This window comes from Halictus rubicundus, unplaced genomic scaffold (assembly GCF_050948215.1).
Source record: "Halictus rubicundus isolate RS-2024b unplaced genomic scaffold, iyHalRubi1_principal scaffold0031, whole genome shotgun sequence".
Taxonomy (NCBI): Eukaryota; Metazoa; Arthropoda; class Insecta; order Hymenoptera; family Halictidae; genus Halictus; species Halictus rubicundus.
The window spans coordinates 1,044,554-1,116,642 of record NW_027488572.1 but is presented as its reverse complement, the minus strand read 5'-3'; the positions used below and the strand labels follow the sequence as shown (position 1 = coordinate 1,116,642).

The 72,089-nt window shown below is 41.2% G+C and overlaps 1 protein-coding gene across 1 annotated transcript; it reads right to left on the bottom strand.

Moving 5' to 3' along the window:
* Nucleotides 1-36,583: 36,583 nt before the first annotated feature.
* On the bottom strand, nucleotides 36,584-41,895 carry LOC143363310 (uncharacterized). Its single transcript, XM_076803918.1, has 3 exons — nucleotides 41,427-41,895; nucleotides 41,046-41,384; nucleotides 36,584-40,977 (listed from the first exon to the last, which is right to left on the bottom strand). Exons 1-3 carry the CDS (start codon nucleotides 41,893-41,895, stop codon nucleotides 36,584-36,586), a joined length of 5,202 nt encoding a protein of 1,733 aa, XP_076660033.1.
* Nucleotides 41,896-72,089: the final 30,194 nt, after the last annotated feature.

Below are 72,089 nucleotides of genomic sequence, written 5' to 3'. Positions count from 1 at the left end.
CGTCGGTTGACCTTCGGCATCCTCCACCGTCTATTGAGGCCTCCTTTTCCCGCGATGTCCTCCGCTCCTCGGTCCCCCCCCCCCCCCCGGGAAGCGCTGCAACACAGAGAGATTACATTTATTTTAGCGAGTATCATACTTTCTAATATTTATTTTTACTAGTCGCAAATTAGGATCTGATTAATACTTATCTAGAGGTCTCCCATGATTTCGGCATCGGCAGATTCCAGATCTTCGTCTGTACCTCTTATTATCGGATTGTCTATCAGCTCTTTCTCTCTTCTTCTTTCCTCTTCTTCCTTCGTGCTTAGGATGTTTCTGCAGAGGACCATAAATATTTTCCAAGTAGGTTCGCTCTCTAGGATACCGTCCATTATTTTCTCCGTAGACAGAGATTCCGCATCGGTTCGTAGGGCTTCCAAGAGCGGCTTCCTCTCCTCCGTCCATCTCTGGCATGAGACAATAGTGTGTTCCGGTGTGTCAGTGGTTCCCGGATGGAACCAGCACTCATCTGATTCGGTTTTGCCAATGCGTTTTCTAAACAAATTAAAAACTCCGTGCCCGGTAAGGGCTTGTGTTAGGTAAAAGTTCAACTCGCCGTGTTTCCTATTTACCCATTTATCTATATCAGGAATAAGTTTGTGTGTCCATCGGCCTACAACGTTGTGGTTCCATTCATCTTGCCACTTTTGGAGAGTGATTTCTTTATTTTGTTTCCTGATTTGTTTTTTGAACCTGGAAATTGCTAATTCAACTATTTCTTCCGTAGTTTCTTCCTCTATGCCAGTAGTTGGTGGTGGATTTTGTCCTCTATTCTCCGCGGCGTTAGGCCCATGTTCTCTCAAAAATGACGTCATATCATTTTCTTCCTCGAAGATTCTTCTTCTTTCCAAAACTTTGAGATCCCAGGGGGGGATCCCCGCTAAGACTGCTAAAGTTTCTAACGGTACCGATCTATAGGCTGCTACTACTCTTGTAAGCCCCATTTTTTGCGTTTTTCTGAGTAATCTTCTAAAGAAAATTTTTTCCGCAGCTTCGGCCCATATTGGTGCTCCGTATAACACGATCGATTCCATAGTCATAAAGTACAGCTTTCTTCCTGTTTGTCTAGTCTTAATTTTATTTGTCATAATCCTGCTGAGGGCAGACATCGTTCTTATGGCCTTATTAGTTGCCTTCTCGATTTGTTTTTTAAAACTTTTATTGGATTCGAAGATTATTCCGAGGTATTTCAATTCATTCTTCGGTATTATCTCAGCGTCTCCTATTCTGAAACAAAGGTTCGGGTCAACATATTTACAATTCAGCCACATGATTTCTGTTTTGTCTTCCGCTAGGGACAGTCCGGCCGTGGTCATCCACTGTTTGGTGTCCTCAGCGATTTCTTCTGCTCTCAGCTTGAGTCTATTGGTGGTAGAAGCCTGAATAATAATGGCCAAGTCGTCTGCAAAGGCAATTTTTTGTGTCATCGGCGGTGTCGATCTATTTAGAAGTCCATCGTACACCAAATTCCACAAAAAAGGGCCGAGGACTGAGCCTTGAGGGACTCCCATTTTCATATTCAGTTCTATTGATTTTTCCGATGCTTCGTATTCTACCATTCTGCCCCTGAAATAGTCACTTATTATCCGGACGAGATACTCGGATACTTTCCTGTTTTTTAATTCGTTGTCGATTGCCTTCCAGCTCAAAGAGTTAAAGGCGTTTTTTACGTCAAGGGCGATCATGACCGCAAATCTGTTTTTTGCCGAGGCCTCAATTGCCGCTTTCCTGACGATTTCCATTGCATGTATGGTTGATGTTCCCTTAGTGAATCCAAATTGATTTGAGCTGAAAGGTCTTTCTCCTAGCTCTCCATGTAATCTCGCCCGGATGACATATTCCAGGAGCTTGGCCACAGCATCTAGAATACAAATTGGTCTGTAGGCAGAGTGGGAGGAAGGGTCCTTACCTTCTTTTCTAAGAAGAATTGTTCTTGCTACTTTCCATTGCTGTGGTATACTCCCTCTAATTAGAATGCCCTTGAAGAGGGCAGCAAATCTGTCCGGCCTTGTTTCTGCTAATAATTTTATAATTTCAGGTTGCATACCGTCTTTTCCCGGGGCTTTTCCGGATTTCAGCAATTTGGAAGTAGCTATGATTTCTTCCGAGGTAACCTCGGGTATTTTTCTTCCGATTGTCTCCTCTTGGTTTCTCAGGCTATTTTCCCTTTCTGTCTCATTGTTCTCGCTTCCGTTGTTTCCACTTGGTTGCTCGTCAGGTTGTCTAAAATCTTGTGGGAATAATCCCTCCATCACGTTTGCTGCACACTCTGCTGAGAGAGAGGCTGGAGGATTGTCTTTTTTAACCTGTCTTATGATTATTTTATAGGGCTTGCCCCATATGTCCTTATTAATAGTTTCGCATAGTTCGTTCCATGATATCTCTTTCTGTTTGGAAATTAGTCTTTGTAGGTTCTTCTTAGCTCGTTTGTATAGGAAGGTTAAGGCCTCCCTTTCGTCGTCCTTACCCTTCCTCCTCGCTTTTTGGACTGACCTTCTAAGTTTCTGGGTTTTATCTCTTTCTTTCTTTAACTCAGGAGTCCACCAGATATTACTTTTAACCTTTCTATGCGTTGATTCGGGTTTATCTAGCTCTTCGTCGCAGATTTTATAAATATTGTTTAGAAACTTAGTTTCCTCGTCTTTATTAAAATAGTTTGCTTCGTTGAGTCCTTCCTCTATGATAGATCTTTGCAGCGCCGTCCCCAGCCTGAGGAGTCCTGTTCTCGTTAATTTCCATTTATTGCTTTGACTTCCCTTGTTCCTTTGCATCTCGTCCTTAGTTTGAATCTCTGTGAACAAATATTTGTGATCGGATGCTGTTTCTTTGTTAAGTACTTTATTAATGATTTTGTTGTCTTTTTCTTGTAGGTCCCGGGTAGTTGCTATGAAATCCAGATTTGAGGTGGATTTCCCTCTCTCAAAGGTGTGTCCTCCCTCAGGGATACAGGGGAAGATGTTTATCCTTAGCATTTCTTCCAATAATATTGTTCCTTTAAGATTCTGTTCTACAGATCCCCAGGCTGGGGATTTAGCATTAAAGTCTCCTACTAACAAAATTCTTTTTCCTTTCAGGCGTTCCTGGTCGACAAACTGCATTAGTTTCTTTATTTTGTGTGTGTAGAGATCCGTAGAGATATTTGGAGAAATGTAGGTACTTACTATCGTGAGGTTATCAATTCTTACCGCAACGTAGTCTTCCTGTACCCTGTCTCCGTCCTCTTGTCTTTTAAAGCCGTTTGTATTAGTGACCCAGATTGCTGCTGAATTTCCAGTTGAGTAAATCCAGTTTCCTGGATTGTAAAGTGGCTCTGAAATCAGAACGATGTCCACCCCCGTTTCTGCGACTGTTTGTGTTAGCAAGCAGTGAGCGAGCCTACAATGGTTCAGATTAATTTGCAATAATTTTAAATTGAATTTTATGCGTTACTCCTAGCTGATTGCTCCAAAAATTTTTTATATTGCGGGCAGTTTACCGCCCCCGCAACATGTTCGGCCTTCGATGCGTGTATCCCTTCTCGGATGCAGAGGACACAGCATCTTATTGCCTCACAGCCATTAATTTGGTGTCCTATTGCCCCGCATCTCCTGCAGAGTTCTTGACCCTTCAGATCTAACGTGCAGTTGTACGATAAGTGCCCGAAAGCGTGGCACTTGTAGCATCTTAGAATGTTCTGAGTCCTTTTGACTCTGCAGTTTGTAAAGCCGATTTTTAATTTATTTTCCTGTCCCAATTGTTCCAATATTTTAGCCGGAAGGGCAACTATGGCCATCCGAGTTCCTCCGTATCCGAATCGGATATTTTTGACCTCTATTTCATCTTTCTGAATTCCTAGAATTTTTTCGAGTTCCTCCTGGAGTTCCCCTCTGTCGATTGTTGGATCGAGATCTTTTATTTCGTACACTACCTTGGGGGCCATTCTCCTGATTTTGCAATCTCCCCCTAGGGTGTCCTTCGCGAATTTTTCCAGATCTCCGCCAGTGGTACCCTTTTCCATCTCTATAACGAGATCTCCTCCCCTGGACTTTCTTACGGTATGAATTCCATTCAATCTATCTCCAGCATTGGTCTTTAGTTGTTTAAATAAATCCGCGAAGGTCCTTGTTTCTGATGTTTTAATGATTATAGCTTCCGATTTTGGAGGCGGAGGAAGCTTGTTTCTTTTTTCTCGTTCCTTTTCTTGTTCCCGTTTCCTTTTCTCTGCTTCTGCTGCTTCTTCCTCTTCTTTCTTCTTTTTCCTTAAAGCTTTCTTCTCCTCGTTTTTATTTCTATTCTCGACTGTCTTCCATTCGTTTTCTTTCTCTTTATCATGGTCGATTTCCTTGTTCAATTTGCCGCTTGCTTCTTCCGCTTCACTTTCATACATTAATCTTTTCTTCAGTCCTTCTGCTGTCTTTTTATGCTTTTCGGGTTTCGGTGGAACATTATTTTCATTTTTAGCTAAGGAGCATTGCGTTCCCATATCTCTATGCAGTATACTATTTTTGAGTTGTTTATTTTCTATTATTAGTTCAATGTTTTTTAGCTTGGTGATCGCCACTTCGAGCAGTCTATCCGCTTGGCTGGCGTGACATTTCGTCACGTTTTTTACCTCCGTTAGTGGGTCCGCACAATAATTTTTAACCTCGCGTGTAGAATTTTTAGTTTTTTTGAGGATTTTTATTAGTTGCCCTATTAGTTTTAATACGTCGTCCTCCTCATCCTTCTCTTCGTCGTCGGTCTGGTTGATTGCGTACAAAGTTATGTCTTCTAGTCGTTTCTTTTTTAATGCCGTACTTCCGACCAAGATTACGTCCGAGATTACCGAATCTGTGTCGGTTTCCTCTTCATTTTCTCTTGGTCTTTTAATCAATGATCTATCCTTTTCTTTTTCCGCGCTATGCTTTATTTTTGAGCTTTTCTTGAAGACATTGCCTTTCGCTGCTGGTTGCATTGGTGTGAGGAATTTTTCTTCCTCGTCCATCTTCTTTCTTATTTTGTTCTCTCTTTCTTTCGTCTTCTTTTCGATATGCTATTGTTCTTTTACTATCGTATTGATTTGGAACCGTATTGTCTGTTTGTGCTAACGTATGTGTCAAGTGAATGCTGTATGTGTCTTTGTTTGTGGGTGTCCGTGGTGGCGGTCGTTTCGTCCTCGGTGCGTGTTATTGTATTAGGTTGTCTCTTACTTTGTCCTCTCGCTTTCGCTCGGGGTCGGCCGTTACGATTCCGTCTGTTCGGTATCTTTAACCCCCCCTGGCTCTCCCCTTCTGTACCTATCGTTTTCCCAGCGTTTTTTAACCTACCCTTTCCCTTTCCTCTCTTTCCTTAATGCCTTTTTCCCTGTTTCTCTCTGTCCTGATTAGGCTTTAAAAATTTTTTTTTTTATATTTTAGCTTTTAACTACGAAAGTTTTCTGCTATTAGTATATTTTTCTGCTATTAGTATATTAATCTTACTACATTTTATTTATTTTATATAACTACTACTATCTTGTCTTTTATCTACTATCTTGTCTTTTGAAGGGTGATTTTTCTGACAAATTGTCGCTTTTTTATTACTAATAGAGGGCTAAGCAATTTGATTTTACTACTATTTCTTTCTAATACTGGTTTCTTGTTTTTTAATTCTATTAAGCTATTGTATTTTATTCTTTATTTTATTACATTTAATTGTATTATTTGTAGGTTGGGGAAGGCAGTAAGTCGGAAAACACGGAGAATTAAAGGTATTTGCCTCTATTTAACTTTTCAATTTCTACAAAATCGTTAAAAATCTATTATCGCTGGTCGCGCATGTACTTAATTTAATTTAATCTAATCGATTCGCTTAAACTTAATCTATTTTATATATACTAACACTTAAAGTAACTAAACTCGAGATTAACCCTAAGATTACAAATCTAAAACCTAAACTCTAAAAATTTACTAGCTAAACCTTATTAACCAAAAACCAAAAAAAACCAACACAAACAGTTGTAATTCTAATTTTTTCTATTAACCTAACCTATCTTATCTAAAATTCGCACAGAATCGCCGAGGTCCGCAGAAATCTACTTAGCGGCTACGATATTCTCTCTACCTACTAGCTACGAAAATTTGACGAAATTCGCAAAATTGTAAGAATTTTTTAAGAAATCTCGTGCGATCGACGGGAAAAATTCTAAAATCGCTTCGAATTATCTAAAATCGTCTGAAAGTGACGAAAAAACGCTAAGAAATGCTAAAATTCTGCTAATTTCTGGATTTCGCAAGAGGGAAGTGGGGGTTTTTGGATAGTTGACCCCCACTTATTCTTATATGTTTGTAAAGCCCTCGTTGAATGCGTAACTTGCCTCGTTGAAAGTTTTTTCGAGAATCAGCTCCTTCCCCTTGTCCGTGTTGTTATCTCGAAAAGGGGGGGGGGGGGTTTCGACAAATTTTTTGCCTTGGGGAACCACGTTCCCCAGATCACAGACACCCCTTAGATTGCCCTAACGAGTCGACCCACGTACTCAGATTTTTTAGGATCCGAAATTATTTGGTCACCCGGTATGCACGCTAATTTTCAACTTTCACCGATTCCGGCGTTCAGCGGCTCGTTGTAACGGTACGGGCGAGCACTTTACTTTCGTCTGGTCCGTTTCCCTAATTTCCGTAAAATAAGCCTGCTAATCGCTATATCTCCGAAATGGGTGGGTGCAGAGCAAAAAAGTTTTCGGGGGGGAGAATGACTTCTCCTTTCTGACCCCCTTCGACTCGCCACCCTTCGAAATGGGCGGCCCTAAAATTTTATTGAGATCGGCCTATTTTTGTATTTTACCCGAGTTCTATCTCTTTCTCCTAAGACTTTATATCCGGTGTATAATTACTACTGGTTATCCCTCTGCGGTTTTAACTCTTCTAGTTCCTACCTTACTTTAGGTAACACCGTCCGACCGACCCCTCACGTTGTGTGAACTTCTCGGCTTGGCCTTTCGGGTGTTCTCTATCCTCTCTTGTTCTATGTATTTTCTCTCTATCTCTCTCGTCACTTGACACTTGGAAATTCTAAACTGCTTTATAGTCCACTTGGTATTAATCTATCGAGTGTAATTGTTCGTTTTCTAACACTGTTATTTCACCGGTTTTAATTATTTATTTATTTTTAAAATTTAATTGACATCTCTACTATTTTTAAAAACTTCTAGTCTTTTTCTATTTCTTTCTTTTCAGGTATATGCAGTTTTTCGGCACTCCCGTTTCCCGGATTTTGCTGGAAGTATCTTATTTTCACGTAAGTGTACCCGATTTAATTTTAAGAGTTTAATCTTTTCTTTTTCTTTTTCAGATGTTCGCGTTTGGTTTTTCGAGATTCTATAGTTGATGATCTGCTATTTTCTTTCAAGTTATTTTCCTCTTAGGAGTTTATCCGCCCCTGAGGGGTTTTTAACCCGAACTCCGCGTGAATCGCGTCTTTATTCGCGTTTTGGCTTTATAGTCCTTTTGGTTTTGAATTTTCCACTCACTTTTTACTTTTATATATACTCATACTTATTATTTCGAGTAAGAATAAATTAAAGTAAAACTCGCGAGTGCGGTTGAAATTTTCGCGTTTCTATGCTCTCTTACGATGTTAGCTCGGTGAGATTTCGATTCGCTCTCATCCTCTATCCTATCCTATTCTCTATCCTATCCTCTACCCTATCCTATCCTCTATCCTATCCTATCCTCTACCCTATCCTATCCTCTATCCCATCCTATCCTACCCTCTACCCTATCCTATCCTCTATCCGATCCTATCCTCTATCCTATCCTATCCTCTATAATATCGTATCCTCTATCCTATCCTATCCTCTATCCTATACTATTCTCTATCATATCCTATCCTCTATTCTATACTATCCTCTATCGTATCCTATCCTCTATCCGATCCTATCCTCTATCCTGCCCTATCCTCAATCCTATCCTATCCTCTACCCTATCCTATCCTCTATCCTATCCTATCCTATCCTCTACCCTATCCTATCCTCTATCCTATCCTATCCTCTATCCTATCCGATCCCCTATCCTATACTCTATCCTATCCAATCACATATCCTATCCTCTATCCTATCCAATCCCCTATTATATCCTCTATCCGATCCTATCCTCTATCCTATCCTATCCTCTATAATATCGTATCCTCTATCCTATCTAATCCTCTATCGTATAATATCCTCTATCCTATCCTATCCTCTACCCTATCCAATCGCCTATCCTATCCTCTATCCGATCCTATCCTCTATCCTATCCAATCCTCTATCCTAGCCTATTCTCTATCCTATCATCTACCCTATCCTATCCTCTATCCTATCCAATCACCTATCCCATCCTCTATCCTATCCTATCCTCTATAATATCGTATCCTCTATCCTATCCTCTATCCTATACTATCATCGAACCTATCCTGTTCTCTATCCAATCCTCTATCGTCAGTTCTATCCTATTCCATCCACTATCCTATCCTATCCTCAATCCTCTCCTATCCTCTATCCTATCCTATCCTGTATCCTATCCTATCCTATATCCTATAATATCCTCTATCCTATCCAATCCTCTATCCTATCCTATCCCCTATCCTATCCTCTATCCGATCCTATCCTTTATCCTATCCTATCCTCTATCCTATAGTATCATCTATCCTATACTATTCTCTATCCTATCCAATCTTCTATCCTATCCTCTATCGTATCCTCTATCCTATCCTCTATCCTATCCTCTATCCTATCCTCTATCCTATCCTATCCTGTGTCCTATCCTCTATCCTCTATCCGCTATCCTGTACTCTGTCCAATCCTATCCTATATCCTATCCTATCCACTATAATATCGTATCCTCTATCCTATAATATCCTCTATTCTATCCAATCCTCTATCCTATCCTCTATCCGATCCTATCCTTTATCCTATCCTATCCTCTATCCTATAGTATCATCTATCCTATACTATTCTCTATCCTATCCAATCTTCTATCCTATCCTCTATCGTATCCTCTATCCTATACTCTATCCTATCCTATTCTCTATCCTATCCTCTACCCTATCCTATCCTCTATCCTATAATATCCTCTATCCTATCCAATCCTCTATCGTATCCTATTCTCTATCCTATCCTCTACCCTAATCCTATCCTCTATCCTATAATAACATCTATCCTATACTATTCTCTATCCTATCCTATCCTCGATCCTATACTATCCTCTATCGTATCCTATCCTCTATCCTATCCAATCCCCTATCCAATCCTCTATCCGATCCAATCATCTATCCTATCCTATCCTCTATACTATCCTATTCTCTATCCTATCCTCTATCCGATCCTATCCTCTATCCTATCCTATGCTCAATCCTATCCTATCCTCTATCCTATCCAATCACCTGTCCAATCCTCTATACGATCCTATCCTCTATCCTATCCTATCCTCTAACCGATCCTATCCTCTATCCGATCCTATCCTCTATCCTATCCTATCCTCAATCCTATCCTATTCTCTATCCTATCCTCTACCCTATCCTATCCTCTATCCTATAATATCATCTATTATGTACTATTCTCTATCCTATCCTATCCTCTATCCTATACTATCCTCTATCGTATCCTATCCTCTATCCGATCCTGTCCTCTATCCTATCCTATCCTCTATTCTATCCTATCCTGTATCCTATCCTCTATTCTATCCTATCCTGTGTCCTTTCCTCTTCCCTATCCTATTATATATCCTATCCTATCCTCTATCCTATCCAATCCCCTATCCTATCCTCTATACTATACTATCCTCTATCGTCTCCTATCCTCACTCCTATCCAATCCCCTATCCTATCCTATCCTCTTTCCTATCCTATTCTCTATCCTATCCTCTACCCTATCCTATCCTCTATCCTATCCTATCCTATCCTCTACCCTATCCTATCTTCTATCCTATCATGTCCTCTATCCTATCCAATCCCGTATCCTATCCTCTATCCTATCCTATCCTCTATCCTATAGTATCATCTATCCTATACTATTCTGTATCCTATCCAATCTTCTATCCTATCCTCTATCCTATCCTCTATCCTATCCTCTATCCTATCCTCTATCCTATCCTCTATCCTATCCTCTATCCTATCCTCTATCCTATCCTATCCTGTGTCCTATCCTATCCTCTATCCTATCCAATCCCCTATTATATCCTCTATCCGATCCTATCCTCTATCCTATCCTATCCTCTATAATATCGTATCCTCTATCCTATCCAATCCTCTATCCTATAATATCCTCTATCCTATCCTATCCTCTACCCTATCCAATCGCCTATCCTATCCTCTATCCGATCCTATCCTCTATCCTATCCTATCCTCTATCCTATCCTATTCTCTATCCTATCATCTACCCTATCCTATCCTCTATCCGATCCTATCCACTATCCTATCCTATCCTCAATCCTATCCTATCCTCTACCCTATCCTATCCTCTATCCTATCCTATCCTATCCTCTACCCTATCCTATCTTCTATCCTATCATACTCTCTATCCTATCCAATCCCGTATCCTAACCTCTATCCTATCCTATCCTCTATCCTATCCTATCCTCTATCGTATCCGATCCTCTATCCTATCCTATCCTCTATCCTATCCTATCCTCTATACTATCCAATCCCCTATCCTATCCTCTATCCTATCCTATCCTCTACCCTATCCTATCTTCTATCCTATCATATCCTCTATCCTATCCAATCCTGTACCCTATCCTCTATCCTATCCTATCCTCAATCCTATCCTATCCTCTACCCTATCCAATCCTCTATCCTATCCTATCCTACCATCTACTCTATCCTATCCTCTATCCTACCCTATCCTCTATCCTATCCTATCCTTTATCCTATCCAATTCCCTATCCTATCCTCTATCCGATCCTATCCTCTATCCTATCCTGTCCTCTATAATATCGTATCCTCTATCCTATCCTATCCACAATCCTATCCTATCCCCTACCCTATCCTATCCTCTATCCTATCCTATCCTCTATCCTATCCTATCCTCTATCTTATCCAATCCCCTATCCTATCCTCTATCCGATCCTATCCTCTATAATATCGTATCCTCTATCCTATCCTATCCTCTATCCTAAACTATTCTCTATCATATCCTGTCCTCTATCCTATACTATCCTCTATCGTATCCTATCCTCTATCCGATCCTATCCTCTCTCCTATCCTATCCTCTATCCTATCCTATTCTGTATCCTATACTCTACACTATCCTATTCTCTATCCTATCCTATCCTCTATCCTATCTTATCATCTATCCTCTCCTATTCTCTATCCTATCCTCTACCCTATCCTATCCTCTATCCTATCGTATCCTCTATCCTAACCAATCCACTATCCTGACAACTATCCGATCCTATCCTCTATCCTATCCTATCCGCTATCCTATCCTATACTCTATCCTATACAATCTTCTATCCTATCCTCTATCCTATCCTCTATCCTATCCTATCCTGTGTCCTATCCTATCCTCTGTCCTATTATATCCGCTATCCTATCCTATACTCTATCCTATCCAATCATCTATCCTATCCTCTATCCTATCCTCTATCCTATCCTCTATCCTATCCTCTATCCTATCCTATCCTGTGTCCTATCCTATCCTCCATCCTATCCAATCCCCTATCCTATCCTCTATCCGATCCTATCCTCAATCCTATCCTATCCTCTACCCTATCCTATCCTCTATCCCATCCTATCCTACCCTCTACCCTATCCTATCCTCTATCCTATCCTATCCTCTATCCTATCCTATCCTCTATCCTATCCAATCCCCTATCCTACCCTCTATCCGATCCTATCCTCTATCCTATCCTAGTCTCTATCCTAACCTCTACCCTATCCTATCCTTTATCCTATCCTATCCTCTATCCTATCCAATCCCCTATTATATCCTCTATCCGATCCTATCCTCTATCCTATCCTATCCTCTATAATATCGTATCCTCTATCCTATCTAATCCTCTATCGTGTAATATCCTCTATCCTATCCTATCCTCTACCCTAGCCAATCGCCTATCCTATCCTCTATCCGATCCTATCCTCTATCCTCTATCCTATCCTAATCTCTATCCTATCCTATGCTCTATAATATCCAATCCCACATCCTATCCTCTATCCGATCCTATCCTCTATCCTATAATATCATCTATCCTATACTATTCTCTACCCTATCCTATCCTCTATCCTATACTATCCTCTATCCTATCCTATCTTCTATCCTATCATATCCTCTATCCTATCCAATCCCCTATCCTATCCTGTATCCTATCCTATCATCTATCCTATCCTATCCTCTATCCTATAATATCCTCTATCCTATCCAATCCTCTATCCTATCCTCTACCCTATCCTATCCTCTATAATATCGTATCCTCTATCCTATCCTCTATCCTATACTATCATCGAACCTCTCCTATTCTCTATCCAATCCTCTATCGTCAGTTCTATCCTATTCCATCCACTATCCTATCCTATCCTCAATCCTCTCCTATCCTCTATCCTATCCTATCCTATCCTGTATCCTATCCTATCCTCTATCCTATAATATCCTCTATCCTATCCAATCCTCTATCGTATCCTATTCTCTATCCTATCCTCTACCCTAATCCTATCCTCTATCCTATAATAACATCTATCCTATACTATTCTCTATCCTATCCTATCCTCTATCCTATACTATCCTCTATCGTATCCTATCCTCTATCCTATCCTATCCTCTATCCTATCCAATCCTCTATCCTATCCTCTACCCTATCCTATCCTCTATAATATCGTATCCTCTATCCTATCCTCTATCCTATACTATCATCGAACCTCTCCTATTCTCTATCCAATCCTCTATCGTCAGTTCTATCCTATTCCATCCTCTATCCTATCCTATCCTCAATCCTATCCTATCCTGTATCCTATCCTATCCTCTATCCTATAATATCCTCTATCCTATCCAATCCTCTATCGTATCCTATTCTCTATCCTATCCTCTACCCTATCCTATCCTCTATCTTATAATAACATCTATCCTATACTATTCTCTATCCTATCCTATCCTCTATCCTATACTATCCTCTATCGTATCCTATCCTCTATCCGATCCTATCCTCTATCCTATCCTATCCTCTATCCTATCCAATCCCCTATCCTATCCTCTATCCGATCCTATCCTTTATCCTATCCTATCCTCTATCCTATCCTATCCTACCATCTACTCTATCCTATCCTCTATCCTATCCTATCCTCTATCCTATCCTATCCTTTATCCTATCCAATTCCCTATCCTATCCTCTATCCGATCCTATCCTCTATCCTATCCTGTCCTCTATAATATCGTATCCTCTATCCTATCCTATCCTCAATCCTATCCTATCCCCTACCCTATCCTATCCTCTATCCTATCCTATCCTCTATCCTATCCTATCCTCTATCCTATCCAATCCCCTATCCTATCCTCTATCCGATCCTATCCTCTATAATATCGTATCCTCTATCCTATCCTATCCTCTATCCTATACTATTCTCTATCATATCCTGTCCTCTATCCTATACTATCCTCTATCGTATCCTATCCTCTATCCGATCCTATCCTCTCTCCTATCCTATCCTCTATCCTATCCTATTCTGTATCCTATACTCTACACTATCCTATTCTCTATCCTATCCTATCCTCTATCCTATCTTATCATCTATCCTATCCTATTCTCTATCCTATCCTCTACCCTATCCTATCCTCTATCCTATCGTATCCTCTATCCTAACCAATCCACTATCCTGACAACTATCCGATCCTATCCTCTATCCTATCCTATCCGCTATCCTATCCTATACTCTATCCTATCCAATCTTCTATCCTATCCTCTATCCTATCCTCTATCCTATCCTCTATCCTATCCTATCCTGTGTCCTATCCTATCCTCTATCCTATTATATCCGCTATCCTATCCTATACTCTATCCTATCCAATCATCTATCCTATCCTCTATCCTATCCTCTATCCTATCCTCTATCCTATCCTATCCTGTGTCCTATCCTATCCTCTATCCTATCCAATCCCCTATCCTATCCTCTATCCGATCCTATCCTCAATCCTATCCTATCCTCTACCCTATCCTATCCTCTATCCCATCCTATCCTACCCTCTACCCTATCCTATCCTCTATCCTATCCTATCCTCTATCCTATCCTATCCTCTATCCTATCCAATCCCCTATCCTACCCTCTATCCGATCCTATCCTCTATCCTATCCTAGTCTCTATCCTAACCTCTACCCTATCCTATCCTTTATCCTATCCTATCCTCTATCCTATCCAATCCCCTATTATATCCTCTATCCGATCCTATCCTCTATCCTATCCTATCCTCTATAATATCGTATCCTCTATCCTATCTAATCCTCTATCGTATAATATCCTCTATCCTATCCTATCCTCTACCATAGCCAATCGCCTATCCTATCCTCTATCCGATCCTATCCTCTATCCTCTATCCTATCCTAATCTCTATCCTATCCTATGCTCTATAATATCCAATCCCACATCCTATCCTCTATCCGATCCTATCCTCTATCCTATAATATCATCTATCCTATACTATTCTCTACCCTATCCTATCCTCTATCCTATACTATCCTCTATCCTATCCTATCTTCTACCCTATCATATCCTCTATCCTATCCAATCCCCTATCCTATCCTGTATCCTATCCTATCATCTATCCTATCCTATCCTCTATCCTATAATATCCTCTATCCTATCCAATCCTCTATCCTATCCTCTACCCTATCCTATCCTCTATAATATCGTATCCTCTATCCTATCCTCTATCCTATACTATCATCGAACCTCTCCTATTCTCTATCCAATCCTCTATCGTCAGTTCTATCCTATTCCATCCACTATCCTATCCTATCCTCAATCCTCTCCTATCCTCTATCCTATCCTATCCTGTATCCTATCCTATCCTCTATCCTATGATATCCTCTATCCTATCCAATCCTCTATCGTATCCTATTCTCTATCCTATCCTCTACCCTAATCCTATCCTCTATCCTATAATAACATCTATCCTATACTATTCTCTATCCTATCCTATCCTCTATCCTATGATATCCTCTATCCTATCCAATCCTCTATCGTATCCTATTCTCTATCCTATCCTCTACCCTAATCCTATCCTTTATCCTATAATAACATCTATCCTATACTATTCTCTATCCTATCCTATCCTCTATCCTATACTATCCTCTATCGTATCCTATCCTCTATCCTATCCTATCCTCTATCCTATCCAATCCTCTATCCTATCCTCTACCCTATCCTATCCTCTATAATATCGTATCCTCTATCCTATCCTCTATCCTATACTATCATCGAACCTCTCCTATTCTCTATCCAATCCTCTATCGTCAGTTCTATCCTATTCCATCCTCTATCCTATCCTATCCTCAATCCTATCCTATCCTGTATCCTATCCTATCCTCTATCCTATAATATCCTGTATCCTATCCAATCCTCTATCGTATCCTATTCTCTATCCTATCCTCTACCCTATCCTATCCTCTATCTTAAAATAACATCTATCCTATACTATTCTCTATCCTATCCTATCCTCTATCCTATACTATCCTCTATCGTATCCTATCCTCTATCCGATCCTATCCTCTATCCTATCCTATCCCCTATCCTATCCAATCCCCTATCCTATCCTCTATCCGATCCTATCCTTTATCCTATCCTATCCTCTATCCTATAATATCATCTATCCTATACTATTCTCTATCCTATCTTATCCTCTATCCTATACTATCCTCTATCCTATCCAATCCTGTACCCTATCCTCTATCCTATCCTATCCTCAATCCTATCCTATCCTCTACCCTATCCTATCCTCTATCGTATTCTATCCTACCCTCTACCCTATCCTATCCTCTATCCTATCCTATCCTCTATCCTATCCAATCCCCTATCCTATCCTCTATCAGATCCTAACCTCTATCCTATCCTATACTCTATCCTATCCTATTCTCTATCCTATCCTCTACCCTATCCTATCCTCCATCCTATACTATCATCTATCGTATCCTATTCTCTATCCTATCCTGTATCGTCTGCTCTATCCTATCCTATCCACTATCCTATTCTATCCTCAATCCTATCCTATCCTCTATCCTATACTATCATCTATCCTATCCTATCCTCTCCTCTATCCTATCCAATCCCCTATCCAATCCTCTATCCTATCCTATCCTCTATACTACCCAATCCCCTATCCTATCCTCTATCCGATCCTATCCTCTATCCTATAATATCCTCTATCCTATCCAATCCCCTATCCTATCCTCTATCCGATCCTATCCTCTATCCTATCCTATCCTCTATAATATCGTATCCTCTATCCTATCCTATCCTCTATCCTATACTATTCTCTATCATATCCTATCCTCTATTCTATACTATCCTCTATCGTATCCTATCCTCTATCCGATCCTATCCTCTATCCTACCCTATCCTCAATCCTATCCTATCCTCTACCCTATCCTATCCTCTATCCTATCCTATCCTATCCTCTACCCTATCCTATCTTCTATCCTATCATATCCTCTATCCTATCCAATCCCGTATCCTATCCTCTATCCTATCCTATCCACTATCCTATCCTATCCTCTATCCTATCCGATCCTATCCTTTATCCTATCCTCTATCCTATAATATCATCTATCCTATACTATTCTCTATCCTAACTTATCCTGTATCCTATACTATCCTCTATCCTATCCAATCCCCTATCCTATCCTCTATCCGATCCTATACTCTATCCGATCCTATCCTGTATCATATCCTATCCTCTATCCTATATTATCATCTATCCTATACTATTCTCTATCCTTTCTTATCCTCTATCCTATACTATCCTCAACCCTATCCTATCCTCTACCCTATCCTATCCTCTATCCCATCCTATCCTACCCTCTACCCTATCCTATCCTCTATCCTATCCTATCCTCTATCCTATCCTATCCTCTATCCTATCCAATCCCCTATCCTACCCTCTATCCGATCCTATCCTCTATCCTATCCTAGTCTCTATCTTAACCTCTACCCTATCCTATCCTTTATCCTATCCTATCCTCTATACTACCCAATCCCCTATCCTATCCTCTATCCGATCCTATCCTCTATCCTATAATATCCTCTATCCTATCCAATCCCCTATCCTATCCTCTATCCGATCCTATCCTCTATCCTATCCTATCCTCTATAATATCGTATCCTATATCCTATCCTATCCTCTATCCTATACTATTCTCTATCATATCCTATCCTCTATTCTATACTATCCTCTATCGTATCCTATCCTCAATCCTATCCTATCCTCTACCCTATCCAATCCTCTATCCTATCCTATCCTACCATCTACTCTATCCTATCCTCTATCCTATCCTATCCTCTATCCTATCCTATCCTTTATCCTATCCAATTCCCTATCCTATCCTCTATCCGATCCTATCCTCTATCCTATCCTGTCCTCTATAATATCGTATCCTCTATCCTATCATATCCTCTATCCTATCCAATCCCCTATCCTATCCTGTATCCTATCCTATCATCTATCCTATCCTATCCTCTATCCTATAATATCCTCTATCCTATCCAATCCTCTATCCTATCCTCTACCCTATCCTATCCTCTATAATATCGTATCCTCTATCCTATCCTCTATCCTATACTATCATCGAACCTCTCCTATTCTCTATCCAATCCTCTATCGTCAGTTCTATCCTATTCCATCCACTATCCTATCCTATCCTCAATCCTCTCCTATCCTCTATCCTATCCTATCCTGTATCCTATCCTATCCTCTATCCTATAATATCCTCTATCCTATCCAATCCTCTATCGTATCCTATTCTCTATCCTATCCTCTACCCTAATCCTATCCTCTATCCTATAATAACATCTATCCTATACTATTCTCTATCCGATCCTATCCTCTATCCTATACTATCCTCTATCGTATCCTATCCTCTATCCTATCCTATCCTCTATCCTATCCAATCCTCTATCCTATCCTCTACCCTATCCTATCCTCTATAATATCGTATCCTCTATCCTATCCTCTATCCTATACTATCATCGAACCTCTCCTATTCTCTATCCAATCCTCTATCGTCAGTTCTATCCTATTCCATCCTCTATCCTATCCTATCCTCAATCCTCTCCTATCCTCTATCCTATCCTATCCTGTAACCTATCCTATCCTCTATCCTATAATATCCTCTATCCTATCCAATCCTCTATCGTATCCTATTCTCTATCCTATCCTCTACCCTATCCTATCCTCTATCCTATAATAACATCTATCCTATACTATTCTCTATCCTATCCTATCCTCTATCCTATACTATCCTCTATCGTATCCTATCCTCTATCCGATCCTATCCTTTATCCTATCCTATCCTCTATCCTATAATATCATCTATCCTATACTATTCTCTATCCTATCTTATCCTCTATCCTATACTATCCTCTATCCTATCCAATCCTGTACCCTATCCTCTATCCTATCCTATCCTCAATCCTATCCTATCCTCTACCCTATCCTATCCTCTATCCTATCCTATCCTATCCTCTATCCTATCCTATCCTCAATCCTATCCTATCCTCTACCCTATCCTATCCTCTATCCTATCCTATCCTACCCTCTACCCTATCCTATTCTCTATCCTATCCTCTACCCTATCCTATCCTCCATCCTATACTATCATCTATCGTATCCTATTCTCTATCCTATCCTGTATCGTCTGCTCTATCCTATCCTATCCACTATCCTATTCTATCCTCAATCCTATCCTATCCTCTATCCTATACTATCATCTATCCTATCCTATCCTCTCCTCTATCCTATCCAATCCCCTATCCAATCCTCTATCCTATCCTATCCTCTATAATATCGTGTCCTCTATCCTATCCTCTATCCTACACTATCATCTAACCTATCCTATTCTCTATCCTATCCTCTATTGTCTGTTCTATCCTATCCTATCCACTATCCTATCCTATCCTCAATCCTCTCCTAGCCTCTATTCTATCCTATCCTGTATCCTATCCTATCCTCTATCCTGTAATATCCTCTATCGTATCCAATACTCTTTCCTATCCCCTATCCTATCCTCTATCGTATCCTATCCTCTATCCGATCCTATCCTCTATACTATCCTATCCTCAATCCTATCCTATTCTCTATCCTATCCTCTACCCTATCCTATCCTCTATCCTATATCATCTATCATGTACTATTCTCTATCCTATCCTATCCTCTATCCTATACTATCCTCTATCGTATCCTATCCTCTATCCGATCCTGTCCTCTATCCTATCCTATCCTATCCTCTATCCTATCCTATCCTCTATTCTATCCTATCCTGTATCCTATCCTCTATTCTATCCTATCCTGTGTCCTTTCCTCTTCCCTATCCTATTATCTATCCTATCCTATCCTCTATCCTATCCAATCCCCTATCCTATCCGCTATCCGATCCTATCCTCTATCCTATAATATCATCTATCCTATACTATTCTATACCCTATCCTATCCTCTATACTATACTATCCTCTATCGTCTCCTATCCTCACACCTATCCAATCCCCTATCCTATCCTATCCTCTTTCCTATCCTATTCTCTATCCTATCCTCTACCCTATCCTATCCTCTATCCTATCCTATCCTCTATCGTCTCCTCTATCCTATCCTATCCTCTATCGTCTCCTCTATCCTATCCTATCCTCTATCCTATAATATCATCTACCCTATACTATTCTCTATCCTATCCTATTCTCTATCCTATCCTCTACCCTATCCTATCCTCTATCCTATCTTATCCTCTATCCTATCCTATTCTGTATCCTATCCTATCCTCTATCCTATCCTATCCACTATCCTATCCACTATCCTATCCTATCCTCAATCCTATCCTATCATCTATCCAATCCAATCACCTATCCTATCCTCTATCCTATCCAATCCCCTATCCAATCCTCTATCCGATCCAATCCTCTATCCTATCCTATCCTCTATACTATCCTATTCTCTATCCTATCCTCTATCCGATCCTATCCTCTATCCTATCCTATCCTCAATCCTATCCTATCCTCTATCCTATCCAATCCCCTATCCTATCCACTATCCGATCCTATCCTCTATCCTATCCTATCCTCTATCCTATCCTATTCTCTATCCTATCCTCTACCCTATCCTATCCTCTATCCTATCCTATCCTCTACCCTATCCTATCCTCTATCCCATCCTATCCTACCCTCTACCCTATCCTATCCTCTATCCGATCCTATCCTCTATCCTATCCTATCCTCTATAATATCGTATCCTCTATCCTATCCTATCCTCTATCCTATACTATTCTCTATCATATCCTATCCTCTAATCTATACTATCCTCTATCGTATCCTATCCTATATCCGATCCTATCCTCTATCCTACCCTATCCTCATCCTATCCTATCCTCTACCCTATCCTATCCTCTATCCTATCCTATCCTATCCTCTACCCTATCCTATCCTCTATCCTATCCTATCCTCTATCCTATCCGATCCCCTATCCTATACTCTATCCTATCCAATCACATATCCTATCCTCTATCCTATCCAATCCCCTATTATATCCTCTATCCGATCCTATCCTCTATCCTATCCTATCCTCTATAATATCGTATCCTCTATCCTATCTAATCCTCTATCGTATAATATCCTCTATCCTATCCTATCCTCTACCCTATCCAATCGCCTATCCTATCCTCTATCCGATCCTATCCTCTATCCTATCCAATCCTCTATCCTAGCCTATTCTCTATCCTATCATCTACCCTATCCTATCCTCTATCCTATCCAATCACCTATCCCATCCTCTATCCTATCCTATCCTCTATAATATCGTATCCTCTATCCTTTCCTCTATCCTATACTATCATCGAACCTATCCTGTTCTCTATCCAATCCTCTATCGTCAGTTCTATCCTATTCCATCCACTATCCTATCCTATCCTCAATCCTCTCCTATCCTCTATCCTATCCTATCCTGTATCCTATCCTATCCTATATCCTATAATATCCTCTATCCTATCCAATCCTCTATCCTATCCTATCCCCTATCCTATCCTCTATCCGATCCTATCCTTTATCCTATCCTATCCTCTATCCTATAGTATCATCTATCCTATACTATTCTCTATCCTATCCAATCTTCTATCCTATCCTCTATCGTATCCTCTATCCTATCCTCTATCCTATCCTCTATCCTATCCTCTATCCTATCCTATCCTGTGTCCTATCCTCTATCCTCTATCCGCTATCCTGTACTCTGTCCAATCCTATCCTATATCCTATCCTATCCACTATAATATCGTATCCTCTATCCTATAATATCCTCTATTCTATCCAATCCTCTATCCTATCCTCTATCCGATCCTATCCTTTATCCTATCCTATCCTCTATCCTATAGTATCATCTATCCTATACTATTCTCTATCCTATCCAATCTTCTATCCTATCCTCTATCGTATCCTCTATCCTATCCTCTATCCTATCCTATTCTCTATCCTATCCTCTACCCTATCCTATCCTCTATCCTATAATATCCTCTATCCTATCCAATCCTCTATCGTATCCTATCCTCTATCGTATCATATCCTCTATCCTATCCAATCCCCTATCCAATCCTCTATCCGATCCTATCCTCTATCCTATCCTATCCTCTATCCTATTCTATCCTATATCCTATCCTATCCTCTATCCTATCCGATCATTTATCCTATCCTATCCTCTATCCTATCCAATCACCTATCCTATCCTCTATACGATCCTATCCTCTATCCTATAATATCATCTATCATATACTATTCTCTATCCTATCCTATCCTATTCTGTATCCTATACTCTACTCTATCCTATCCTCTATCCTATCGTATCCTCTATCCTATCCTATCCTCTACCCTATCCTATCCTCTATCCTATCCAATCCCCTATCCTATCCACTATCCGATCCTATCCTCTATCCTATCCTATCCTCTATTCTAACCTATTCTCTATCCTATCCTCTACCCTATCCTATCCTCTATCCTATCCTATCCTCTATCCTATCCTATCGTCTACCCTATCCTATCCTCTATCCTATCCTATCCTCTAACCTATCCAATCCAATATCCTATCCTCTATCCGTCCCTATCCTCTATCCTATCCTATCCTCTATCCTATCCTATCCTCTATCCTATCCGATCCTCTATCCTATCCTATCCTCTATCCTATCCAATCCTCTATCCTATAATATCTTCTATCCTATCCTATCCTCTACCCTATCCAATCGCCTATCCTATCCTGTATCCGATCCTATCCTCTATCCTATCCTATCCTCTATAATATTGTATCCTCTATCCTATCCTATCCTCTATCCTATACTATTCTCTATCATATCCTATCCTCTATTCTATACTATCCTCTAACGTATCCTATCCTCTATCCGATCCTATCCTCTATCCTACCCTATCCTCAATCCTATCCTATCCTCTACCCTATCCTATCCTCTATCCTATCCTATCCTATCCTCTACACTATCCTATCCTCTATCCTATCCTATCCTCTATCCTATCCGATCCCCTATCCTATACTCTATCCTATCCAATGACATATCCTATCCTCTATAATATCCTATCCTCTATCCTATCCAATCCCCTATTATATCCTCTATCCGATCCTATCCTCTATCCTATCCTATCCTCTATAATATCGTATCCTCTATCCTATCTAATCCTCTATCGTATAATATCCTCTATCCTATCCTATCCTCTACCCTTGCCAATCGCCTATCCTATCCTCTATCCGATCCTATCCTCTATCCTCTATCCTATCCTAATCTCTATCCTATCCTATGCTCTATAATATCCAATCCCACATCCTATCCTCTATCCGATCCTATCCTCTATCCTATAATATCATCTATCCTATACTATTCTCTACCCTATCCTATCCTCTATCCTATCATATCCTCTATCCTATCCAATCCCCTATCCTATCCTGTATCCTATCCTATCATCTATCCTATCCTATCCTCTATCCTATAATATCCTCTATCCTATCCAATCCTCTATCCTATCCTCTACCCTATCCTATCCTCTATAATATCGTATCCTCTATCCTATCCTCTATCCTATACTACCATCGAACCTCTCCTATTCTCTATCCAATCCTCTATCGTCAGTTCTATCCTATTCCATCCACTATCCTATCCTATCCTCAATCCTCTCCTATCCTCTATCCTATCCTATCCTGTATCCTATCCTATCCTCTATCCTATAATATCCTCTATCCTATCCAATCCTCTATCCTATCCTATTCTCTATCCTATCCTCTACCCTAATCCTATCCTCTATCCTATAATAACATCTATCCTATACTATTCTCTATCCTATCCTATCCTCTATCCTATACTATCCTCTATCGTATCCTATCCTCTATCCTATCCTATCCTCTATCCTATCCAATCCTCTATCCTATCCTCTACCCTATCCTATCCTCTATAATATCGAATCCTCTATCCTATCCTCTATCCTATACTATCATCGAACCTCTCCTATTCTCTATCCAATCCTCTATCGTCAGTTCTATCCTATTCCATCCTCTATCCTATCCTATCCTCAATCCTCTCCTATCCTCTATCCTATCCTATCCTGTATCCTATCCTATCCTCTATCCTATAATATCCTCTATCCTATCCAATCCTCTATCGTATCCTATTCTCTATCCTATCCTCTACCCTATCCTATCCTCTATCCTATAATAACATCAATCCTATACTATTCTCTATCCTATCCTATCCTCTATCCTCTCCTATCCTCTATCCTATCCTATCCTGTATCCTATCCTATCCTCTATCCTATAATATCCTCTATCCTATCCAATCCTCTATCGTATCCTATTCTCTATCCTATCCTCTACCCTATCCTATCCTCTATCCTATAATAACATCTATCCTATACTATTCTCTATCCTATCTTATCCTCTATCCTATACTATCCTCTATCCTATCCAATCCTGTACCCTATCCTCTATCCTATCCTATCCTCAATCCTATCCTATCCTCTATCCTATCCTATCCTCTATCCTATCCAATCCCCTATCCTATCCTCTTTCCGATCCTATCCTCTATCCTATCCTATACCCCATCCTATCCTATTCTCTATCCTATCCTCTACCCTATCCTATCCTCCATCCTATACTATCATCTATCGTATCCTATTCTCTATCCTATCCTGTATCGTCTGCTCTATCCTATCCTATCCACTATCCTATTCTATCCTCAATCCTATCCTATCCTCTATCCTATACTATCGTCTATCCTATCCTATCCTCTCCTCTATCCTATCCAATCCCCTATCCAATCCTCTATCCTATCCTATCCTCTATAATATCGTGTCCTCTATCCTATCCTCTATCCTACACTGTCATCTAACCTATCCTATTCTCTATCCTATCCTCTATTGTCTGTTCTATCCTATCCTATCCACTATCCTATCCTATCCTCAATCCTCTCCTATCCTCTATTCTATCCTATCCTGTATCCTATCCTATCCTCTATCCTGTAATATCCTCTATCGTATCCAATACTCTTTCCTATCCCCTATCCTATCCTCTATCGTATCCTATCCTCTATCCGATCCTATCCTCTATACTATCCTATCCTCAATCCTATCCTATTCTCTATCCTATCCTCTACCCTACCCTATCCTCTATCCTATAATATCATCTATCATGTACTATTCTCTATCCTATCCTATCCTCTATCCTATACTATCCTCTATCGTATCCTATCCTCTATCCTATACTATCCTCTATCGTATCCTATCCTCTATCCCATCCTATCCTCTATCCTATCCTATCCTCTATCCTATCCTATTCTCTATCCTATCATCTACCCTATCCTATCCTCTACCCTATCCTATCCTCTATCCTATCCTATCCTCTATCCTATCCAATCCCCTATCCTATCCACTATCCGATCCTATCCTCTATCCTATCCTATCCTCTATCCTATCCTATCCTATATCCTATCCTATCCTCTATCCTATCCGATCATTTATCCTATCCTATCCTCTATCCTATCCAATCACCTATCCTATCCTCTATACGATCCTATCCTCTATCCTATAATATCATCTATCATATACTATTCTCTATCCTATCCTATCCTATTCTGTATCCTATACTCTACTCTATCCTATCCTCTATCCTATCCTATCCTCTATCCTATCCTATCCTCTACCCTATCCTATCCTCTATCCTATCCAATCCCCTATCCTATCCACTATCCGATCCTATCCTGTATCCTATCCTATCCTCTATCCTGTAATATCCTCTATCGTATCCAATACTCTTTCCTATCCCCTATCCTATCCTCTATCGTATCCTATCCTCTATCCGATCCTATCCTCTATACTATCCTATCCTCAATCCTATCCTATTCTCTATCCTATCCTCTACCCTACCCTATCCTCTATCCTATAATATCATCTATCATGTACTATTCTCTATCCTATCCTATCCTCTATCCTATACTATCCTCTATCGTATCCTATCCTCTATCCTATACTATCCTCTATCGTATCCTATCCTCTATCCCATCCTATCCTCTATCCTATCCTATCCTCTATCCTATCCTATTCTCTATCCTATCATCTACCCTATCCTATCCTCTACCCTATCCTATCCTCTATCCTATCCTATCCTCTATCCTATCCAATCCCCTATCCTATCCACTATCCGATCCTATCCTCTATCCTATCCTATCCTCTATCCTATCCTATCCTATATCCTATCCTATCCTCTATCCTATCCGATCATTTATCCTATCCTATCCTCTATCCTATCCAATCACCTATCCTATCCTCTATACGATCCTATCCTCTATCCTATAATATCATCTATCATATACTATTCTCTATCCTATCCTATCCTATTCTGTATATTATACTCTACTCTATCCTATCCTCTATCCTATCCTATCCTCTATCCTATCCTATCCTCTACCCTATCCTATCCTCTATCCTATCCAATCCCCTATCCTATCCACTATCCGATCCTATCCTCTATCCTATCCTATCCTCTATCCTAACCTATTCTCTATCCTATCCTCTACCCTATCCTATCCTCTATCCTATCCTATCCTCTATCCTATCCTATCGTCTACCCTATCCTATCCTCTATCCTATCCTATCCTCTAACCTATCCAATCCAATATCCTATCCTCTATCCGTCCCTATCCTCTATCCTATCCTATCCTCTATCCTATCCTATTCTCTATCCTATCCTCAACCCTATCCTATCCTCTATCCTATCCAATCACCTATCCTATCCTCTATCCTATCCTATTATCTATCCTATCCAATCCTCTATCCTATCCTCTATCCTATCCTCTATCCTATCCTAGAACTCAACCCTTTCCTATCCTCAATCCTATCCTATACTCCATCCTACCCTATCCGCTATCCTATCCTATCCTGTCCTCTACCCTATCCTATCCTCTATCCTCTCCTATCCACTATCCTATCCGATCCCCTATCCTATCCTCAATCCTATCCAATCCTCTATCCTATAATATCCTCTATCCTATCCTATACTCTACCCTATTCAATCCCCTATCCTATCCTCTATCCGATCCTGTCCTCTATCCTATCCTATCCTCTATCATATCCTATTCTCTATCCTATCATCTACCCTATCCTATCCTCTATCCTATCCAATCACATATCCTATCCTCTGTACGATCCTATCCTCTATCCTATCCTATCCTCTATCCTATCCTATCCTCTATCCTATCCGATCCTCTATCCTATCCTATCCTCTATCCTATCCAATCCTCTATCCTATAATATCTTCTATCCTATCCTATCCTCTACCCTATCCAATCGGCTATCCTATCCTCTATCCGATCCTATCAACTATCCTATCCTATCCTCTATCCTGTCCTATCCTCTTTCCTATCATCTACCCTATCCTATCCTCTATGCTATCCAATCATCTATCCTATCCTCTATACGATCCTATCCTCTACCCTATCCTATCCTCTATCCTATCCTATCCTTTTTCCTATCCTATTCTCTATCCTATCATCTAGCCTATCCTATTCTCTATCCTATCCAAACCCCTATCCTATCGTCTATCCGTTCCTATCCTTTATACTATCCTATCCTCTATCCTATAGTATCATCTATCCTATCCAATCCTCTATCCTATCCTCTATCCTATCCTCTATCCTATCCTAGAACTCAACCCTTTCCTATCCTCAATCCTATCCTATACTCCATCCTACCCTTTCCGCTATCCTATCCTATCCTCAATCCTATCCAATCCCCTATCCTATCCTCTATCCGATCCTATCCTCTATCCTATCCTATCCTCTATAATATTGTATCCTCTATCCTATCCTATCCTCTATCCTATACTATTCTCTATCATATCCTATCCTCTATTCTATACTATCCTCTAACGTATCCTATCCTCTATCCGATCCTATCCTCTATCCTATCCTATCCTGTATCCTATCCTATCCTCTATCCTATAATATCCTCTATCCTATCCAATCCTCTATCGTATCCTATTCTCTATCCTATCCTCTACCCTAATCCTATCCTCTATCCTATAATAACATCTATCCTACACTATTCTCTATCCTATCCTATCCTCTATCCTATACTATCCTCTATCGTATCCTATCCTCTATCCTATCCTATCCTCTATCCTATCCAATCCTCTATCCTATCCTCTACCCTATCCTATCCTCTATAATATCGTATCCTCTATCCTATCCTCTATCCTATACTATCATCGAACCTCTCCTATTCTCTATCCAATCCTCTATCGTCAGTTCTATCCTATTCCATCCTCTATCCTATCCTATCCTCAATCCTCTCCTATCCTCTATCCTATCCTATCCTGTATCCTATCCTATCCTCTATCCTATAATATCCTCTATCGTATCCAATACTCTTTCCTATCCCCTATCCTATCCTCTATCGTATCCTATCCTCTATCCGATCCTATCCTCTATACTATCCTATCCTCAATCCTATCCTATTCTCTATCCTATCCTCTACCCTATCCTATCCTCTATCCTATAATATCATCTATCATGTACTATTCTCTATCCTATCCTATCCTCTATCCTATACTATCCTCTATCGTATCCTATCCTCTATCCGATCCTGTCCTCTATCCTATCCTATCCTCTATCCTATCCTATCCTCTATTCTATCCTATCCTGTATCCTATCCTCTATTCTAACCTATCCTGTGTCCTGTCCTCTTCCCTATCCTATTATCTATCCTATCCTATCCTCTATCCTATCCAATCCCCTATCCTATCCTGTATCCGATCCTATCCTCTATCCTATAATATCATCTATCCTATACTATTCTATACCCTATCCTATCCTCTATACTATACTATCCTCTATCGTCTCCTATCCTCACTCCTATCCAATCCCCTATCCTATCCTATCCTCTTTCCTATCCTATTCTCTATCCTATCCTCTACCCTATCCTATCCTCTATCCTATCCTATCCTCTATCGTCTCCTCTATCCTATCCTATCCTCTATCGTCTCCTCTATCCTATCCTATCCTCTATCCTATAATATCATCTACCCTATACTATTCTCTATCCTATCCTATTCTCTATCCTATCCTCTATCCTATCTTATCCTCTATCCTATCCTATTCTGTATCCTATACTCTACCCTATCCTATCCTCTATCCTATCCTATCCACTATCCTATCCTATCCTCAATCCTATCCTATCATCTATCCAATACAATCACCTATCCTATCCTCTATCCTATCCAATCCCCTATCCAATCCTCTATCCGATCCAATCCTCTATCCTATCCTATCCTCTATACTATCCTATTCTCTATCCTATCCTCTATCCGATCCTATCCTCTATCCTATCCTATCCTCAATCCTATCCTATCCTCTATCCTATCCAATCACCTGTCCAATCCTCTATACGATCCTATCCTCTATCCTATCCTATCCTCTATCCGATCCTATCCTCTATCCGATCCTATCCTCTATCCTATCCTATCCTCTATCCTATCCTATTCTCTATCCTATCCTCTACCCTATCCTATCCTCTATCCTATCCAATCACCTATCCTATCCTCTATACGATCCTATCCTCTATCCTATAATATCATCTATCCCATACTATTCTCTATCCTATCCTATTCTCTATCCTATCCTCTATCGTCTGCTCTATCCTATCCTATCCACTATACTATCCTATCCTCAATCCTATCCTATACTCTATCCTATACAATCACCTATCCTATCCTCTATACGATCCTATCCTCTATCGTATCCTATCCTCTATCCGATCGTATCCTCTATCCTATCCTATCCTATATCCTATCCTATTCTCTATCCTATCCTCTACCCTATCCTATCCTCTATCCTATAATATCATCTATCATATACTATTCTCTATCCTATCCTATCCTATTCTGTATCCTATACTCTACTCTATCCTATCCTCTATCCTATCCTATCCTCTATCCTATCCTATCCTCTACCCTATCCTATCCTCTATCCTATCCAATCCCCTATCCTATCCACTATCCGATCCTATCCTCTATCCTATCCTATCCTCTATCCTATCCTATTCTCTATCCTATCCTCTACCCTATCCTATCCTCTATCCTATCCTATCCTCTACCCTATCCTATCCTCTATCCCATCCTATCCTACCCTCTACCCTATCCTATCCTCTATCCGATCCTATCCTCTATAATATCGTATCCTCTATCCTATCCTATCCTCTATCCTATACTATTCTCTATCATATCCTATCCTCTATTCTATACTATCCTCTATCGTATCCTATCCTCTATCCGATCCTATCCTCTATCCTACCCTATCCTCAATCCTATCCTATCCTCTACCCTATCCTATCCTCTGTCTTATCCTAACCTACCCTCTACCCTATCCTATTCTCTATCCTATCCTATCCTCTACCCTATCCTATCCTCTATCCTATCCTATCCTACCCTCTACCCTATCCTATTCTCTATCCTATCCTCTACCCTATCCTATCCTCCATCCTATACTATCATCTATCGTATCCTATTCTCTATCCTATCCTGTATCGTCTGCTCTATCCTATCCTATCCACTATCCTATTCTATCCTCAATCCTATCCTATCCTCTATCCTATACTATCATCTATCCTATCCTATCCTCTCCTCTATCCTATCCAATCCCCTATCCAATCCTCTATCCTATCCTATCCTCTATAATATCGTGTCCTCTATCCTATCCTCTATCCTACACTATCATCTAACCTATCCTATTCTCTATCCTATCCTCTATTGTCTGTTCTATCCTATCCTATCCACTATCCTATCCTATCCTCAATCCTCTCCTATCCTCTATTCTATCCTATCCTGTATCCTATCCTATCCTCTATCCTGTAATATCCTCTATCGTATCCAATACTCTTTCCTATCCCCTATCCTATCCTCTATCGTATCCTATCCTCTATCCGATCCTATCCTCTATACTATCCTATCCTCAATCCTATCCTATTCTCTATCCTATCCTCTACCCTATCCTATCCTCTATCCTATATCATCTATCATGTACTATTCTCTATCCTATCCTATCGTCTATCCTATACTATCCTCTATCGTATCCTATCCTCTATCCGATCCTGTCCTCTATCCTATCCTATCCTCTATCCTATCCTGTCCTCTATTCTATCCTATCCTGTATCCTATCCTCTATTCTATCCTATCCTGTGTCCTTTCCTCTTCCCTATCCTATTATCTATCCTATCCTATCCTCTATCCTATCCAATCCCCTATCCTATCCTCTATCCGATCCTATCCTCTATCCTATAATATCATCTATCCTATACTATTCTATACCCTATCCTATCCTCTATACTATACTATCCTCTATCGTCTCCTATCCTCACACCTATCCAATCCCCTATCCTATCCTATCCTCATTCCTATCCTATTCTCTATCCTATCCTCTACCCTATCCTATCCTCTATCCTATCCTATCCTCTATCGTCTCCTCTATCCTATCCTATCCTCTATCGTCTCCTCTATCCTATCCTATCCTCTATCCTATAATATCATCTACCCTATACTATTCTCTATCCTATCCTGTTCTCTATCCTATCCTCTATCCTATCATATCCTCTATCCTATCCTATTCGGTATCCTATCCTATCCTCTATCCTATCCTATCCACTATCCTATCCACTATCCTATCCTATCCTCAATCCTATCCTATCATCTATCCAATCCAATCACCTATCCTATCCTCTATCCTATCCAATCCCCTATCCAATCCTCTATCCGATCCAATCCTCTATCCTATCCTATCCTCTATACTATCCTATTCTCTATCCTATCCTCTATCCGATCCTATCCTCTATCCTATCCTATCCTCAATCCTATCCTATCCTCTATCCTATCCAATCACCTGTCCAATCCTCTATACGATCCTATCCTCTATCCTATCCTATCCTCTATCCGATCCTATCCTCTATCCGATCCTATCCTCTATCCTATCCTATCCTCTATCCTATCCTATACTCTATCCTATCCTCTACCCTATCCTATCCTCTATCCTATCCAATCACCTATCCTATCCTCTATACGATCCTATCCTCTATCCTATAATATCATCTATCCCATACTATTCTCTATCCTATCCTATTCTCTATCCTATCCTCTATCGTCTGCTCTATCCTATCCTATCCACTATACTATCCTATCCTCAATCCTATCCTATACTCTATCCTATCCAATCACCTATCCTATCCTCTATACGATCCTATCCTCTATCGTATCCTATCCTCTATCCGATCGTATCCTCTATCCTATCCTATCCTATATCCTATCCTATTCTCTATCCTATCCTCTACCCTATCCTATCCTCTATCCTATAATATCATCTATCATATACTATTCTCTATCCTATCCTATCCTATTCTGTATCCTATACTCTACTCTATCCTATCCTCTATCCTATCCTATCCTCTATCCTATCCTATCCTCTACCCTATCCTATCCTCTATCCTATCCAATCCCCTATCCTATCCACTATCCGATCCTATCCTCTATCCTATCCTATCCTCTATCCTATCCTATTCTCTATCCTATCCTCTACCCTATCCTATCCTCTATCCTATCCTATCCTCTACCCTATCCTATCCTCTATCCCATCCTATCCTACCCTCTACCCTATCCTATCCTCTATCCGATCCTATCCTCTATCCTATCCTATCCTCTATAATATCGTATCCTCTATCCTATCCTATCCTCTATCCTATACTATTCTCTATCATATCCTATCCTCTATTCTATACTATCCTCTATCGTATCCTATCCTCTATCCGATCCTATCCTCTATCCTACCCTATCCTCAATCCTATCCTATCCTCTACCCTATCCTATCCTCTATCCTATCCTATCCTATCCTCTACCCTATCCTATCCTCTATCCTATCCTATCCTCTATCCTATCCGATCCCCTATCCTATACTCTATCCTATCCAATCACATATCCTATCCTCTATCCTATCCAATCCCCTATTATATCCTCTATCCGATCCTATCCTCTATCCGATCCTATCCTCTATACTATCCTATCCTCAATCCTATCCTATTCTCTATCCTATCCTCTACCCTATCCTATCCTCTATCCTATAATATCATCTATCATGTACTATTCTCTATCCTATCCTATCCTCTATCCTATACTATCCTCTATCGTATCCTATCCTCTATCCTATACTATCCTCTATCCCATCCTATCCTCTATCCTATCCTATCCTCTATCCTATCCTATTCTCTATCCTATTATCTACCCTATCCTATCCTCTACCCTATCCTATCCTCTATCCTATCCTATCCTCTATCCTATCCAATCCCCTATCCTATCCACTATCCGATCCTATCCTCTATCCTATCCTATCCTCTATCCTATCGTATCCTATATCCTATCCTATCCTCTATCCTATCCGATCATTTATCCTATCCTATCCTCTATCCTATCCAATCACCTATCCTATCCTCTATACGATGCTATCCTCTATCCTATAATATCATCTATCATATACTATTCTCTATCCTATCCTATTCTGTATCCTATACTCTACTCTATCCTATCCTCTATCCTATCCTATCCTCTATCCTATCCTATCCTCTACCCTATCCTATCCTCTATCCTATCGAATCCCCTATCCTATCCACTATCCGATCCTATCCTCTATCCTATCCTATCCTCTATCCTATCCTATTCTCTATCCTATCCTCTACCCTATCCTATCCTCTATCCTATCCTATCCTCTATCCTATCCAATCACCTATCCTATCCTCTATCCTATCCTATCCTCTATCCTATCCAATCCTCTATCCTATCCTCTATCCTATCCTCTATCCTATCCTAGAACTCAACCCTTTCCTATCCTCAATCCTATCCTATACTCCATCCTACCCTATCCGCTATCCTATCCTATCCTGTCCTCTACCCTATCCTATCCTCTATCCTCTCCTATCCACTATCCTATCCGATCCCCTATCCTATCCTCAATCCTATCCAATCCTCTATCCTATAATATCCTCTATCCTATCCTATACTCTACCCTATTCAATCCCCTATCCTATCCTCTATCCGATCCTGTCCTCTATCCTATCCTATCCTCTATCATATCCTATTCTCTATCCTATCATCTACCCTATCCTATCCTCTATCCTATCCAATCACATATCCTATCCTCTGTACGATCCTATCCTCTATTCTATCCTATCCTCTATCCTACCCTATCCTCTATCCTATCCTATCCTCTATCCTATCCGATCCTCTATCCTATCCTATCCTCTATCCTATCCAATCCTCTATCCTATAATATCTTCTATCCTATCCTATCCTCTACCCTATCCAATCGCCTATCCTATCCTCTATCCGATCCTATCCTCTATCCTATCCTATCCTCTATCCTGTCCTATCCTCTTTCCTATCATCTACCCTATCCTATCCTCTATGCTATCCAATCATCTATCCTATCCTCTATACGATCCTATCCTCTACCCTATCCTATCCTCTATCCTATCCTATCCTTTTTCCTATCCTATTCTCTATCCTATCATCTAGCCTATCCTATTCTCTATCCTATCCAATCCCCTATCCTATCGTCTATCCGTTCCTATCCTTTATACTATCCTATCCTCTATCCTATAGTATCATCTATCCTATCCAATCCTCTATCCTATCCTCTATCCTATCCTCTATCCTATCCTAGAACTCAACCCTTTCCTATCCTCAATCCTATCCTATACTCCATCCTACCCTTTCCGCTATCCTATCCTATCCTCAATCCTATCCAATCCCCTATCCTATCCTCTATCCGATCCTATCCTCTATCCTATCCTATCCTCTATAATATTGTATCCTCTATCCTATCCTATCCTCTATCCTATACTATTCTCTATCATATCCTATCCTCTACCCTATCCTATCCTCTATCCTATCCTTTCCTATACTCTACACTATCCTATCCTCTATCCTATCCTATCCTCTATCCTATCCGATCCCCTATCCTATACTCTATCCTATCCAATCACATATCCTATCCTCTATAATATCCTATCCTCTATAATATCGTATCCTCTATCCTATCTAATCCTCTATCGTATAATATCCTCTATCCTATCCTATCCTCTACCCTTGCCAATCGCCTATCCTATCCTCTATCCGATCCTATCCTCTATCCTCTATCCTATCCTAATCTCTATCCTATCCTATGCTCTATAATATCCAATCCCACATCCTATCCTCTATCCGATCCTATCCTCTATCCTATAATATCATCTATCCTATACTATTCTCTACCCTATCCTATCCTCTATCCTATCATATCCTCTATCCTATCCAATCCCCTATCCTATCCTGTATCCTATCCTATCATCTATCCTATCCTATCCTCTATCCTATAATATCCTCTATCCTATCCAATCCTCTATCCTATCCTCTACCCTATCCTATCCTCTATAATATCGTATCCTCTATCCTATCCTCTATCCTATACTACCATCGAACCTCTCCTATTCTCTATCCAATCCTCTATCGTCAGTTCTATCCTATTCCATCCACTATCCTATCCTATCCTCAATCCTCTCCTATCCTCTATCCTATCCTATCCTGTATCCTATCCTATCCTCTATCCTATAATATCCTCTATCCTATCCAATCCTCTATCGTATCCTATTCTCTATCCTATCCTCTACCCTAATCCTATCCTCTATCCTATAATAACATCTATCCTACACTATTCTCTATCCTATCCTATCCTCTATCCTATACTATCCTCTATCGTATCCTATCCTCTATCCCATCCTATCCTACCCTCTACCCTATCCTATCCTCTATCCGATCCTATCCTCTATCCTATCCTATCCTCTATAATATCGTATCCTCTATCCTATCCTCTATCCTCTATCCTATACTATTCTCTATCATATCCTATCCTCTATTCTATACTATCCTCTATCGTATCCTATCCTCTATCCGATCCTATCCTCTATCCTACCCTATCCTCAATCCTATCCTATCCTCTACCCTATCCTATCCTCTATCCTATCCTATCCTATCCTCTACCCTATCCTATCCTCTATCCTATCCTATCCTCTATCCTATCCGATCCCCTATCCTATACTCTATCCTATCCAATCACATATCCTATCCTCTATCCTATCCAATCCCCTATTATATCCTCTATCCGATCCTATCCTCTATCCTATCCTATCCTCTATAATATCGTATCCTCTATCCTATCTAATCCTCTATCGTATAATATCCTCTATCCTATCCTATCCTCTACCCTATCCAATCGCCTATCCTATCCTCTATCCGATCCTATCCTCTATCCTATCTGTTTTCTCGTGCAGCGAGGTTGATTTGGATAGTGGAACTATCCTGTCAAGGATATACAGCGGTATACGGGATTTAAAGAGTTACCACTTGTTCGGTCACGAAAAAGAACCCTTTTTTATTTCACGATACCAGACGTTCACTACGGAGACGATAATCCCGCGATAGGCACGGTAGCGATAAGCGTCGAATCCGAAAGGTTTTGCGCGAGACGGTTACAAGAATGCGATAGGCGCGGAGATAATATACGTGTTGATCGTTCGCTGTCTGGATCAAGAAGACGAAGGACAACGGCAGGAACGTTTGTAATCGTAACGCGGCGCTATCGGTCGAAGCGCGTGATCGATATGTAAACTCGCACCCGATTACCGGCAATTTTGAACGTTGGAGTCCTGAACATACCGCCCGCCTCGGATAGTTGTATCCGATTACAAAAGGAGGGAGGTACAACGAAAAGGTTTCGCTGAACCTCGTGGCGAAATGCGTACGCTCGAGAATTACACTTTACGTAGCGCGTCTTAGCCTATTTTGTACATTTTATGACCGCCCGCCGTGACGGAGCGGTTGTTTGTTTTGGGGCTGTGTCTCGTCCGCGTTTTTTGCATCGAGGGTATCAGTTTCGTTGATATCAACGGGGAGGAAACACAGTTTGACGATCGGCCGTTTGTACTCCGAGTTGGCAGTCTTAATTGTTACGACGCGAATAATGTTATCCTCTCCGGGATGACATTTGATTATCCGCGCAAGTTCCCACTTACACGGAGGTGCAAGGGCGTTTCGGAGAAGGACGATACGACCAACCTTTGCGAGGTGACTCGCGGTGCGCCATTTCGTGCGTTGTTGCAACGAGTGAATATAGTCATTCGACCACGCTTTCCAAACACTTTCGTACAGTTTCTTTAAGAGCTGCCAACGAGTCAAGCGCGAATCGTTTACATCGAGCAGAGTTACGGTAGGAATAGTGGTGATCGCCGTGCCGATAAGAAAGTGACCCGGGGTCAGCGCTGTATAATCGTCGATATTTTCCGACCTCGGAGCAATCGGACGGGAGTTCATGCAAGCTTCGATCTGACATAATACGGTAGTCATCTCTTCGAACGTCAGAGTGTGCGAACCGATGACTCGTTTAAAATGGTGTTTCATGCTTCGAATTCCGGCTTCCCACAGTCCGCCGAAATGCGGAGCGGAGGGAGGAATGAAGTGCCATGCTACCTGATCGCTCGCGAGTTTGTTAAGGAGATTCGGGTCGCGCGTGGCGGATCGAAAGGCCGTGGTCAGTTCTTTGTCGGCACCCTGGAACGTGGTTCCATTATCGCTATACATGGCGACCGGTAAACCGCGACGCGAGATGAACCGATCGTAGCACGCTAGGAACGCATCCGTTGTATAGGATCCTACTAATTCGAGGTGTACCGCACGCGTCGCCATACATATAAAAAGTGCGATATACGCCTTTGTCGATTTATGTCCGCGACCGGGAGTCGTTCGGACTGCGATGGGGCCCGCGTAGTCCACGCCACAGTGTAAGAATGCTCTTTCTGAGCGGGTAACGCATATCGCCGGAAGCTCTCCCATCAATTCGAACGGAATTGTCGCACGCTGTCGCGCGCAGATCACGCACTTGTATAAAACTTGGCGAACAGTAGGACGTGCCCGTAGGAGCCAGAATTCTTGTCGCAACTTCGCTAGCGTTAGTTGAGGGCCTGCGTGTAGCAAACTACGGTGCAGATGGCTGATGAGCAGCGAAACGAGAGGATGCGAGGCAAGGATAATCGGATGTTTGGTTTCCTCGGGTAATGCCGAATTTCGAAGGCGCCCGCCAACGCGAATCAGTCCCTCCGAATCGAGATACGGGTTTAAAGAGAGCACTGGACTTTGTCGCGGGAGCGGATGCTTACCGTATAACCGCTGAAATTCAACCGGAAGTACCGTTTGTTGAATATGTTTCAGCCAATACGTGCGCGCTTGTCGAATTTCTATCGGAAGCAGCGCGCTTGGATTTGGACAATTTTCCGAGTGACCTTCCGTGGCCGAGATTGACGATTCGGACAGGTTACGGTATGACTGTAGTCTTTTGATAAAGCGCAAAATATACGCAGTCACGCGGAGAAGTTTGGGCCAACTCGAGAATCGTGTAGCTAGATCCCACGGTTCTGGTACAGTGACTGCGTGAAGAGCGACCGGTATCCGTTCCTCCGTCGTTGCCTTGAGCGGAGTGGTCTCGCAAGGCCACGAGGTAGATGGCGATTTGAGCCACCTCGGGCCGTGCCACCATAGGCTATGGTTCACAAACTGAGGAACGTGGATTCCGCGAGAGGCGCAGTCGGCAGGATTGTCTTCCGATATAACATGGTGCCACTGACATTTTGGCACTAGTTCCTGAATGTTCGCGACTCGATTCGCGACAAACGTTTTCCAACGAGACGCGGGTTGACTTATCCATGCGAGAGTAATCGTGGAATCGGTCCAGCCGTGCATCTCGCACGCAGAGTCCTCGAACGAAGTTCTTATGAACGACATTAGACGAGAAAGGAGTACAACTCCGCATAGCTCAAGGCGCGGAATGGTGAAGGATTTGAGCGGAGCCACTTTAGACTTTGCAGCGAGAAGAGAGACTAGAATCTCACCGTTGTTAGTTGTAACGCGAGAGTAAACAACTGCGGCATAGGCGTTTTGCGAGGCATCGGCGAAGCCATGCAGTTCTGTTTTTAAAACGTTTAACCCGTGTCCTGTCCACCGAGGGAGAACGATAGATCGGAGCAGGGGAAGTTGCGTGCAATACGTGGTCCACGTTTCGCGGAACTCGGTCGGGATGGTCTCATCCCAATCACACTTCTGCAACCAGAGGCGTTGCATCAGAATTTTTGCCACGATAACAACGGGAGCGGCCCATCCCAGCGGGTCGTAGAATCGAGCGATTGTCGAAAGAATTTCCCGTTTTGTTGCCGGAATGACGTTTTGAATTCCGATGTCGAAACGAAATGAGTCGTTCCCGGGATTCCAGTTGATACCAAGGACCTTTAAATTGTCATCTGGTAACAATGGTTTGCTGGCAGCAAGACCATGATCTGAGGGATCGATATCGGCAATTAATGCAGGGCAATTACTAGCCCATTTGCGCAATTTAAAGCCACCCTCTTGCAACAGGGCAGTTACGTGGTCACGTGTTTTACGTGCTAGCCGTGGATCGTCCGCGCCGAAGACGCAGTCGTCCACATAGATTTGGTCGCGAAGAACCAGCTGCGCGAGAGGATATTTCGACCCTTCGTCCTTAGCGAGTTGTTGGAGGACCCGTAAAGCAAGATAAGGAGCTGGACCGGTACCGTACGTAACGGTCAAGAGCCGATAATGCCGCAATGGTTCTGAGGGAGAAGATCGCCACAAAATCCGTTGATAGTCAACGTCCTTGTGGTCGACCAAGATCTGCCGGTACATTTTAGCAATGTCGGCGATAAAGACGTATCGATAGCGGTGCCATCGAAGAATTACAGCGGCTAAGTCCGTTTGTAATTTGGGACCGATCAATAAGTGGTCGTTGTGTGATGTCCCGTTTCCCGTTTTCGAGGATGCGTTGAAAACGACACGAAGCCGTGTTGTAGCGCTGTGTTCCCGAATAACCGCGTGATGCGGTATGTACACGGTTTGAAGTGACGGAACCGTTTGCGTGTCGGTGACTTCGGCCATATGACCGAGGGCCTCGTACTCACGTAGGAACTGAGCGTATTCTGCTGAATGCTCCGCGTTTCGTTGCAACCGATTTTCCTGTCTTAGGAACATGGTGTTCGCCGCGGAGAGTGAAGGGCCAATATCGATGGGAGGTCCTTCGATAAAAGGCAAGCGAACGATATACTGTCCATTTGGAGCCCGAGTATGCGTGCGTTGAAAATGTTCCTCGCACTTTTGTTCAGCAGGAGAAAGACGCGTGACGAACGGTAACTCCTCGACTTCCCAAAATCGTCGAAGTTCGGCATCGAGATTCCCCGAAACGTTGCAGTGGAAGCTGGCAACGGAAGTAGGAGCATTGGATGCGAAAGATGGAACGGGACCGGAAAGGATCCAGCCTAACGTGGTGTTTTGAGCCGTCGGCTCGTTCACCGGGCCCTTTCGCAAACCTTCTAAAAGAAGCAACCCGTACTGATCCGCACCGATAATTAGTTCGATTGGAGCCGAGTCAAAGGGATTGTCGTCCGCCAATTCCAGATCGCGAATATGAGAGAGCCTGACGCCTGTCGACACTTGATGTGGCAGATAGTTCGACAATGAACGTAGTACGTAAGCGCTCATGGAGTATACGGAGTCCGTTTTACACGATGCTACGGTAAATGTTGTCGATGAGCGACAAGCAACCGCGTTATTGCCGATTCCGGTAATGCTGACTGAAACACGCGAACGCGGTAGTCGGAGTCGTTGTGTTAAATTCTCGGCAATTATAGAAATGACCGAGCCTTGATCGAGTAACGCGCGAATTTTCTCTGAACGGCCAGACGGTGACCGCAGTTCGACCCATGCAGTCGCGAGCAAGACTTGCTGTGTTGCAGTCACGCGCGGAACAGAACAAGACGTGAGCAGCGATGTGACATTCTCGGTCGTTAACGTAGAGTTATTCGATGACGCGGTACCGGTTGATGACGCAGTCGCGTTGTTGATATGTAACAAGGTGTGATGACGCCTTTTACAAATGGAACAGTTATATGAACTCGTACATTTTTTCGTCGAATGGTACGGACTCAAACAGTTCATGCACCGGTTTGTCCCTTTCGCGAACTCGACCCGTTGTTCGACAGATTTACTTTTAAATAACGCGCATTGTCCGAGTATGTGATTCGCTTTGCATAACTCGCACGGGCTCTTGACGGCAGCAGCACCGTGTAACGAAGTCGCACGAACACGACTCGATTTGGTTGCTGCCGAGTCCGCGATCCGAGAGGCCGCTCCCGACGGGGACGGCTTAATTGTTTGTAACGCGCGTATTCGCGATTTTAGAAATGTATTAACTGACAATCTGTGTTATCGCCGAGTTTCAACTCCCAAGCCTTCCGCGACTCGGAATCTAATTTCGTTGTTACGAAGAAAACGAGTAAGTCGCCCCAATGTTCGACGGGACGATCGAGATTCTGCAGGGCTTTTATCGCCTTGTTGGCTTTGTCGCGAAGGCTTCGCAGCTGATCGGCAGACTCGGAATGAACTTGTGGAAGGTCGTACAGAGTTTCTAAATGCGTTGTCACTAACAGCCGCTTGTTTTCAAAACACTCTACCAGGAGGTCCCACGCGATCGCGAAGCCCGCATCGGTTATCGCGATGTTCTCGACGAGATCACTTGCCGCGCCTTGCAAACACGCTAACAAATATTCGAAACGAGATACGTTTGACAGACCTTTACGAGAGATGACCATCGCTGTAAAGCGATCGCGGAAGGTTTCCCACTCACTGAAGGCTCCAGAGAATGTCGGCAGATTGAGCGTTGGCATTCGACTCTTGTCGTCATCAGGTTGCGAGACAGGTCCTGCTGGCGACGGCGTCGAGTCAGTACCAGATGAGTCGGCAGCTGCGAGACGAGAAAGAGTTTCCGCCATGTAGTCCGATGTTTCCATGTAAATCTCGTGCACGGCCATGAATCGATCCTGGGTGAAGTAACCCACGGTGGAACGCTCCGCGTCCGTGGCAACGGCAGAGAGCTGCTTGTGCAGACGTTGGCACTCGGCAAAAGATTCGCTAAGTCTTGCGATTCGATTCTTAACGGTTGCTACCGTTAATTTTGCTTTGCCGATCTTCTTGAAATTGTCAAGGGTACGTTCGACAATACGAGCGGCATCGATTTGGTGTTGAAGAAGCGTCTTGAGGTCACCCATTGTGAACTGTTACAGACCGACTAGTCCTTTTGTCCTTCAACTTGGAATGTCCAACGGATCACTCAACCGTCGTCAAATTGCCGAACAAGATCTTTTTAACCTCACAAATGTTTCTTCACCGAAACTCACTGCAATCCGGCTCGAAGGACCAATGTTTTCTCGTGCAGCGAGGTTGATTTGGATAGTGGAACTATCCTGTCAAGGATATACAGCGGTATACGGGATTTAAAGAGTTACCACTTGTTCGGTCACGAAAAAGAACCCTTTTTTATTTCACGATACCAGACGTTCACTACGGAGACGATAATCCAGCGATAGGCACGGTAGCGATAAGCGTCGAATGCGAAAGGTTTTGCGCGAGACGGTTACAAGAATGCGATAGGCGCGGAGATAATATACGTGTTGATCGTTCGCTGTCTGGATCAAGAAGACGAAGGACAACGGCAGGAACGTTTGTAATCGTAACGCGGCGCTATCGGTCGAAGCGCGTGATCGATATGTAAACTCGCACCCGATTACCGGCAATTTTGAACGTTGGAGTCCTGAACACTATCCAATCCTCTATCCTAGCCTATTCTCTATCCTATCATCTACCCTATCCTATCCTCTATCCTATCCAATCACCTATCCCATCCTCTATCCTATCCTATCCTCTATAATATCGTATCCTCTATCCTATCCTCTATCCTATACTATCATCGAACCTATCCTGTTCTCTATCCAATCCTCTTTCGTCAGTTCTATCCTATTCCATCCACTATCCTATCCTATCCTCAATCCTCTCCTATCCTCTATCCTATCCTATCCTGTATCCTATCCTATCCTATATCCTATAATATCCTCTATCCTATCCAATCCTCTATCCTATCCTATCCCCTATCCTATCCTCTATCCGATCCTATCCTTTATCCTATCCTATCCTCTATCCTATAGTATCATCTATCCTATACTATTCTCTATCCTATCCAATCTTCTATCCTATCCTCTATCGTATCCTCTATCCTATCCTCTATCCTATCCTCTATCCTATCCTCTATCCTATCCTATCCTGTGTCCTATCCTCTATCCTCTATCCGCTATCCTGTACTCTGTCCAATCCTATCCTATATCCTATCCTATCCACTATAATATCGTATCCTCTATCCTATAATATCCTCTATTCTATCCAATCCTCTATCCTATCCTCTATCCGATCCTATCCTTTATCCTATCCTATCCTCTATCCTATAGTATCATCTATCCTATACTATTCTCTATCCTATCCAATCTTCTATCCTATCCTCTATCGTATCCTCTATCCTATCCTCTATCCTATCCTATTCTCTATCCTATCCTCTACCCTATCCTATCCTCTATCCTATAATATCCTCTATCCTATCCAATCCTCTATCGTATCCTATTCTCTATCCTATCCTCTACCCTAATCCTATCCTCTATCCTATAATAACATCTATCCTATACTATTCTCTATCCTATCCTATCCTCAATCCTATACTATCCTCTATCGTATCCTATCCTCTATCCTATCCAATCCCCTATCCAATCCTCTATCCGATCCAATCCTCTATCCTATCCTATCCTCTATACTATCCTATTCTCTATCCTATCCAATCACCTGTCCAATCCTCTATACGATCCTATCCTCTATCCTATCCTATCCTCTAACCGATCCTATCCTCTATCCGATCCTATCCTCTATCCTATCCTATCCTCAATCCTATCCTATTCTCTATCCTATCCTCTACCCTATCCTATCCTCTATCCTATAATATCATCTATTATGTACTATTCTCTATCCTATCCTATCCTCTATCCTATACTATCCTCTATCGTATCCTATCCTCTATCCGATCCTGTCCTCTATCCTATCCTATCCTCTATTCTATCCTATCCTGTATCCTATCCTCTATTCTATCCTATCCTGTGTCCTTTCCTCTTCCCTATCCTATTATCTATCCTATCCTATCCTCTATCCTATCCAATCCCCTATCCTATCCTCTATACTATACTATCCTCTATCGTCTCCTATCCTCACTCCTATCCAATCCCCTATCCTATCCTATCCTCTTTCCTATCCTATTCTCTATCCTATCCTCTACCCTATCCTATCCTCTATCCTATCATATCCTCTATCGTCTCCTCTATTCTATCCTATCCTCTATCGTCTCCTCTATCCTATCCTATCCTCTATCCTATAATATCATCTACCCTATACTATTCTCTATCCTATCCTATTCTCTATCCTATCCTCTATCCTATCTTATCCTCTATCCTATCCTATTCTGTATCCTATACTCTACCCTATCCTATCCTCTATCCTATCCTATCCACTATCCTATCCTATCCTCAATCCTATCCTATCATCTATCCAATCCAATCACCTATCCTATCCTCTATCCTATCCAATCCCCTATCCAATCCTCTATCCGATCCAATCCTCTATCCTATCCTATCCTCTATACTATCCTATTCTCTATCCTATCGTCTATCCGATCCTATCCTCTATCCTATCCTATCCTCAATCCTATCCTATCCTCTATCCTATCCAATCACCTGTCCAATCCTATATACGATCCTATCCTCTATCCTATCCAATCCCCTATCCTATCCTCTATCCGATCCTATCCTCTACCCTATCCTATCCTCTATCCTATCCAATCCCCTATCCTATCCTCTATCCGATCCTATCCTCTACCCTATCCTATCCTCTATCCTATCCTATCCTATCCTATCCTCTACCCTATCCTATCCTCTATCCTCTATCCTATCCTATCCTCTTTCCTATCCTATCCTCTATCCTATCCAATCCCCTATCCTATCCTGTATCCTATCCTATCCTCTATCCTATCCAATCCCCTATCCTATCCTCTATCTGATCCTATCCTCTATCGTATCCTATCCTCTATCCTATCCTATCCTGAACCCTATCGTATCCTCAATCCTATCCTATACTCCATCCTATCCTATCCGCCATCCTATCCTATTTTCTTCTATCCTATCCTCTATCCTATCCTCTATCCTATCCTCTATCCTATCCTCTATCCTATCCTCTATCCTATCCAATCCCCTATCCTATCCTCTATCCGATCCTATCCTCTATCCTATCCTATCCTCTATAATGTCGTATCCTCTATCCTATCCAATCCTCTATCCTATAATATCCTCTATCCTATCCTATCCTCTAACCTATCCAATCCCCTATCCTATCCTCTATCCGATCCTATCCTCTATCCTATCCTGTCGTCAATCCTATCCTATCCTCTACCCTATCCTATCCTCTATCCTATCCTCTACCCTATCCTATCTTCTATTCTATCATATCCTCTATCCTATCCAATCCCCTATCCTATCCTCTATCCTATGCTATCCTCTATCCTATCCTATCCTCTATCCTATCCGATCCTCTATCCTATCCTATCCTCTATCCTATGCTATCCTCTATACTATCCAATCCCCTATCCTATCCTCTATCCGATCCTATCCTCTATCCTATCCTATCCTCTATCCTGTCCTATTCTCTATCCTATCATCTACCCTATCCTATCATCTACCCTATCCTATACTCTATCCTATCCAATCACCTATCCTATCCTCTATACGATCCTAGCCTCTACCCTATCCTATCCTATTCTCTATCCTATCATCTACCCTATCCTATCCTCTACCCTATCATATCCTCTATCCTATCCTATCCTCTATCCTATCCAATCCCCTATCCTATCCACTATCCGATCCTATCCTCTATCCTATCCTATCCTCTATCCTATCCTATCCTATATCCTATCCTATCCTCTATCCTATCCGATCATTTATCCTATCCTATCCTCTATCCTATCCAATCACCTATCCTATCCTATCCTCTATCCTATAATATCATCTATCATATACTATTCTCTATCCTATCCTATCCTATTCTGTATCCTATACTCTACTCTATCCTATCCTCTATCCTATCCTATCCTCTATCCTATCCTATCCTCTACCCTATCCTATCCTCTATCCTATCCAATCCCCTATCCTATCCTCTATCCGATCCTATCCTCTATCCTATCCTATCCTCTATAATATTGTATCCTCTATCCTATCCTATCCTCTATCCTATACTATTCTCTATCATATCCTATCCTCTATTCTATACTATCCTCTAACGTATCCTATCCTCTATCCGATCCTATCCTCTATCCTACCCTATCCTCAATCCTATCCTATCCTCTACCCTATCCTATCCTCTATCCTATCCTATCCAATCCTCTACACTATCCTATCCTCTATCCTATCCTATCCTCTATCCTATCCTATCCTCTATCCTATACTATTCTCTATCATATCCTATCCTCTATTCTATACTATCCTCTAACGTATCCTATCCTCTATCCGATCCTATCCTCTATCCTACCCTATCCTCAATCCTATCCTATCCTCTACCCTATCCTATCCTCTATCCTATCCTATCCAATCCTCTACACTATCCTATCCTCTATCCTATCCTATCCTCTATCCTATCCGATCCCCTATCCTACACTCTATCCTATCCAATCACATATCCTATCCTCTATAATATCCTATCCTCTATCCTATCCAATCCCCTATTATATCCTCTATCCGATCCTATCCTCTATCCTATCCTATCCTCTATAATATCGTATCCTCTATCCTATCTAATCCTCTATCGTATAATATCCTCTATCCTATCCTATCCTCTACCCTTGCCAATCGCCTATCCTATCCTCTATCCGATCCTATCCTCTATCCTCTATCCTATCCTAATCTCTATCCTATCCTATGCTCTATAATATCCAATCCCACATCCTATCCTCTATCCGATCCTATCCTCTATCCTATAATATCATCTATCCTATACTATTCTCTACCCTATCCTATCCTCTATCCTATCATATCCTCTATCCTATCCAATCCCCTATCCTATCCTGTATCCTATCCTATCATCTATCCTATCCTATCCTCTATCCTATAATATCCTCTATCCTATCCAATCCTCTATCCTATCCAATCCTCTATCCTATCCTCTACCCTATCCTATCCTCTATAATATCGTATCCTCTATCCTATCCTCTATCCTATACTACCATCGAACCTCTCCTATTCTCTATCCAATCCTCTATCGTCAGTTCTATCCTATTCCATCCACTATCCTATCCTATCCTCAATCCTCTCCTATCCTCTATCCTATCCTATCCTGTATCCTATCCTATCCTCTATCCTATAATATCCTCTATCCTATCCAATCCTCTATCGTATCCTATTCTCTATCCTATCCTCTACCCTAATCCTATCCTCTATCCTATAATAACATCTATCCTATACTATTCTCTATCCTATCCTATCCTCTATCCTATACTATCCTCTATCGTATCCTATCCTCTATCCTATCCTATCCTCTATCCTATCCAATCCTCTATCCTATCCTCTACCCTATCCTATCCTCTATAATATCGTATCCTCTATCCTATCCTCTATCCTATACTATCATCGAACCTCTCCTATTCTCTATCCAATCCTCTATCGTCAGTTCTATCCTATTCCATCCTCTATCCTATCCTATCCTCAATCCTCTCCTATCCTCTATCCTATCCTATCCTGTATCCTATCCTATCCTCTATCCTATAATATCCTCTATCCTATCCAATCCTCTATCGTATCCTATTCTCTATCCTATCCTCTACCCTATCCTATCCTCTATCCTATAATAACATCTATCCTATACTATTCTCTATCCTATCCTATCCTCTATCCTATACTATCCTCTATCGTATCCTATCCTCTATCCGATCCTATCCTTTATCCTATCCTATCCTCTATCCTATAATATCATCTATCCTATACTATTCTCTATCCTATCTTATCCTCTATCCTATACTATCCTCTATCCTATCCAATCCTGTACCCTATCCTCTATCCTATCCTATCCTCAATCCTATCCTATCCTCTATCCTATCCTATCCTCTATCCTATCCAATCCCCTATCCTATCCTCTATCCGATCCTATCCTCTATCCTATCCTATACCCTATCCTATCCTATTCTCTATCCTATCCTCTACCCTATCCTATCCTCCATCCTATACTATCATCTATCGTATCCTATTCTCTATCCTATCCTGTATCGTCTGCTCTATCCTATCCTATCCTCAATCCTATCCTATCATCTATCCAATCCAATCACCTATCCTATCCTCTATCCTATCCAATCCCCTATCCAATCCTCTATCCGATCCAATCCTCTATCCTATCCTATCCTCTATACTATCCTATTCTCTATCCTATCGTCTATCCGATCCTATCCTCTATCCTATCCTATCCTCAATCCTATCCTATCCTCTATCCTATCCAATCACCTGTCCAATCCTATATACGATCCTATCCTCTATCCTATCCAATCCCCTATCCTATCCTCTATCCGATCCTATCCTCTACCCTATCCTATCCTCTATCCTATCCAATCCCCTATCCTATCCTCTATCCGATCCTATCCTCTACCCTATCCTATCCTCTATCCTATCCTATCCTATCCTATCCTCTACCCTATCCTATCCTCTATCCTCTATCCTATCCTATCCTCTTTCCTATCCTATCCTCTATCCTATCCAATCCCCTATCCTATCCTGTATCCTATCCTATCCTCTATCCTATCCAATCCCCTATCCTATCCTCTATCTGATCCTATCCTCTATCGTATCCTATCCTCTATCCTATCCTATCCTGAACCCTATCGTATCCTCAATCCTATCCTATACTCCATCCTATCCTATCCGCCATCCTATCCTATCCTCTATCCTATCCAATCTTCTATCCTATCCTCTATCCTATCCTCTATCCTATCCTCTATCCTATCCTCTATCCTATCCTCTATCCTATCCAATCCCCTATCCTATCCTCTATCCGATCCTATCCTCTATCCTATCCTATCCTCTATAATGTCGTATCCTCTATCCTATCCAATCCTCTATCCTATAATATCCTCTATCCTATCCTATCCTCTAACCTATCCAATCCCCTATCCTATCCTCTATCCGATCCTATCCTCTATCCTATCCTGTCGTCAATCCTATCCTATCCTCTACCCTATCCTATCCTCTATCCTATCCTCTACCCTATCCTATCTTCTATTCTATCATATCCTCTATCCTATCCAATCCCCTATCCTATCCTCTATCCTATGCTATCCTCTATCCTATCCTATCCTCTATCCTATCCGATCCTCTATCCTATCCTATCCTCTATCCTATGCTATCCTCTATACTATCCAATCCCCTATCCTATCCTCTATCCGATCCTATCCTCTATCCTATCCTATCCTCTATCCTGTCCTATTCTCTATCCTATCATCTACCCTATCCTATCATCTACCCTATCCTATACTCTATCCTATCCAATCACCTATCCTATCCTCTATACGATCCTAGCCTCTACCCTATCCTATCCTATTCTCTATCCTATCATCTACCCTATCCTATCCTCTACCCTATCATATCCTCTATCCTATCCTATCCTCTATCCTATCCAATCCCCTATCCTATCCACTATCCGATCCTATCCTCTATCCTATCCTATCCTCTATCCTATCCTATCCTATATCCTATCCTATCCTCTATCCTATCCGATCATTTATCCTATCCTATCCTCTATCCTATCCAATCACCTATCCTATCCTCTATACGATCCTATCCTCTATCCTATAATATCATCTATCATATACTATTCTCTATCCTATCCTATCCTATTCTGTATCCTATACTCTACTCTATCCTATCCTCTATCCTATCCTATCCTCTATCCTATCCTATCCTCTACCCTATCCTATCCTCTATCCTATCCAATCCCCTATCCTATCCTCTATCCGATCCTATCCTCTATCCTATCCTATCCTCTATAATATTGTATCCTCTATCCTATCCTATCCTCTATCCTATACTATTCTCTATCATATCCTATCCTCTATTCTATACTATCCTCTAACGTATCCTATCCTCTATCCGATCCTATCCTCTATCCTACCCTATCCTCAATCCTATCCTATCCTCTACCCTATCCTATCCTCTATCCTATCCTATCCAATCCTCTACACTATCCTATCCTCTATCCTATCCTATCCTCTATCCTATCCGATCCCCTATCCTACACTCTATCCTATCCAATCACATATCCTATCCTCTATAATATCCTATCCTCTATCCTATCCAATCCCCTATTATATCCTCTATCCGATCCTATCCTCTATCCTATCCTATCCTCTATAATATCGTATCCTCTATCCTATCCTATCCTCTATCCTATACTATTCTCTATCATATCCTATCCTCTATTCTATACTATCCTCTAACGTATCCTATCCTCTATCCGATCCTATCCTCTATCCTACCCTATCCTCAATCCTATCCTATCCTCTACCCTATCCTATCCTCTATCCTATCCTATCCAATCCTCTACACTATCCTATCCTCTATCCTATCCTATCCTCTATCCTATCCGATCCCCTATCCTACACTCTATCCTATCCAATCACATATCCTATCCTCTATAATATCCTATCCTCTATCCTATCCAATCCCCTATTATATCCTCTATCCGATCCTATCCTCTATCCTATCCTATCCTCTATAATATCGTATCCTCTATCCTATCTAATCCTCTATCGTATAATATCCTCTATCCTATCCTATCCTCTACCCTTGCCAATCGCCTATCCTATCCTCTATCCGATCCTATCCTCTATCCTCTATCCTATCCTAATCTCTATCCTATCCTATGCTCTATAATATCCAATCCCACATCCTATCCTCTATCCGATCCTATCCTCTATCCTATAATATCATCTATCCTATACTATTCTCTACCCTATCCTATCCTCTATCCTATCATATCCTCTATCCTATCCAATCCCCTATCCTATCCTGTATCCTATCCTATCATCTATCCTATCCTATCCTCTATCCTATAATATCCTCTATCCTATCCAATCCTCTATCCTATCCAATCCTCTATCCTATCCTCTACCCTATCCTATCCTCTATAATATCGTATCCTCTATCCTATCCTCTATCCTATACTACCATCGAACCTCTCCTATTCTCTATCCAATCCTCTATCGTCAGTTCTATCCTATTCCATCCACTATCCTATCCTATCCTCAATCCTCTCCTATCCTCTATCCTATCCTATCCTGTATCCTATCCTATCCTCTATCCTATAATATCCTCTATCCTATCCAATCCTCTATCGTATCCTATTCTCTATCCTATCCTCTACCCTAATCCTATCCTCTATCCTATAATAACATCTATCCTATACTATTCTCTATCCTATCCTATCCTCTATCCTATACTATCCTCTATCGTATCCTATCCTCTATCCTATCCTATCCTCTATCCTATCCAATCCTCTATCCTATCCTCTACCCTATCCTATCCTCTATAATATCGTATCCTCTATCCTATCCTCTATCCTATACTATCATCGAACCTCTCCTATTCTCTATCCAATCCTCTATCGTCAGTTCTATCCTATTCCATCCTCTATCCTATCCTATCCTCAATCCTCTCCTATCCTCTATCCTATCCTATCCTGTATCCTATCCTATCCTCTATCCTATAATATCCTCTATCCTATCCAATCCTCTATCGTATCCTATTCTCTATCCTATCCTCTACCCTATCCTATCCTCTATCCTATAATAACATCTATCCTATACTATTCTCTATCCTATCCTATCCTCTATCCTATACTATCCTCTATCGTATCCTATCCTCTATCCGATCCTATCCTTTATCCTATCCTATCCTCTATCCTATAATATCATCTATCCTATACTATTCTCTATCCTATCTTATCCTCTATCCTATACTATCCTCTATCCTATCCAATCCTGTACCCTATCCTCTATCCTATCCTATCCTCAATCCTATCCTATCCTCTATCCTATCCTATCCTCTATCCTATCCAATCCCCTATCCTATCCTCTATCCGATCCTATCCTCTATCCTATCCTATACCCTATCCTATCCTATTCTCTATCCTATCCTCTACCCTATCCTATCCTCCATCCTATACTATCATCTATCGTATCCTATTCTCTATCCTATCCTGTATCGTCTGCTCTATCCTATCCTATCCACTATCCTATTCTATCCTCAATCCTATCCTATCCTCTATCCTATACTATCATCTATCCTATCCTATCCTCTCCTCTATCCTATCCAATCCCCTATCCAATCCTCTATCCTATCCTATCCTCTATAATATCGTGTCCTCTATCCTATCCTCTATCCTACACTATCATCTAACCTATCCTATTCTCTATCCTATCCTCTATTGTCTGTTCTATCCTATCCTATCCACTATCCTATCCTATCCTCAATCCTCTCCTATCCTCTATTCTATCCTATCCTGTATCCTATCCTATCCTCTATCCTGTAATATCCTCTATCGTATCCAATACTCTTTCCTATCCCCTATCCTATCCTCTATCGTATCCTATCCTCTATCCGATCCTATCCTCTATACTATCCTATCCTCAATCCTATCCTATTCTCTATCCTATCCTCTACCCTATCCTATCCTCTATCCTATAATATCATCTATCATGTACTATTCTCTATCCTATCCTATCCTCTATCCTATACTATCCTCTATCGTATCCTATCCTCTATCCGATCCTGTCCTCTATCCTATCCTATCCTCTATCCTATCCTATCCTCTATTCTATCCTATCCTGTATCCTATCCTCTATTCTATCCTATCCTGTGTCCTTTCCTCTTCCCTATCCTATTATCTATCCTATCCTATCCTCTATCCTATCCAATCCCCTATCCTATCCTCTATCCGATCCTATCCTCTATCCTATAATATCATCTATCCTATACTATTCTATACCCTATCCTATCCTCTATACTATACTATCCTCTATCGTCTCCTATCCTCACTCCTATCCAATCCCCTATCCTATCCTATCCTCTTTCCTATCCTATTCTCTATCCTATCCTCTACCCTATCCTATCCTCTATCCTATCCTATCCTCTATCGTCTCCTCTATCCTATCCTATCCTCTATCGTCTCCTCTATCCTATCCTATCCTCTATCCTATAATATCATCTACCCTATACTATTCTCTATCCTATCCTATTCTCTATCCTATCCTCTATCCTATCTTATCCTCTATCCTATCCTATTCTGTATCCTATACTCTACCCTATCCTATCCTCTATCCTATCCTATTCTCTATCCTATCCTCTACCCTATCCTATCCTCTATCCTATCCTATCCTCTACCCTATCCTATCCTCTATCCCATCCTATCCTACCCTCTACCCTATCCTATCCTCTATCCGATCCTATCCTCTATCCTATCCTATCCTCTATAATATCGTATCCTCTATCCTATCCTATCCTCTATCCTATACTATTCTCTATCATATCCTATCCTCTATTCTATACTATCCTCTATCGTATCCTATACTCTATCCGATCCTATCCTCTATCCTACCCTATCCTCAATCCTATCCTATCCTCTACCCTATCCTATCCTCTATCCTATCCTATCCTATCCTCTACCCTATCCTATCCTCTATCCTATCCTATCCTCTATCCTATCCGATCCCCTATCCTATACTCTATCCTATCCAATCACATATCCTATCCTCTATCCTATCCAATCCCCTATTATATCCTCTATCCGATCCTATCCTCTATCCTATCCTATCCTCTATAATATCGTATCCTCTATCCTATCTAATATTCTATCGTATAATATCCTCTATCCTATCCTATCCTCTACCCTATCCAATCGCCTATCCTATCCTCTATCCGATCCTATCCTCTATCCTATCCAATCACCTATCCCATCCTCTATCCTATGCTATCCTCTATAATATCGTATCCTCTATCCTATCCTCTATCCTATACTATCATCGAACCTATCCTATTCTCTATCCAATCCTCTATCGTCAGTTCTATCCTATTCCATCCACTATCCTATCCTATCCTCAATCCTCTCCTATCCTCTATCCTATCCTATCCTGTATCCTATCCTATCCTATATCCTATAATATCCTCTATCATATCCAATCCTCTATCCTATCCTATCCCCTATCCTATCCTCTATCCGATCCTATCCTTTATCCTATCCTATCCTCTATCCTATAGTATCATCTATCCTATACTATTCTCTATCCTATCCAATCTTCTATCCTATCCTCTATCGTATCCTCTATCCTATCCTCTATCCTATCCTCTATCCTATCCTCTATCCTATACTATCCTGTGTCCTATCCTCTATCCTCTATCCGCTATCCTGTACTCTGTCCAATCCTATCCTCTATCCTATCCTATCCACTATAATATCGTATCCTCTATCCTATCCTATCCTCTATCCTATAATATCCTCTATTCTATCCAATCCTCTATCCTATCCTCTATCCGATCCTATCCTTTATCCTATCCTATCCTCTGTCCTATAGTATCATCTATCCTATACTATTCTCTATCCTATCTAATCTTCTATCCTATCCTCTATCGTATCCTCTATCCTATCCTCTATCCTATCCTATTCTCTATCCTATCCTCTACCCTATCCTATCCTCTATCCTATAATATCCTCTATCCTATCCAATCCTCTATCGTATCCTATTCTCTATCCTATCCTCTACCCTAATCCTATCCTCTATCCTATAATAACATCTATCCTATACTATTCTCTATCCTATCCTATCCTCTATCCTATCCAATCCCCTATCCAATCCTCTATCCGATCCAATCCTCTATCCTATCCTATCCTCTATACTATCCTATTCTCTATCCTATCCTCTATCCGATCCTATCCTCTATCCTATCCTATCCTCAATCCTATCCTATCCTCTATCCTATCCAATCACCTGTCCAATCCTCTATACGATCCTATCCTCTATCCTATCCTATCCTCTATCCGATCCTATCCTCTATCCGATCCTATCCTCTATCCTATCCTATCCTCAATCCTATCCTATTCTCTATCCTATCCTCTACCCTATCCTATCCTCTATCCTATAATATCATCTATTATGTACTATTCTCTATCCTATCCTATCCTCTATCCTATACTATCCTCTATCGTATCCTATCCTCTATCCGATCCTGTCCTCTATCCTATCCTATCATCTATTCTATCCTATCCTGTATCCTATCCTCTATTCTATCCTATCCTGTGTCCTTTCCTCTTCCCTATCCTATTATCTATCCTATCCTATCCTCTATCCTATCCAATCCCCTATCCTATCCTCTATACTATACTATCCTCTATCGTCTCCTATCCTCACTCCTATCCAATCCCCTATCCTATCCTATCCTCTTTCCTATCCTATTCTCTATCCTATCCTCTACCCTATCCTATCCTCTATCCTATCCTATCCTCTATCGTCTCCTCTATTCTATCCTATCCTCTATCGTCTCCTCTATCCTATCCTATCCTCTATCCTATAATATCATCTACCCTATACTATTCTCTATCCTATCCTATTCTCAATCCTATCCTCTATAATATCTTATCCTCTATCCTATCCTATTCTGCATCCTATACTCTACCCTATCCTATCCTCTATCCTATCCTATCCACTATCCTATCCTATCCTCAATCCTATCCTATCATCTATCCAATCCAATCACCTATCCTATCCTCTATCCTATCCAATCCCCTATCCAATCCTCTATCCGATCCAATCCTCTATCCAATCCTACATACGATCCTATCCTCTATCCTATCCTATCCTCTATCCGATCCTATCCTCTATCCGATCCACTACCCTATCCTATCCTCTATCCTATCCAATCCCCTATCCTATCCTGAACCCTATCGTATCCTCAATCCTATCCTATACTCCATCCTATCCTATCCGCCATCCTATCCTATCCTCTATCCTATCCAATCTTCTATCCTATCCTCTATCCTATCCTCTATCCTATCCTCTATTCTATCCAATCCCCTATCCTATCCTCTATCCGATCCTATCCTCTATCCTATCCTATCCTCTATAATGTCGCATCCTCTATCCTATCCAAGCCTCTATCCTATAATATCCTCTATCCTATCCTATCCTCTAACCTATCCAATCCCCTATCCTAGCCTCTATCCGATCCTATCCTCTATCCTATCCTGTCGTCAATCCTATCCTATCCTCTACCCTATCCTATCCTCTACCCTATCCTATCCTCTATCCTATCCTATCCTATCCTCTACCCTATCCTATCTTCTATCCTATCCTATCCTCTATCCTATACTATCCTCTATCGTATCCTATCCTCTATCCCATCCTATCCTCTATCCTATCCTATCCTCTATCCTATCCTATTATCTATCCTATCATCTACCCTATCCTATCCTCTATCCTATCCTATCCTCTATTCTATCCAATCCCCTATCCTATCCTGTATCCGAACCTATCCTTTATCCTCTCCTATCCTCTATCCTATAATATCATATATCCTGTACTTTTCTCTATACTATCTTATCCTCTATCCTACACTATCCTCTATCGTCTCGTATCTTCTATCATATCCAATCCCCTATCCTATCCTCTACCCTATCCTATCCTCTATCCTATCGTATCCTCTATCCTATCGTATCCTCTATCCTATCCAATCCCCTATCCAATCAACTATCCGATCCTATCCTCTACCCTATCCTATCCTCTATCCTATCCTATCCTCTATCCTATCCAATCCCCTATCCTATCCACTATCCGATCCTATCCTCTATCCTATCCTATCCTCTATCCTATCCTATCCTATATCCTATCCTATCCTCTATCCTATCCGATCATTTATCCTATCCTATCCTCTATCCTATCCAATCACCTATCCTATCCCCTATACGATCCTATCCTCTATCCTATAATATCATCTATCATATACTATTCTCTATCCTATCCTATCCTATTCTGTATCCTATACTCTACTCTATCCTATCCTCTATCCTATCCTATCCTCTATCCTATCCTATCCTCTACCCTATCCTATCCTCTATCCTATCCAATCCCCTATCCTATCCACTATCCGATCCTATCCTCTATCCTATCCTATCCTCTATCCTATCTTATTCTCTATCCTATCCTCTACCCTATCCTATCCTCTATCCTACCCTATCCTCTATCCTATCCTATCGTCTACCCTATCCTATCCTCTATCCTATCCTATCCTCTAACCTATCCAATCCAATATCCTATCCTCTATACGATCCTATCCTCTATCCTATAATATCATCTATCATATACTATTCTCTATCCTATCCTATCCTATTCTGTATCCTATACTCTACTCTATCCTATCCTCTATCCTACCCTATCCTCTATCCTATCCTATCCTCTACCCTATCCTATCCTCTATCCTATCCTATCCTCTATCCTATCCTATTCTCTATCCTATCCTCTATCCTATCCTATCGTCTACCCTATCCTATCCTCTATCCTATCCTATCCTCTAACCTATCCAATCCAATATCCTATCCTCTATCCGTCCCTATCCTCTATCCTATCCTATCCTCTATCCTATCCTATTCTCTATCCTATCCTCAACCCTATCCTATCCTCTATCCTATCGAATCACATATCCTATCCTCTGTACGATCCTATCCTCTATCCTATCCTATCCTCTATCCTATCCTATCCTCTATCCTATCCGATCCTCTATCCTATCCTATCCTCTATCCTATCCAATCCTCTATCCTATAATATCTTCTATCCTATCCTATCCTCTACCCTATCCAATCGCCTATCCTATCCTCTATCCGATCCTATCCTCTATCCTATCCTATCCTCTATCCTGTCCTATCCTCTTTCCTATCATCTACCCTATCCTATCCTGTATGCTATCCAATCATCTATCCTATCCTCTATACGATCCTATCCTCTACCCTATCCTATCCTCTATCCTATCCTATCCTTTTTCCTATCCTATTCTCTATCCTATCCAATCCCCTATCCTATCGTCTATCCGTTCCTATCCTTTATACTATCCTATCCTCTATCCTATAGTATCATCTATCCTATACTATTCTCTATCCTATCCAATCTTCTATCCTATCCTCTATCCTATCCTCTATCCTATCCTCTATCCTATCCTCTATCTTATCCTATCCTGTGTCCTATCCTATCTTCTATCCTATCCAATCCCCTATTATATCCTCTATCCGATCCTATCCTCTATCCTATCCAATCACATATCCTATCCTCTGTACGATCCTATCCTCTATCCTATCCTATCCTCTATCCTATCCTATCCTCTATCCTATCCGATCCTCTATCCTATCCTATCCTCTATCCTATCCAATCCTCTATCCTATAATATCTTCTATCCTATCCTATCCTCTACCCTATCCAATCGCCTATCCTATCCTCTATCCGATCCTATCCTCTATCCTATCCAATCCTCTATCCTATAATGTCTTCTATCCTATCCTATCCTCTACCCTATCCAATCGCCTATCCTATCCTCTATCCTATCCTATCCTCAATCCTATCCTATCCTCAACCCTATCCTATCCTCTATCCTATCCTATCCTCTATCCTATCCTATCCTCTATCCTATCCTATCCTCTATCCTATCCTATCCTCTATCCTATACTATCCTCTATCGTATCCTATCCTCTATCCCATCCTATCCTCTATCCTATCCTATCCTCTATCCTATCCTATTATCTATCCTATCATCTACCCTATCCTATCCTCTATCCTATCCTATCCTCTATTCTATCCAATCCCCTATCCTATCCTGTATCCGAACCTATCCTTTATCCTCTCCTATCCTCTATCCTATAATATCATATATCCTGTACTTTTCTCTATACTATCTTATCCTCTATCCTATACTATCCTCTATCGTCTCGTATCTTCTATCATATCCAATCCCCTATCCTATCCTCTACCCTATCCTATCCTCTATCCTATCGTATCCTCTATCCTATCGTATCCTCTATCCTATCCAATCCCCTATCCAATCAACTATCCGATCCTATCCTCTACCCTATCCTATCCTCTATCCTATCCTATCCTCTATCCTATCCAATCCCCTATCCTATCCACTATCCGATCCTATCCTCTATCCTATCCTATCCTCTATCCTATCCTATCCTATATCCTATCCTATCCTCTATCCTATCCGATCATTTATCCTATCCTATCCTCTATCCTATCCAATCACCTATCCTATCCTCTATACGATCCTATCCTCTATCCTATAATATCATCTATCATATACTATTCTCTATCCTATCCTATCCTATTCTGTATCCTATACTCTACTCTATCCTATCCTCTATCCTATCCTATCCTCTATCCTATCCTATCCTCTACCCTATCCTATCCTCTATCCTATCCAATCCCCTATCCTATCCACTATCCGATCCTATCCTCTATCCTATCCTATCCTCTATCCTATCCTATTCTGTATCCTATACTCTACTCTATCCTATCCTCTATCCTATCCTATCCTCTATCCTATCCTATCCTCTACGCTATCCTATCCTCTATCCTATCCTATCCTCTATCCTATCCTATTCTCTATCCTATCCTCTATCCTATCCTATCGTCTACCCTATCCTATCCTCTATCCTATCCTATCCTCTAACCTATCCAATCCAATATCCTATCCTCTATCCGTCCCTATCCTCTATCCTATCCTATCCTCTATCCTATCCTATTCTCTATCCTATCCTCAACCCTATCCTATCCTCTATCCTATCGAATCACATATCCTATCCTCTGTACGATCCTATCCTCTATCCTATCCTATCCTCTATCCTATCCTATCCTCTATCCTATCCGATCCTCTATCCTATCCTATCCTCTATCCTATCCAATCCTCTATCCTATCCTATTATCTATCCTATCATCTACCCTATCCTATCCTCTATCCTATCCTATCCTCTATTCTATCCAATCCCCTATCCTATCCTGTATCCGAACCTATCCTTTATCCTCTCCTATCCTCTATCCTATAATATCATATATCCTGTACTTTTCTCTATACTATCTTATCCTCTATCCTGTACTATCCTCTATCGTCTCGTATCTTCTATCATATCCAATCCCCTATCCTATCCTCTACCCTATCCTATCCTCTATCCTATCGTATCCTCTATCCTATCCAATCCCCTATCCAATCAACCATCCGATCCTATCCTCTACCCTATCCTATCCTCTATCCTATCCTATCCTCTATCCTATCCAATCCCCTATCCTATCCACTATCCGATCCTATCCTCTATCCTATCCTATCCTCTATCCTATCCTATCCTATATCCTATCCTATCCTCTATCCTATCCGATCATTTATCCTATCCTATCCTCTATCCTATCCAATCACCTATCCTATCCTCTATACGATCCTATCCTCTATCCTATAATATCATCTATCATATACAATTCTCTATCCTATCCTATCCTATTCTGTATCCTATACTCTACTCTATCCTATCCTCTATCCTATCCTATCCTCTATCCTATCCTATCCTCTACCCTATCCTATCCTCTATCCTATCCAATCCCCTATCCTATCCACTATCCGATCCTATCCTCTATCCTATCCTATCCTCTATCCTATCCTATTCTCTATCCTATCCTCTACCCTATCCTATCCTCTATCCTATCCTATCATCTATCCTATCCTATCGTCTACCCTATCCTATCCTCTATCCTATCCTATCCTCTAACCTATCCAATCCAATATCCTATCCTCTATACGATCCTATCCTCTATCCTATAATATCATCTATCATATACTATTCTCTATCCTATCCTATTATATTCTGTATCCTATACTCTACTCTATCCTATCCTCTATCCTATCCTATCCTCTATCCTATCCTATCCTCTACCCTATCCTATCCTCTATCCTATCCTATCCTCTATCCTATCCTATTCTCTATCCTATCCTCTATCCTATCCTATCGTCTACCCTATCTTATCCTCTATCCTATCCTATCCTCTAACCTATCCAATCCAATATCCTATCCTCTATCCGTCCCTATCCTCTATCCTATCCTATCCTCTATCCTATCCTATTCTCTATCCTATCCTCAACCCTATCCTATCCTCTATCCTATCGAATCACATATCCTATTCTCTGTACGATCCTATCCTCTATCCTATCCTATCCTCTATCCTATCCTATCCTCTATCCTATCCGATCCTCTATCCTATCCTATCCTCTATCCTATCCAATCCTCTATCCTATAATATCTTCTATCCTATCCTATCCTCTACCCTATCCAATCGCCTATCCTATCCTCTATCCGATCCTATCGTCTATCCTATCCTATCCTCTATCCTCTCCTATCCTCTTTCCTATCATCTACCCTATCCTATCCTCTATGCTATCCAATCATCTATCCTATCCTCTATACGATCCTATCCTCTACCCTATCCTATCCTCTATCCTATCCTATCCTTTTTCCTATCCTATTCTCTATCCTATCATCTAGCCTATCCTATTCTCTATCCTATCCAATCCCCTATCCTATCGTCTATCCGTTCCTATCCTTTATACTATCCTATCCTCTATCCTATAGTATCATCTATCCTATACTATTCTCTATCCTATCCAATCTTCTATCCTATCCTCTATCCTATCCTCTATCCTATCCTCTATCTTATCCTATCCTGTGTCCTATCCTATCTTCTATCCTATCCAATCCCCTATTATATCCTCTATCCGATCCTATCCTCTATCCTATCCAATCACATATCCTATCCTCTGTACGATCCTATCCTCTATCCTATCCTATCCTCTATCCTATCCGATCCTCTATCCTATCCTATCCTCTATCCTATCCAATCCTCTATCCTATAATATCTTCTATCCTATCCTATCCTCTACCCTATCCAATCGCCTATCCTATCCTCTATCCGATCCTATCCTCTATCCTATCCAATCCTCTATCCTATAATGTCTTCTATCCTATCCTATCCTCTACCCTATCCAATCGCCTATCCTATCCTCTATCCTATCCTATCCTCAATCCTATCCTATCCTCAACCCTATCCTATCCTCTATCCTATCCTATCCTCTATCCTATCCTATCCTCTATCCTATCCTATCCTCTATCCTATCCTATCCTCTATCCTATACTATCCTCTATCGTATCCTATCCTCTATCCCATCCTATCCTCTATCCTATCCTATCCTCTATCCTATCCTATTATCTATCCTATCATCTACCCTATCCTATCCTCTATCCTATCCTATCCTCTATTCTATCCAATCCCCTATCCTATCCTGTATCCGAACCTATCCTTTATCCTCTCCTATCCTCTATCCTATAATATCATATATCCTGTACTTTTCTCTATACTATCTTATCCTCTATCCTATACTATCCTCTATCGTCTCGTATCTTCTATCATATCCAATCCCCTATCCTATCCTCTACCCTATCCTATCCTCTATCCTATCGTATCCTCTATCCTATCGTATCCTCTATCCTATAAAATCCCCTATCCAATCAACTATCCGATCCTATCCTCTACCCTATCCTATCCTCTATCCTATCCTATCCTCTATCCTATCCAATCCCCTATCCTATCCACTATCCGATCCTATCCTCTATCCTATCCTATCCTCTATCCTATCCTATCCTATATCCTATCCTATCCTCTATCCTATCCGATCATTTATCCTATCCTATCCTCTATCCTATCCAATCACCTATCCTATCCTCTATACGATCCTATCCTCTATCCTATAATATCATCTATCATATACTATTCTCTATCCTATCCTATCCTATTCTGTATCCTATACTCTACTCTATCCTATCCTCTATCCTATCCTATCCTCTATCCTATCCTATCCTCTACCCTATCCTATCCTCTATCCTATCCAATCCCCTATCCTATCCACTATCCGATCCTATCCTCTATCCTATCCTATCCTCTATCCTATCCTATCCTCTATCCTATCCTATCCTCTATCCTATAATATCCTCTATCCTATCCTATCCTCTATAATATCGTATTCTCTATCATATCCTCTATCCTATCCAATCCCCTATCCTATCTTCTATCCTATCCTATCGTCTATCCTATCCTATCCTCTATCCTATAATATCCTCTATCCTATCCAATCCTCTATCCTATCCTATTCTCTATCCTACCCTCTACCCTATCCTATCCCCTATCCTATCCTATCCTCTATCCTATCCTATCCTCTATCCTATCCAATCCCCTATCCTATCCTCTATCCGATCCTATCCTCTATCCTCTCCTATCCTCTATAATATCGTATCCTCTATTATATCCTATCCTCAATCCTATCCTATCCTCTACCCTATCCTATCCTCTATCCTATCCTATCCTACCCTCTACCCTATCCTATCCCCTATCCTATCCTATCCTCTATCCTATCCTATCCTCTATCCTATCCAATCCCCTATCCCATCCTCTATACGATCCTATCCTCTATCCTATCTTATCCTCTATCCTATAATATCATCTATGCTATACTATTCTCTATCCTATCCTATCCTATCCTGTATCCTATCCAATCCCCTATCCTATCCACTATCCTATCCTATCCTCAATCCTATCCTTTCCTCAACCCTATCCTATCCTCTATCCTATCCTATTCTATCCTCTATCCTATCCTATCCTCTATCCTATAATATCCTCTATCCTATCCTATCATCTATAATATCGTATTCTCTATCATATCCTCTATCCTATCCAATCCCCTATCCTATCTTCTATCCTATCCTATCATCTATCCTATCCTATCCTCTATCCTATAATATCCTCTATCCTATCCAATCCTCTATCCTATCCTATTCTCTATCCTATCCTCTACCCTATCCTATCCTCTATCCTATAATATCATCTATCCTATACTATCCTCTATCCGATCCTATCCTCTATCCTATCCTATCCTCTATCCTATCCTATCCTACATCCTATCCTATCCTCTATCCTATCCAATCTTCTATCCTATCCTCTATCCTATCCTCTATCCTATCCTCTATCCTATCCTCTATCCTATCCTCTATCATATCCTATCCTGTGTCCTATCCTATCCTCTATCCTATCCAATCCCCTATCCTATCCTCTATCCAATCCTTTCCTCTATCCGATCCTATCCTCTATCCTATCCTATCCTCTACCCTATCCTATCCTCTATCCTATCCTATCCTACCCTCTAGCCTATCCTATCCTCTATCCTATCCTATCCTCTATCCTATCCTATCCTCTATCCTATCCAATTCCCTATCCTATCCTCTATCCGATCCTATCCTCTATCCGATCCTATCCTCTATCCTATCCTATCCTCAATCCTATCCTATCCTCAACCCTATCCTATCCTCTATCCTATCCTATCCTCTATCCTATCCTATCCTCTATCCTATCCTATCCTCTATACGATCCTATCCTCTATCCTATCCTATCCTCTATCCTATAATATCATATATCCTATACTATTCTCTATCCTATCCTATCCTCTATCCTATACTATCCTCTATCGTATCCTACCCTCTATCCGATCCTATCCTCTATGCTATCCTATCCTCTATCCTCTACCCTATCCTATCCTCTATCCTATCCTATCCTCTATCCTCTCCTATCCTCTATAATATCGTATCCTCTATCCTATCCTACCCTCAATCCTATCCTATCCTCTACCCTATCCTATCCTCTATCCTATCCTATCCTACCCTCTACCGTATCCTATCCCCTATCCTATCCTATCCTCTATCCTATCCTATCCTCTATCCTATCCAATCCCCTATCCTATCCTCTATCCGATCCTATCCTCTATCCTCTCCTATCCTCTATAATATCGTATCCTCTATTATATCCTATCCTCAATCCTATCCTATCCTCTACCCTATCCTATCCTCTATCCTATCCTATCCTCTATCCTATTCTATCCTCTATCCTATCCAATCCCCTATCCTAACCTCTATCCGATCCTATCCTCTATAATATCGTATCCTCTATCCTATCCTATCCTCTATCCTATCCTATTCTCTATCCTATCATCTACCCTATCCTATCCTCTATGTTATCCAATCACCTATCCCATCCTCTATACGATCCTATCCTGTATCCTATCTTATCCTCTATCCTATAATATCATCTATGCTATACTATTCTCTATCCTATCCTATCCTATCCTGTATCCTATCGAATCCCCTATCCTATCCACTATCCTATCCTATCCTCAATCCTATCCTTTCCTCAACCCTATCCTATCCTCTATCCTATCCTATTCTATCCTCTATCCTATCCTATCCTCTATCCTATAATATCCTCTATCCTATCCTATCCTCTATAATATCGTATTCTCTATCATATCCTCTATCCTATCCAATCCCCTATCCTATCTTCTATCCTATCCTATCATCTATCCTATCCTATCCTCTTTCCTATAATATCCTCTATCCTATCCAATCCTCTATCCTATCCTATTCTCTATCCTATCCTCTACCCTATCCTATCCTCTATCCTATAATATCATCTATCCTATACTATCCTCTATCCGATCCTATCCTCTATCCTATCCTATCCTACCCTCTACCCTATCCTATCCTCTATCCTATCCTATCCTCTATCCTATCCTATCCTCTATCCTATCCAATTCCCTATCCTATCCTCAATCCTATCCTATCCTCAACCCTATCCTATCCTCTATCCTATCCTATCGTCTATCCTATCCTATCCTCTATCCTATCCTATCCTCTATCCTATCCTATCCTCTATACGATCCTATCCTCTATCCTATCCTATACTCTACCCTATTCAATCCCCTATCCTATCCTCTATCCGATCCTGTCCTCTATCCTATCCTATCCTCTATCATATCCTATTCTCTATCCTATCATCTACCCTATCCTATCCTCTATCCTATCCAATCACATATCCTATCCTCTGTACGATCCTATTCTCTATCCTATCCTATCCTCTATCCTATCCTATCCTCTATCCTATCCGATCCTCTATCCTATCCTATCCTCTATCCTATCCAATCCTCTATCCTATAATATCTTCTATCCTATCCTATCCTCTACCCTATCCAATCGCCTATCCTATCCTCTATCCGATCCTATCCTCTATCCTATCCTATCCTCTATCCTGTCCTATCCTCTTTCCTATCATCTACCCTATCCTATCCTCTATGCTATCCAATCATCTATCCTATCCTCTATACGATCCTATCCTCTACCCTATCCTATCCTCTATCCTATCCTATCCTTTTTCCTATCCTATTCTCTATCCTATCATCTAGCCTATCCCATTCTCTATCCTATCCAATCCCCTATCCTATCGTCTATCCGTTCCTATCCTTTATACTATCCTATCCTCAATCCTATAGTATCATCTATCCTATACTATTCTCTATCCTATCCAATCTTCTATCCTATCCTCTATCCTATCCTCTATCCTATCCTCTATCCTATCCTCTATCTTATCCTATCCTGTGTCCTATCCTATCCTCTATCCTATCCAATCCCCTATTATATCCTCTATCCGATCCTATCCTCTATCCTATCCAATCACATATCATATCCTCTGTACGATCCTATCCTCTGTACGATCCTATCCTCTATCCTATCCTATCCTCTATCCTATCCTATCCTCTATCCTATCCGATCCGCTATCCTATCCTATCCTCTATCCTATCCAATCCTCTATCCTATAATATCTTCTATCCTATCCTATCCTCTACCCTATCCAATCGCCTATCCTATCCTCTATCCGATCCTATCCTCCATCCTATCCAATCCTCTATCCTATAATGTCTTCTATCCTATCCTATCCTCTACCCTATCCAATCGCCTATCCTATCCTCTATCCTATCCTATCCTCAATCCTATCCTATCCTCAACCCTATCCTATCCTCTATCCTATCCTATCCTCTATCCTATCCTATCCTCTATCCTATCCTATCCTCTATCCTATCCTATCCTCTATCCTATCCTATCAACTATCCTATCCTATCCTCTATACGATCCTATCCTCTATCCTATCCTATCATCTATCCTATAATATCATATATCCTATACTATTCTCTATCCTATCCTATCCTCTATCCTATACTATCCTCTATCGTATCCTACCCTCTATCCGATCCTATCGTCTATGCTATCCTATCCTCTATCCTCTACCCTATCCTATCCTCTATCCTATCCTATCCTCTTTCCTCTCCTATTCTCTATCCTAACATCTACCCTATCCTATCCTCTATCCTATCCAATCCCCTATCCTAACCTCTATCCTATCCTATCCTCTATCCTATCCTATCCTCTATCCGATCCTATCCTCTATCCTATCCTATCCTCTATCCTATCCTATTCTCTATCCTATCCTCTACCCTATCCTATCCTCTATCCTATCCAATCACCTATCCTATCCTCTATACGATCCTATCCTCTATCCTATAATATCATCTATCCCATACTATTCTCTATCCTATCCTATCCTCTATCCTATACTATCCTCTATCCGATCCTCTCCTCTATCCGATCCTATCCTCTATCCTATCCTATCCTCTACCCTATCCTATCCTACCCTCTACCCTATCCTATCCTCTATCCTATCCTATCCTCTATCCTCTCCTATCCTCTATAATATCGTATCCTCTATCCTATCCTATCCTACCCTCAATCCTATCCTATCCTCTACCCTATCCTATCCTCTATCCTATCCTATCCTACCCTCTACCCTATCCTACCCCCTATCCTATCCTATCCTCTATCCTATCCTATCCTCTATCCTATCCAATCCCCTATCCTATCCTCCATCCGATCCTATCCTCTATCCTCTCCTATCCTCTATAATATCGTATCCTCTATTATATCCTATCCTCAATCCTATCCTATCCTCTACCCTATCCTATCCTCTATCCTATCCTATCCTACCCTCTACCCTATCCTATCCCCTATCCTATCCTATCCTCTATCCTATTCTATCCTCTATCCTATCCAATCCCCTATCCTAACCTCTATCCGATCCTATCCTCTATAATATCGTATCCTCTATCCTATCCTATCCTCTATCCTATCCTATTCTCTATCCTATCATCTACCCTATCCTATCCTCTATGTTATCCAATCACCTATCCCATCCTCTATACGATCCTATCCTGTATCCTATCTTATCCTCTATCCTATAATATCATCTATGCTATACTATTCTCTATCCTATCCTATCCTATCCTGTATCCTATCGAATCCCCTATCCTATCCACTATCCTATCCTATCCTCAATCCTATCCTTTCCTCAACCCTATCCTATCCTCTATCCTATCCTATTCTATCCTCTATCCTATCCTATCCTCTATCCTATAATATCCTCTATCCTATCCTATCCTCTATAATATCGTATTCTCTATCATATCCTCTATCCTATCCAATCCCCTATCCTATCTTCTATCCTATCCTATCATCTATCCTATCCTATCCTCTTTCCTATAATATCCTCTATCCTATCCAATCCTCTATCCTATCCTATTCTCTATCCTATCCTCTACCCTATCCTATCCTCTATCCTATAATATCATCTATCCTATACTATCCTCTATCCGATCCTATCCTCTATCCTATCCTATCCTACCCTCTACCCTATCCTATCCTCTATCCTATCCTATCCTCTATCCTATCCTATCCTCTATCCTATCCAATTCCCTATCCTATCCTCAATCCTATCCTATCCTCAACCCTATCCTATCCTCTATCCTATCCTATCGTCTATCCTATCCTATCCTCTATCCTATCCTATCCTCTATCCTATCCTATCCTCTATCCTATCCTATCCTCTATACGATCCTATCCTCTATCCTATCCTCTACTCTACCCTATTCAATCCCCTATCCTATCCTCTATCCGATCCTGTCCTCTATCCTATCCTATCCTCTATCATATCCTATTCTCTATCCTATCATCTACCCTATCCTATCCTCTATCCTATCCAATCACATATCCTATCCTCTGTACGATCCTATTCTCTATCCTATCCTATCCTCTATCCTATCCTATCCTCTATCCTATCCGATCCTCTATCCTATCCTATCCTCTATCCTATCCAATCCTCTATCCTATAATATCTTCTATCCTATCCTATCCTCTACCCTATCCAATCGCCTATCCTATCCTCTATCCGATCCTATCCTCTATCCTATCCTATCCTCTATCCTGTCCTATCCTCTTTCCTATCATCTACCCTATCCTATCCTCTATGCTATCCAATCATCTATCCTATCCTCTATACGATCCTATCCTCTACCCTATCCTATCCTCTACCCTATCCTATCCTTTTTCCTATCCTATTCTCTATCCTATCATCTAGCCTATCCCATTCTCTATCCTATCCAATCCCCTATCCTATCGTCTATCCGTTCCTATCCTTTATACTATCCTATCCTCAATCCTATAGTATCATCTATCCTATACTATTCTCTATCCTATCCAATCTTCTATCCTATCCTCTATCCTATCCTCTATCCTATCCTCTATCCTATCCTCTATCCTATCCTCTATCTTATCCTATCCTGTGTCCTATCCTATCCTGTATCCTATCCAATCCCCTATTATATCCTCTATCCTATCCAATCACATATCCTATCCTCTGTACGATCCTATCCTCTGTACGATCCTATCCTCTATCCTATCCTATCCTCTATCCTATCCTATCCTCTATCCTATCCGATCCGCTATCCTATCCTATCCTCTATCCTATCCAATCCTCTATCCTATAATATCTTCTATCCTATCCTATCCTCTACCCTATCCAATCGCCTATCCTATCCTCTATCCGATCCTATCCTCTATCCTATCCAATCCTCTATCCTATAATGTCTTCTATCCTATCCTATCCTCTACCCTATCCAATCGCCTATCCTATCCTCTATCCTATCCTATCCTCAATCCTATCCTATCCTCAACCCTATCCTATCCTCTATCCTATCCTATCCTCTATCCTATCCTATCCTCTATCCTATCCTATCCTCTATCCTATCCTATCCTCTATCCTATCCTATCAACTATCCTATCCTATCCTCTATACGATCCTATCCTCTATCCTATCCTATCATCTATCCTATAATATCATATATCCTATACTATTCTCTATCCTATCCTATCCTCTATCCTATACTATCCTCTATCGTATCCTACCCTCTATCCGATCCTATCGTCTATGCTATCCTATCCTCTATCCTCTACCCTATCCTATCCTCTATCCTATCCTATCCTCTTTCCTCTCCTATTCTCTATCCTAACATCTACCCTATCCTATCCTCTATCCTATCCAATCCCCTAACCTAACCTCTATCCTATCCTATCCTCTATCCTATCCTATCCTCTATCCGATCCTATCCTCTATCCTATCCTATCCTCTATCCTATCCTATTCTCTATCCTATCCTCTACCCTATCCTATCCTCTATCCTATCCAATCACCTATCCTATCCTCTATACGATCCTATCCTCTATCCTATAATATCATCTATCCCATACTATTCTCTATCCTATCCTATCCTCTATCCTATACTATCCTCTATCCGATCCTCTCCTCTATCCGATCCTATCCTCTATCCTATCCTATCCTCTACCCTATCCTATCCTACCCTCTACCCTATCCTATCCTCTATCCTATCCTATCCTCTATCCTCTCCTATCCTCTATAATATCGTATCCTCTATCCTATCCTATCCTATCCTCAATCCTATCCTATCCTCTACCCTATCCTATCCTCTATCCTATCCTATCCTACCCTCTACCCTATCCTATCCCCTATCCTATCCTATCCTCTATCCTATCCTATCCTCTATCCTATCCAATCCCCTATCCTATCCTCTATCCGATCCTATCCTCTATCCTCTCCTATCCTCTATCCTCTCCTATCCTCTATAATATCGTATCCTCTATTATATCCTATCCTCAATCCTATCCTATCCTCTACCCTATCCTATCCTCTATCCTATCCTATCCTACCCTCTACCCTATCCTATCCCCTATCCTATCCTATCCTCTATCCTATCCTATCCTCTATCCTATCCTATCCTCTATCCTATCCAATTCCCTATCCTATCCTCTATCCGATCCTATCCTCTATCCTATCCTATCCTCAATCCTATCCTATCCTCAACCCTATCCTATCCTCTATCCTATCCTATCCTCTATCCTATCCTATCCTCTATCCTATCCTATCCTCTATACGATCCTATCCTCTATCCTATCCTATCCTCTATCCTATAATATCATATATCCTATACTATTCTCTATCCTATCCTATCCTCTATCCTATACTATCCTCTATCGTATCCTACCCTCTATCCGATCCTATCCTCTATGCTATCCTATCCTCTATCCTCTACCCTATCCTATCCTCTATCCTATCCTATCCTCTTTCCTCTCCTATTCTCTATCCTAACATCTACCCTATCCTATCCTCTATCCTATCCAATCCCCTATCCTAACCTCTATCCTATTGTATCCTCTATCCTATCCTATCCTCTATCCGATCCTATCCTCTATCCTATCCTATCCTCTATCCTATCCTATTCTCTATCCTATCCTCTACCCTATCCTATCCTCTATCCTATCCAATCACCTATCTATCCTCTATACGATCCTATCCTCTATCCTATAATATCATCTATCCCATACTATTCTCTATCCTATCCTATCCTCTATCCTATACTATCCTCTATCCGATCCTCTCCTCTATCCGATCCTATCCTCTATCCTATCCTATCCTCTACCCTATCCTATCCTACCCTCTACCCTATCCTATCCTCTATCCTATCCTATCCTCTATCCTCTCCTATCCTCTATAATATCGTATCCTCTATCCTATCCTATCCTCAATCCTATCCTATCCTCTACCTATCCTATCCTCTATCCTATCCTATCCTACCCTCTACCCTATCCTATCCCCTATCCTATCCTATCCTCTATCCTATCCTATCCTCTATCCTATCCAATCCCCTATCCTATCCTCTATCCGATCCTATCCTCTATCCTCTCCTATCCTCAATAATATCGTATCCTCTATTATATCCTATCCTCAATCCTATCCTATCCTCTACCCTATCCTATCCTCTATCCTATCCTATCCTACCCTCTACCCTATCCTATCCCCTATCCTATCCTATCCTCTATCCTATCCTATCCTCTATCCTATCCAATCCCCTATCCTAACCTCTATCCGATCCTATCCTCTATAATAT

Coding starts and splice junctions, on each gene's coding strand:
- LOC143363310 (XM_076803918.1), bottom strand. CDS start 41,895: ATGGGTGACCTCAAGACGCTTCTTCAACACCAAATCGATGCCGCTCGT. Junction 41,385..41,426: donor TACAGCGATGGTCATCTCTC/GTAAAGGTCTGT, acceptor AATATTTGTTAG/CGTGTTTGCAAGGCGCGGCA. Junction 40,978..41,045: donor ACTCGGCGATAACACAGATT/GTCAGTTAATAC, acceptor CCCCGTCGGGAG/CGGCCTCTCGGATCGCGGAC.